At 37.5% G+C, this 72,089-nt stretch overlaps 1 protein-coding gene and 1 long non-coding RNA gene across 3 annotated transcripts; both read left to right on the forward strand.

Moving 5' to 3' along the window:
* The first annotated feature begins 22,477 nt into the window (after positions 1-22,477).
* On the forward strand, positions 22,478-39,199 carry LOC114301456 (uncharacterized). 2 transcript variants are annotated; one of them, XR_014351324.1, is made up of 3 exons: positions 22,478-22,688; positions 22,768-22,831; positions 38,842-39,199. It is a non-coding gene; the product is annotated as an uncharacterized LOC114301456 (long non-coding RNA). The 2 variants fall into 2 exon arrangements; XR_014351325.1 differs by lacking the exon at positions 38,842-39,199 and adding an exon at positions 38,279-38,739.
* Positions 39,200-53,501: 14,302 nt separating this feature from the next.
* LOC145806742 (dehydrodolichyl diphosphate synthase 2-like) lies at positions 53,502-59,411 on the forward strand. Its single transcript, XM_082904523.1, has 3 exons — positions 53,502-53,841; positions 57,267-57,334; positions 58,629-59,411. The coding sequence occupies exons 1-3, from the start codon at positions 53,653-53,655 to the stop codon at positions 59,071-59,073; spliced, it is 702 nt and encodes a 233-aa protein (XP_082760649.1). The 5' UTR covers positions 53,502-53,652; the 3' UTR covers positions 59,074-59,411.
* The last annotated feature ends 12,678 nt before the right edge of the window (positions 59,412-72,089 follow it).

Raw genomic sequence — 72,089 nt, forward strand, 5'->3', positions numbered from 1 at the left:
ATTTATCGATCTTGCATTGCACTTTGCGAGATTAGATTCAGAACCGTGACATTTGAGTCCGAACTGTAGTGAGCCTATTAAACAAAACGGGATTGTCCCGGGACGTTCGGGCGCGTCTACAGTTTATCGACTAATCATAGGTCGAGGTTGTTACAAAGTTGGCCCAAAATAAGCCTATAAAAAATCACAATTCCAACAGTTTAGAGTTTTGTATCTTTAAGAATATGGGTTTGATATATAAGAACTTTTGGCTGGATTCATCAGTCCAAATGTAAATAATACAGACTCATTAGTACAACAAATTGAATGATACTTGAACAATCTTAAATTTGATGAAGCAGTTCTTATGTTCATAAGGAGTTCAGTTCTATATTTTTTCTTTGTTACTAATGAATTAAAACTCTGTATCTATTTGATTAATTTTTTATATTAGATTTGTATTTTGTTGTTTGATTTTCCTTCTAAGGGCTTCTTGAATTATGAAGAGATTTCACAAAATTATGTTATGAAATTCTTTTTGTTCAAAACTATATCAGACATGTATATATGATTAAGATATTAGGAGAATTTATGTTGATTTTACACTTCTTGGTCAAAATTATATCAGATATGTATATATGATTAATATTCAAGTGATCATTTCATCTTCACGACAAACAAAACAATGTTTTGCAACGCAGATGATATATAATTCTTTTGTTGAACTATTTTACATGTTGTGCTATTTTCAAAATAGTGCAGGTATTAAGGTCCCATAAGAATGAAGTTTTGTTTATTCAATTTTGACATAATGGGGAATTCTTGACCACGACATCAAGAGATTTTACTGCCATTATATATACTTTGAATTTATGAATCAAATGTTTTGGATAGGAGTGCGATATTATCACGGTCACGTAATGATATAATGAAATATCCAATATAACTAGTACTACTGTATTATCAAATGCAAATTGGGTACGATAGTTTCACTTCTGTGGTTATGGTTGTGTTTGTGTTAGTGTTGCTCTGATTTTTGACTTGGTAAGATAGATTCACTAAGAGATGGGTATGATTTGATATAAACATGCTGACATGCCAATATATGTTTTTCTGAAGTGTACTAAGCAAAATAATGATTGTCGTTGATCATTGAAAATTTTCATTTTTTGACTCGTCTTCACTTCGATCATTAAATACAGGTGCCCGACCAAGGTCATTTGACTATGGAACATACTTTACGCGGCCATGAAAACCCTGTTTCTTTTCTCTCTAGAGTCCTGACGACTTCATGATAGCGACTTCATGATAGCGACGAAATGGGCCATCTCCATATGGATTGTTGTTTCTCATATAAACTACAATTCATCGTCATCAATTCATTTCATGATCAAGCATCAATCTCCGAGCATGTTTTGTTCAAGTTACTAATTCTGCCTAGTTGAAACGATCTTCTAATGATATTAATGTGAAACGAAGCAATTTTGAGAAATATCATTTTTGTAGTTTTTATTTTTCTCATTTTTCTGCTTCTATTGTATTAATCTAATTGCAAATTTGAGAATGGTTATATAGATCTGATCAGTCTTTTAAGAGATTGATAAAGTCATTTTTGTATACATCAAATGAGTCCTAGGAGATTGTTTGACAAAAGAAAATTTTAATTTGTCATATATTTTTATGCAATTTTGATTGTGACTAAATAAGATTTGTAGAACAGGATTTGTTACATATCATTATAAGGACAACCTATAATACAATGGTAATACATCGCACACAGAAAAGTAGATTCACGAAGTGAAGTATACCAAACAAATAAGGGACAATTTACCCAATTCAGTACATATGGTCCTGGTTGCCATTGGGTTGGTTCACAGGGGAACAAAAACAAAAGGTAGTAACAAACACAAAATTTAGTCACAACATAAATTCGATAATAAGATTTTTTTATTCCAATAACATTTCTAGAAAAAATCAGAAACAAGTGTCATTCTCTCCAAATAAAAAAGAAAAAAAAATTGAACAAAAAAAATTTGAATGTTGATTCCCATCAAATACAAAATGAACTTTAATCCCCATGCACTATCAAGTACTGCCATTTGTCAAATCCCATCCGTGAAGCTCACATCATCACCATTATTTACCCATATCATTGTTGGATCAACCAAACTGCAAGCATATAAGAAGTTAAAGAAGTCAATTGTAATTCGTATCAAACAACACCATTTAAGCCAAAAATAGATATTTCAGCTAGAGATATAAATCAATGGTAAGTTAGAATGTGAAATGTTATCAATTCATACCCCCCAAACAGAAAGCAAATAATTAGCAAAATTATGAACCTTTCAATTGAAATGATCTCCAAAACAAAATATGTTGTATAGACAGCAACCCAAGTAGTACAAGATTGAAATTTCTATTGTCACACTACATACATAACATGGAAAACAAAAGCTAGGTTAGATTGTTAAGGTACACACATCGCTTAGCTACTCAAAAAAAAGTAGCAATGCATTTAAAAGACTATTCATAAAAGATTGATAGCCTCATTTTAAGACATCTAGACAAAAAAATAGAAGAAGAAGAAGAAGAAGAGGGCCATCAACCCAGCGACCTTTTTAATTCCAAAAAGAAGATAGACAAATGAGCTACAGTTCCACACATAAACACATCTACACAAGGAAGCAGTTATGGTAATGTGCAGAATGGTTTGATCAATAAAATGAATATTGATAATGTCAACCTAATTTTAATTAAATTAATTTTACAACTTAGGAAATTACGCTTACAGTTGCAGCAAGATCATTTTGACTTACGGAAAAAAAAATCTTTAAAGTGTGATAGGTTTCAAGATCATCAGCCCTTTTTATTTCGTAATTGAATATGTTCAAGCTTCGACATTCAGCTAATATCTAATTCTAGTATCATATGCTACACATATCCACAAACAGCCTCAATAATGCTAAAGCAAAGGACCATTAACCCAACAACCTTTTTAATTCTAAACCTCATTCATATCTGTGATACCCCTGTTCCGTAATATGTTAATTGGTCCTTAATCTAAGTATGATTATGTGTTTAATATGATTTTGTGTGCCATTATGTGAAAATATGTGGTTTTGAATTTCTATCTGTTTACCGTAGGAATATCGGTTTGATTATGTGCTTTGGAAATTAAATTGAAGGCCTTATCGGCCACAGAACCCGAAATTGATTACGCCATGGTGATTAGCGTGATTTTTAGAGCCTACGGTGAAATTTAATTAAAAACTGATTCGGACCAAATTAAGTTGATTAAATTATTGAATTAGTGCCCAATTATTTATTACTATTAAATTAAGTTAGTCGGAATTGTTGTAAAAGGGGCACCACACCTCAATTCTCCTATTTTGTTGCATCTTGGCTGATTTTTGACTCTTAAGAGTAGAGAGAGGGTCAGCTAGAGAGGGTAAGAGGAGAAAAGTTGTGTTTGGCTCAAGTTTGTGGAGAATTGGAAGATTAAACCCAAGATTTTGCTATAGATTGGGAGAATTAAGCTCCTAGGTGAGTATCTCATGGATTCTAGTTTGTAATTTTGTGTGTTCAAGCTAATTGGGTAATCAAGAGTAAGTTTGACATGAAATTGGGTTAGTTTTGTTGAATTGAAGGTCAACGTATGCATGCATGTGTGTAGTTGTCTTGAATTTGCATATTTGGGCTTGAATTACATGATTCATGTTGAATATTGGTTGAAATCCATGTGTTTGACCATCTTTTCATCATAGGGGATGAGAATGAGGGTTATATGTCACATGCATGTACAATCTATGAGAGTAGAAGCTTTGAATGCATGAAGTTGCTATGTTAATAATGAATTTGGTGGAGAATGAGCCATGCATGGGTTTGATTTATGAAATTGAGCTTCAAAATGTTGTAATCTAGAGTTTGTACCATGTTAGTACACATATACATGAAGTTTGAGTTAAAAATCATGCATTTGGAGCCTTCGAATTTGAAGTTGAAACTCAAGAACATGTTCTTGATTTTCCAGAAATTTGAAGTCCGCTCGAGCGGGGGAAACCGCCGCTCGAGCGTGAATTTCGTGCTCCCAATATTTTTGCAGACTTGGATGTCCGCTTGAGCGGGGAGCTATGTAGACAGACCTTCAGCTCGAGCGTCCAAGTTCACGCTCAAGCGTAAAAATGATGCATCTAACACTTTTTGTAGACATGGCTTCCGCTCGAGCGGGGTAATTTCACGCTCGAGCGGGAAGCCACGAAGAGAGGCCTTCCGCTCGAGCGCTAGACTTCAAGCTCGAGCGTAATTTTGATGCTCCCAGTACTTTTGCAGGCCTCAAGGGTCCGCTCAAGTGGGGAAGTCCACGTTCGAGCGTGGACCCTGTTTCCTGAAATTTTGTTTATGCATTATGAGTTCCATTTTCTGTTCTCTTTCACTTCTAAGTACTCTTAGGCATGCATTGAGCATTGTAATTGAATTAAAGAGATAAGAATAAAGCCTAAAGAGGAAAATGTGAATTTAAGAACGGATTGAATTGTTGGTGACCCTTTTGTGTTCATGGACTGTGTAGGGTCAAGCTCCAGGGCAAACCAACCAACCGATCACTGTGAGTAATATCGATATTTTGAAGTTTGTCAATTGTCCAATTGTTTATTTCTCTACCAGTTTGCTAGTTTGAATTATGGACAACCGATTGACATAAATGAATGGGCCGAAGGCCGTTTTGACATGAATGAATGGGCCGAAGGCCGTTTTGGCATGAATGGATGGGCCGAAGGCCATTTTGGCATGAATGGATAGGCCAAAGGCCGTTTTGACATGAATGGATGGGCCAAAGGCCGTTTTGACATGAATGGATGGGCCAGAGGCCGTTTTGACACAAATGAGTGGGCCAGAGGCCGTTTGACAGGAATGAAAGATAAATGGGCCAAAGGCCAGTATGTTTGAAACCACAGTCACTTGACTTAAATTGCGTATGTAAATGTTAAATAAAAATGTGAATTGGGCCCAAGGCTGTTCGGAGTATGTTGTTCTATATATTGTTTGTATCTTCTTATTTGATATTATTCACTGGGCTATCGCTCACGCCCATTCATGTGTTTGTAGGTGAGCCAAGAGAGGTCCAGACCCAGCCCCAGTGAAGTCTGTGTGGAACAACCGAGGTTTGGAGAGTCAGCCCTAGTGTCTCACGCACGAGACTCGTCTTCGCCTTTCTGTTATGCTATATTATTTTTGTCATGTTGGCAAGGACTTTGCATATGTCTGTATATAGTTGTCATGGGTTGACGTAGTTTTTGGATGATCCTGTTTGTACAGAACTTATGCTACTGCATTTTTGTTGTGGGTTATTAATGTTTATGTGTTTGGTTGTATAGATGTGCCATGTAAGCACAGCTCTATGGACAAAATTTTGAACTGCTTCCGTTTGGCCCCCGATATCTCTGTTAAAAATACATTTGTTTTGGTTTGAGGCCGTAGGTAATCTCATGATTACTGGCCAGTTATGTCCTTAACCCACGGGGATAGGTTCAGGTCATGACAGAGTGGTATCAGAGCACGAGTTAATAACTCACACACTTGTCCAAAAGAGCAATAAGCGTCTAGAAATGATCTAGGATGCATTCATGTAATAAGTATGAATTTGAAAGCATCAAGAATACGTTTAACTGTTAAATATGAACAACTATGTGTTATAAGTTTGTGATTTGCTTGCTTTGCAAATTATGCGAATATGTATGCTCTTTAATATATGCATACTTGTAAATCTTTTGTATGAAGTATAATGTAAGTTTAATCAGATGGTGAGAACAAGAGGTGATGAGATAGAGGAATCCTCTACTACCAAAATGGACAGAATGGAAAGACTGATACAGGAAATGGCAGAAACTTTGAGACAGCAACAGGAGTGGCAGCAACCACATCTTCCACTTCCACCTCCAGCACCACATGTGCCAGATAATCAGAATGATGACCGAATCATAGCTCTCACCAAAGAGTTCAAGAAAATGAAACCACCACAGTTCCATGGTGGATTAGATCCTTTGAAAGCTGAAGCTTGGGTCCTCGGCATCGAAAAACTGTTTGAAGTGTTCCCATGTTCGGATACACAGAAAGTGTTTCTAGCCACCTTTATGCTAGAAGACGAAGCAAGAAGATGGTGGATGTTAAGGCGTGAGAATTACAAAGATGATGATTGGGCAAAATTTTTGGAAATTTTCTACGATAAGTACTTCCCGCAATGTGTTCGGGATAGGAAAGTAGCTGAGTTCATGGAACTAAAGCAAGACAGTATGACTGTAGCTGAGTATGAGGCCAAATTCACCAAATTGGCCAGGTTTGCACCACATGTAATTGATACTGACTATAAGAAGGCGAGACACTTTGAAGGTGGGCTCCGAAGTGACATCCTAGAAAGAGTGAATGTCTTGAAGCTGGAGACCAACATTGGGGTGCTAAATAGGGCCATCATATCAGTGGCTAACATAGCTAGACAAGTTAAGCCAACAACAAAATGGAAAGGCAACAAAAGACAGGGCTTCTTTTCAAAGAAGCAAAATACGGGCTCCTCAAATACTTCAAATTCTTCCCGAGACACAGCTCCCATGTGCAACATTTGTAGCAAAAGACACCGTGGAGTTTGTTACCGTGCATTAGGAGCCTGTTTCAAATGTGGGAAACAAGGGCATATAGCCCGAGATTGTAAATAGAATGGTGAAAAGGTAGCTGCTAATTCCACTGCGTCGATCCCAAAGCTGGGAAACACTTTGAGCCGCTACCACCGGGGATACCGTGCGACAGGGAAGAGTTTTTGCACTTGTTCCAGGCGATACATGGAATGCCAACACAGTTGTCTCAGGTGCTATTTCTATATGTAATCAGGATGCTTTCGTGTTAATTGACTCTAGATCCACACACTCTTTTGTGACCTATGCATTTGCATCTAGACTGAATAGACCCTTAGAATTACTGCCATATCTGCTATGTGTGTCTGCTCCATCTGGGGAGTCTGTATTGTGTGAATCCATATACCGGTTTTGTGATATGCGTGTTGAGGATGCTATCCTATATGTAGATTTGTTGCCCTTGAACTTTAGGCATTTTGATGTAATTTTGGGCATGGATTGGTTGACCAAATATTGTGCCACCATTGATTGTGTGACAAAACGAGTTGTATTTCAACCACCAGAACATAAAGAGATTGTATTTGTGGGTAATGGGGTAGTGCCTCCACCTTATTTGATATCTGCCATGAAAGCATGTAAACTGATTAGAAAAGGGTGTCAGGGTTATTTGTGCTATGTGTTGTTTGAACAATTTGTAAATGCTGAATTGAATGATATCCCTATTGTTAGAGAATTTCCAGATGTGTTTCCAAATAAATTACCAGGGGAATTGGTAGATAAGGAGATAGAGTTTACTATTGAAACTATGCCAGGCACCTAACCCATTTCTAAAACTCTCTACAGAATGGCTACTGCTGAAATGGAAGAATTGAAAGAACAGTTGCAAGACCTGCTTGACAAGGGGTTTATTCGACCCAGCACTTCGCCTTGGGGTGCACCAGTGTTGTTTGTGAAAAAGAAGGATGGAACCCTACGCCTGTGTATCGATTATGGGGAATTGAACAAGGTAACAATAAAGAACAAATATCCCCTACCCCGTATTGATGACTTATTTGACCAGTTGCAGAGGTCACAAGTGTTTTCTAAGATTGATTTGAGATCTGGGTATCATCAGCTGAAAGTTAAGGCAGAGGATGTTGAGAAAACCGCATTCAGAACGAGGTATGGACATTTTGAGTTTCTTGTTATGCCATTTGGAGTGACTGATGCTCCAACAGCATTTATGGACCTAATGAACCGAATTTTCAAAACCTACCTTGACGAATTTGTTGTGGTTTTTATTGACGACATTTTGATATATTCTAAAGATAGACTTGAACATGAACATCATTTGAGAACTGTCTTATAAATACTTCGGGAAAGGAAATTATTTCCTAAACTAAAGAAATATGAGTTTTGGTTGGATGAAGTTGTTTTCTTAGGGCACGTGATCAACAAGGAAGGAATTTCAGTGGACCCACAAAAAATAGAGGCAATTGTGAATTGGCCTACATCGACAAATGTGACAGAAGTTCGCAGTTTCATGGGTTTAGCTGGTTATTACAGAAGGTTCGTGAAAGACTTTTCAAAATTAGCTGTGCCTCTTACCCAATTGACACGAAAAGGACAACCGTTTAAATGGAACGACGAAAGAGAAGCTGCATTTCATGAACTAAAGACAAGACTGACCACTGCGCCAATTTTGACACTACCTTCAGGTACGGAGAATTTTGTAATTTTCAGTGATGCGTCTTATAAAGGTTTGGGTTGTGTGTTAATGCGGATGGAAAGGTTATTGCTTACGTCTCCCGACAGTTGAGGCCACACGAGAAGAATTATCCAACACACGGCCTAGAATTGGCCGCAGTTGTTTTTGCCTTGAAAATCTGGCAGCATTATCTATATGGAGCAAAGTGTGAAGTCTACACGGATCACAAAAGTCTGAGATACTTCTTCACGCAGAAGGAGTTGAATATGCGACAGAGGAGATGGCTGGAACTAATAAAGGATTATGATTTAGAGATTCAGTATCACCCCGAGAAAGCTAATACAGTTGCCGATGCCTCGAGCAGAAAATCAACGGGGAGTATGGCTTGTTTGCTTACTAAACAGAAAGAAATCTTGTAAGATTTTGAGAAGTTAGAGATTGAAGTGGTATTGTGTGAACAGGGCGGATTGATAGCCGCTATTACAGCCGAGCCGGCAATCATTGATGAAATCAAGCAGAAACAGAAAGACGATGAATTCCTCAAGAAAGTGATTGATGAATTTGAGACAAGTCCGGAAGCAGAGTTTGGCATTGAGAATGAAGTATTGAGATTTCGGAATAGAATGTGTGTCCTAGATATTCCGAAACTAATGAAGAGGGTTTTAGATAAAGCCTACAGATCCGTATTTGCTATGCATCCAGGTAACAATAAAATGTACCGGGATTTGAAACAAACCTATTGGTGGCCTAAGATGAAGAAACAGATTGTAGAATATGTGTCCAAATGTCTTCAGTGCCAGCAAGTTAAAGCTGAACATCAGAAACCAGGCGGTCTACTTCAACCTCTCCCTATTCCCGAATGGAAGTGGGAGCATGTGACTATGGATTTCATTGTTGGCCTACCTTGGACTTCTTAAGGTATGGATTCTATTTGGGTTGTGGTTGATAGACTGACTAAATCTGCACATTTTCTGCCTGTCAAAACTACATTTAATGCTTATAGATTGGCTACCATTTATGTTGATGAGATTGTTCGTTTACACGGAGTTCCGGTATCTATTATGTCAGATAGAGATCTGAAATTTGTATCTAGATTGTGGAAGAGTTTGCAGGAAGCTATGGGGACAGAACTAAGATTCAGTACTGCATTCCACCAATAGACAGATGGGCAATCAGAACGAACAAAACAGACTTTGGAAGATATGCTTTGGATATGTGCTTTGAATTTTCAGGGGAGTTGGGAAGACTACTTGCCACTTGCAGAATTTGCTTATAATAACAGCTTCCACTCCAGCATCGGTATCGCACCATACGAGGCTTTGTATGGTAGAAGGTGTAGATCACCTATTTGTTGGACATAAGTCGGGGATAGAGCTTTACTTGGGCCTGAAATTGTGCAAGACACTTATGAGAAAATCAAGATCATTCAGTAAAGGCTCAAAACAGCTCAGGACCGACAAAAGAACTATGCAGATGTTCGGAGAAGACCTCTTGAGTATGAGGTTGGTGACCATGTGTTCATTTGTGTGTCCCCAATGAAAGGCCAAGTCAGCTTTGGAAAGAAGAGCAAGTTGTCGCCCCGTTACATCGGACCATTTCAGATTTTGGAAAGACTTGGCCCAATTGCCTATAGAGTTGCTTTGCCACCGAGATTCGAACAAATCCATAATGTGTTTCATGTGTCGATGTTGAGGGGTTACCTCCGAGACCCACTTCATGTGATTGATTATCACCGGGTAGCTTTGAATGAAAATATGGAGTACGCTGAATGGCCGGAACGAGTTGTTGATCGACAAGTGAAGCAACTGAGAAACAAGTCCATCCCAATGGTGAAAGTTGACTGGAAAGAACACTATGGGACGGATGCCACGTGGGAAAAAGAGGAGGAAATGTGACAACGCTATCCACATTTGCTTCCCGACGAAGGTAAAGTAAGTTTGGAGGACCAAACTTCCTAAAGGGAGGAAGACTGTGATACCCATGTTCCGTAATATGTTAATTGGTCCTTAATCTAAGTATGATTATGTATTTAATATGATTTTGTGTGTCATTATGTGAAAATATGTAGTTTTGAATTTCTATCTGTTCACCGTAGGAATATCAGTTTGATTAGCTGCTTAGGAAATTAAATTGAAGGCCTTATCGGCCACAGAACCCGGAATTGATTACACCATGGTGATTAGCGTGATTTTTAGAGCCTACGGTGAAATTTAATTGAAAACTTATTCGGACCAAATTAAGTTGATTAAATTATTGAATTAGTGCCCAATTATTTATTTTTATTAAATTAAGTTAGTGGGAATTGTTGTAAAAGGGGCACCACACCTCAATTCTCCTATCTTGTTGCATCTTGGCTAATTTTTGACTCTTAAGAGTAGAGAGAGGGTAGAGGGTAAGAGGAGAAAAGTTGTGTTTGGCTCAAGTTTGTGGAGAATTGGAAGATTAAACCCAAGATTTTGCTATAGATTGGGAGAATTAAGCTCCTAGGTGAGTATCTCATGGATTCTAGTTTGTAATTTTGTGTGTTCAAGCTAATTGGGTAATCAAGAGTAATTTTGACATGAAATTGGGTTAGTTTTGTTGAATTGAAGGTCAACGTATGCATGCATGTGTGTAGTTGTCTTGAATTTGCATATTTGGGCTTGAATTACATGATTCATGTTGAATATTGGTTGAAATCCATGTGTTTGACCATCTTTTCATCATATGGGATGAGAATGAGGGTTATATGTCACATGCATGTACAATCTATGAGAGTAGAAGCTTTGAATGCATGAAGTTGCTATGTTAATAATGAATTTGGTGGAGAATGAGCCATGCATGGGTTTGATTTATGAAATTGAGCTTCAAAATGTTGTAATCTAGAGTTTGTACCATGTTAGTACACATATACATGAAGTTTGAGTTAAAAATCATGCATTTGGAGCCTTCGAATTTGAAGTTGAAGCTCAAGAACATGTTCTTGATTTTCCAGAAATTTGAAGTCCGCTCGAGCGGGGGAAACCGCCGCTCGAGCGTGAATTTCGTGCTCCCAATATTTTTGCAGACTTGGATGTCCGCTTAAGCGGGGAGCTATGTCGACAGACCTTTAGCTCGAGCATCCAAGTTCACGCTCAAGCGTAAAAATGATGCATCCAGCACTTTTTGTAGACATGGCTTCCGCTCGAGCGGGGTAATTTCACGCTCGAGCGGGGAGCCACAAAGAGATGCCTTCCGTTCGAGCGCTAGACTTCAAGCTCGAGCGTAATTTTGATGCTCTCAGTACTTTTGCAGGCCTCAAGGGTCCGCTCGAGCGGGGAAGTCCACGCTCGAGCGTGGACCCTGTTTCCTGAAATTTTGTTTATGCATTCTGAGTTCCATTTTCTGTTCTCTTTCACTTCTAAGTACTCTTAGGCATGCATTGAGCATTGTAATTGAATTAAAGAGATAAGAATAAAGCCTAAAGAGGAAAATGTGAATTTAAGAACGGATTGAATTGTTGGTGACCCTTTTGTGTTCATGGACTGTGTAGGGTCGAGCTCCAGGGCAAACCAACCAACCGATCACTGTGAGTAATATCGATATTTTGAAGTTTGTCTATTGTCCAATTGCTTATTTCTCTACCAGTTTGCTAGTTTGAATTATGGACAATCGATTGACATAAATGATTGGGCCGAAGGCCATTTTGGCAGGAATGAATGGGCCGAAGGCTGTTTTGGCATAAATAGATGGCCCAAAGGCCGTTGATATGAATGGATGGGCCAAAGGCCATTTTGACATGAATGAATGGGCCAAAGGCCGTTTTGACATGAATGGATAGGCCAGAGGCCGTTTTGACACAAATGAGTGGGCCAGAGGCCATTTGACTGGAATGAAAGATAAATGGGCCAAAGGCCAGTATGTTTGAAACCACAGTCACTTGACTTAAATTGCGTATGTAAATGTTAAATAAAAATGTGAATTGGGCCCAAGGCCGTTCGGAGTATGTTGTTCTATATATTGTTTGTATCTTCTTATTTGATATTATTCACTAGGCTATCACTCACGCTCATTCATGTGTTTGTAGGTGAGCCAAGAGAGGTCCAGACCCAGACCCAGTGAAGTCTGTGTGGAACAACCGAGGTTTGGAGAGTCAGCCCTAGCGTCTCACGCACGAGACTCGTCTTCGCCTTTCTGCTATGCTATATTATTTTTGTCATGTTGGCGAGGACTTTGCATATGTCTGTATATAGTTGTCATGGGCTGACTTAGTTTTTGGATGATCCTGTTTGTACAAAACTTATGCTACTGCATTTTTGTTGTGAGTTATTAATGTTTATGTTTTTGGTTGTATGGATGTGCCATGTAAGCACAACTCTATGGACAAAATTTTGAACTGCTTCCGTTTGGCCCCCAATATCTCTGTTAAAAATACGTTTGTTTTGGTTTGAGGCCGTAGGTAATCTCATGATTACTGGCCGGTTATGTCCTTAACCCACGGGGGCAGGTTCGGGTCATGACAATATCAATTAATAAAGGTGAATCATCAAGACCTTTGCCAGCTAACTACTATCCTATATAACCAATAAGCTGATTACTCTAGGACCAGTGATCATCACCTTTAATTTAAGAGATTAAGGGGTTTTTGGGATGTCCTAAATAAGTGCACTTTTTGACTTTTTGAACTAAAAAGTTGAGGAAAAAAATATGGTTGTTGGGTTAACTTTTTAACTTTTTATGAAAAAATGTGTATTAAAAAATTGTATAAATTAGTGTGTATGGAAAACTTAGAATTGAGAGTTGTGCAGCCGTAATTTTTGACTTTTGGTGAATAGTGATAACTTTTTAACTTTTTGAGTAACTTTTTGACTTTTTGGCAACTTGCCAAACTTGGCCTAAAAGTAAACCAAACAAAATTAAGAGAAACCTGGACGTGAAAGTTTTTCAGAAATTCAGAGAATGAAGCAGAATGTGTTTGCAAAAAGGAGCGCAAGTTCAGAAACGTGGGATCCAAAGGATATATGAGGGAAGGAGAGAGAGGGAAAGAGAAGGTCAAAGGCTAATTTATCAAACCTCGTCGCAGGCACCCAGATTTCATAGCCGCCTCCTCTCGTCGTTGTAGCCCCGCCGGTTTGTCATCGCCCCTTCAACCTTCGTTCGCCGTCGCCCTTTGATTTCACTCAACCTCTATCGCTCTCTGTTTGATAGATTAGGGTTTAAGACAATGACAAAGTGGAAAAGAGGGAAAAACGGAATGAGGGAAAAAATTTGAATTTGACGCAAAAAAGGCATCGTTTTGTTTATACCACAGGAAGCGCTGCAGGATAGTACGGCAGAGGATCCAAGCTCTCCAGCACACACTTACCGATAGGTCCACCTGAATTGTTTTGCAAAGTAAACAGTGTGGTTCACAAGGAATCGAGCTTAATCACAAGTTGTTAACGTGTGGAAAATATTTGTGTTTGGACAAAATCTATACATTTCAAATCTACATTCATCCAAACTAATCATAAAAACCTCATAGAATTACTCTGACACAGATAATAGAAATTGTAGATAAGTGAGATAGTAAAAAAATAATTACACTTACATATTGAAATTATTTTGTGCAACTCTAACACATAAAAAACTTACACTATACATATATTAAAAAAAAATGGAAGGGGATTCCTTCCAGCCCAAAATCTGGACTGGAGGAGGCTGTCACTGTCATGACCCGAACCCGCCCCTATGGGTTACGGACATAACCGGCCAGTAATCCTGAGATTACCTACGGCCTCAAACCCAAAACAGACATAACTCATCAGAGTAAAGGGCCCAATCGGAAGCAAAACTTTAAGACTTTATCCATAGAGCCGTGCTTATATGCACATCAAAACAAACCATACTCATCTACGTTAATAACCCATGCCAAAAGTACAGTACCAAAAATTCTTTACAGACAGGATCATCCAACTAAGTCAACCCATGACAGACTATATACAAATATATATAAAGTCCTTGCCAGCAAGACGAAATATAGTTACATAACAAAATGGCAAGGATAGGTCTCGTGCGTGAGACACAAGGTTGACTTTCTCAAAACTCATGTTGTTCCTGGTAGACTTCACTGGGGCTGGGTTTGGACTTCCCTCGGCTCACCTACAAACACATGAATGAGCGTGAGCGATAGCCCAGTGAATAATATCAAACACAGAAGTCATATAAACAATATGTAAGACAACATATTCCAAACGGCCTTGGGCCCAATTCATATTCCTACTTAACATAGGTACATTTATGCAAGGTTTAGATCAAGTGATTGTAGTTCCAAACATACTGGCCTTTGGCCCTTTCATTTATGTCAAAACGGCCTTCGGCCCATATATTCGTGGCAAAACGGCCTTCGGCCCACTCGTTAGTGTCAAAACGGCCTTCGGCCCACTCATTCGTGTCAAAACGGCCTTTGGCCCACTCATTCATGTCAAAACGGCCTTCGGCCCACTCATTCATGTCAAAACGACCTTCGGTCCGTTCATGTACATCAAAACGACCTTTGGTCCAGTCATTTCTACCAAAACAACCTTAGGTCTAATTATTTTTGTGTCAGACTTTTGTCCACAATCCCAATCAGCAATTCATAAAGCTTATAAGGGAATAAACAATTGGACATTCACAATTATTCAAATATCGATATTACTCATAGTGATCGGTTTGTGGATTTGCCTTGGAGCTTGACCCTACACATTTCATGAACACAAAAAGGGTCACTAACAGTTCAATCCGTTCTTTAATTCACATATCTCTCTTTAGGCTTAATTCACATTTCATTAGCTCATTTACAATTCTTAACATATGCCTAAGAGTGCTTACAAGTGAAAGAGAACGGAAAATAGAACACAGAATGCATTTCCAGAATTTCAGAAAACAAGGTCCCCGCTCGAGCGTCAACTTCCCCGCTCGAGCGGAACTCTAAGGCCTGCAAAAGTACTGGATAGGTGAAATTTACGCTCGAGTGTCCAATATAGCGCTCGAGCGGAAGGCCTCTCAACATAGCTCCCTGCTCGAGCGTGAACTTTCCCGCTCGAGCGGACACCAAGCCTGCAAGAACAAAATACTGGGAGCTCGAAATCCCCGCTCGAGCGTGAACTTCCCCGCTCGAGCAGACATCAAAATTTGGGGTTTCCCAGATCGTGTTCTTGAGCTCCAATTCAACTTTCCAGCTACAATTCTTGCATGCAATGGCTCAAAACTCAACATACACATATTAATATGATACCAATGCAATATTACAACATTAGGAAGCTCAATCTTTTATATCATTTACATGCATGCTTCAATTAATCCCAATTCATCACCAACATATCAAATCCTAACATGCAAAGCCTATCCTTTCATAATCTCCCCTTGCATGTAAGAAATACACATTATTCACAACTTATTTGGTGAGGAAATGGTCACACACATGGACTTCCTTCAAACTTCAACATGGATTACACAAATTAAGCTCAAACATGAAAATCTATAACAATTCTTCACATGCATGCTTCTATTAGCCTGAAATTCAACATGTACAACTCAATCCCCTTTCATTCAAACTAATTCATGCTCTTGGCCATCTATTAGACTTGAATTCACAAGGTATTGACTAACAATGCCTGAATTACTTACCAAGGAGCTTTATCTTCACAATCTATGGCGATTCTTGAGCTTAACCTCCAAAATCTCCAAGCTTTAGGCTAAATAGCACAATCCTCCCCCTTTCTCTCACTATGGCCGGCCCCTCTCTCACTCTCTCAAATGTTTAACTCAGATCTTGAGTTCAAGAGGGACAAAGGAGGGTGTAATGCCAATATACAACGAGCCCTACTAGTAAATATTTTAATATAAAAATGTTTGGGCACTTTATTCATCAATTTAATCAGTTTAAATTGATCAGAATAAATTTTCAATTAAATTTCACCGTAGGCTCTAAGAATTATGTCAATCACAATGGCATAATCAATTTCAGGTTCTGTGGCCGATAAGGCCCTCAATTTAATTTTCAAAACAGATTATTCAAACAGATATTCCTACGGTGAACAGATAGAATTGCAAAATCACATATATTCACATAATGGCACATAAAATTATACTAAACACATAATCATATTCAAATTAAGGACCAATTTAGCATATTACGGAACAGGGGTATCACAGTCACAGGTCCCGTTTCAATAATCTGAACCATTTATGTTATAAGGTATTTTTGTATATTTCATCCATAAAAAAAATTAAGTTAATTCGATAATTATAACTTGTTCAATTTACTATATTTTTCACTGAAAAAATAGATGACAATTGTGTTTTTAAGAAATGAACCATATATTTTTTTTGATGACAAAAATAATAAATTGAACAAGTTACAGTTATTGGATCGATTTAATTTTTTTTTTATGAATGAAATATACAAAGTGTCCAACAAAATAAACGGTTCGGATCATCGAAACGGGGCCCGTGGTTGGCCCCACTGGCCTGAAAAACCCCCTCCAGTCTAGATTTTGGACCAAAGCGAATCCTCCTCCCAAAAAATTACACCACCGGTAGACATCCCATTTTGACTGATCTCAAGACTTTCAGTAGTTGTAAATCTCCTAATGATGAAATGATAGTATCTCCACCCTTGAAATATTGAAAGTTGCTTAAGGATTATTTTGGGCATAACGTATAAGTTGATTTTTGTGTTTATTACAAAAATACATGTAAAAAAAATAATAAAATAATGTGACATCTTAAGCTAATAAGCCAATAAGTAACTAATTTATGGTTCTACCAAAAGAGCTCTTAAATTTGACAATTTCTTCTTCTTTCGTTTTTTATAATAATTGGGAACCATAGGGTGGGGTTTCTCAGCCTATTATAGAAGTATAAATTAAAAAATCAAGCCACACCCTTTAATCACATAAGCTAACAAACTTAATAAAAGTTGAACTTGAGTTGAGCATAAGGTGAACTCTCAAATTGGATCCTTGACACACACATGCAATAAAAAAATCAAGAAATTGTCAATGAGTTTTATTACTCACGAGATTCACGAATCAGACAACCCAAGATTCACTATACATGCCGGATGCCGACCCCCACACCGTGATTCTCATTTCGGACACAGTACGGCGTCGTTTAAGTTTCGCGCCTCTTCAAGAAGAGATTGGAACCGCCACAGTAAAACAGAAGGGCAAAGAAACAAAAACAAATGCCTGCAATACACACAATATGTAATTTTATCATAAAATTATATAAGTTTTTACAAAATTAAATAAATGATCTTATAAAAATTTATAAGTTGAACACAAATTTACATAAGTTTATTTTACTTCCACATAAAAATAATTAATTAACATGATTCTCACGATTAAATGATGATACACAAACAAAAAAAAATTATATAAAAAACTCATATAAGAGTTGGCATAACTGTATCTGATAAGGTTCTGGTTCCCGGGTGGATGGGTCGGACCGGTCCAGGCTCTTCAGACTCTGGCTCAGGGTGATGACTCCGTCAGGTGACCTGCATGCAAGCCTAGAGGGGAATGGGGTAGTCCCCCAGTGAACCCTCTGGTGTGAGAATTAGTAGAGCAGAGTATGAGAAAAACTGTGTAGAGAGGGATTGAGAGAGAGAGATAGCTTAACCTTATTCTTTTCCTCCTATTCTTGCTTATATTCTTTAGTTATCATTTTTCATGTCTCTTGTGACGTGCTTTCTTTTGCCGAAAGCCTGTGCCGTAGCTTACCTTGTTCAGGGTGATGGAGACTCTGTTCCGGCGGGGGGTGCTGTCGTAATAAATGCTGTGATGGGATGCATTAATGGTGATGTGTTGTGATAATAACTCTGCAGATCTTTGTCTGCTGATGTGGCCCGTGTCCCACCTGCCATGTGCCCAAATGCCATTGGCCTTTCATGTCTAGATAGCCTCCAGCTGTCCTGGGCTTTGCCAACCGGGTTATGCCATTGGTCCCAAGCGATGGGTTTGGGGTGGTTTACTGTGGGTCGTATGCCTTGTAGGCCTATCCATGTCAGTATCCATTCATTTTAAGTTAAAAAACCTATTGCAGTAACTTGTGGAAAATGTATCCATATTTAATGAGGTGGCACAAATATATTCATATAAATTTGATTGTTTTTTCGTTTTATAAAAAATGTTTGAGATCTTAAAAAAGTTTCACTATTTGATCAATGATGTGCCATAATAGGCATACATCAACTTTTAATTTGTTATATACCTAATGACATAGACCCAATTTCCTTACTATATCATTGTGGATAAATTTATTAGTATAATTTTTGACATTTTTTCTTTTTTAATTTTTTTTTTATTTTTTATAACAAGTTGGTATTATCCAAGTTTATAAAAATAATTTTATACAAATGATGTGCCTTTCAAACCAAAACCAACTGTAAATTGCAAATACATTCCCTAAAATTTGTCAAAAATACAGATTCTTCCTTTTTAATTTTTAAAAATTACAAATATCCGTTTATTAAAATATTTCTTGCAACTAATTTAACCGGGAAAAAAAATTAGCCAAATATCCTCTAATATCAAAATATAATTATCATACCACTCACTTTTCATCTGCCCACCACCTACACCACTGCAATATTTTTCAATCCTTCTTGGTGACATGCCAAACACTTGTAGACATAGGCAATAATAACAGTGGTAGTGATCGAGAGTGGTGCAATGGTTGGACAAAATAGTATTACTAATTGAGAGAAAATAAAAAATAAGAAAGGTGAAATAAAAATAAATAAATAAAGTGTTTAACTTTATAAAAGTTAATGTAGGTATTTTTCAAGAAAAAAATAGTATTATTTGTTAGTTTGACTTAACAATTACTCATTAATAAAAAGAACTATGTGATTGGAAATTTTGAGTAATGAAATATATAAGTAGCGTTTGGTAGAGTTTTCTAAATATGATTTGAGAATAGAGTTATATTTTAAATTTGTAAGTTTTGGAATTATGATTTGAGTGTGAAAAATTTATTTGGTGAATGAGTTTTGAAAAGAGTTTTGAATTGAGTGAGAAATTTTTGATGTGACATATAATATTTGATACAAAAACTTACAACTCATAACCAAATACACAACTCAAAAAAATAAAAATAAAAAAATTCTGATTTTTTTTTATTTAGAATATACAAAATAATAGGTGGCAATTGTTAAAATAAAATAATAAAAAAAATTGTGCACTATTTCGATCAACCGACTGGACGTCTAGAGAGACGACCAATTAGTCCAAATTTTTCCGTTTTAAACAAAGTTTTTGAAAGTAAATGTGAAATTAATTTTTAAAAACTATAAATAAACATCACGTTCAAAACAAAGGGTAAAACTAAAGTTTAAGAGCTTTACCAAACAGAGCCAGAGTTTCTCTATTGGTGTTGTGTGGCTTTGTTAAATGAAGCCCATCCCTCTCTTTGTTCATCTTATTTGATGTAACAAGTCTGTTGAAGTGTTGCAGTTGAACTCTGCTTAAATCAATTCATCAATTGTAAGTTTTGACATAAATGAGGGGTAAAAAGGTCATTTTACCAAACCTATAGCAGACACCATGTGATTTGAATTTTGTAGATAAGTTTATAGGGTGAAATGGTAGGCTTTATGGTTTTTTAGTGATTTTTTGACTTTTAAATTAAAAATTTGTGTTGTCAAACAACACCTTAGGAGTTATTTGGAATGATCTAAATAAGTATTTTTTTTGACCTTTTATGAAAAGATTTGTAGAAAAGTAGAGAGGTAATATGACTCAAATAAGTGCACTTGTTTAGTTTATGCTAAATAAAGAGCATATTTGGTACGATAGAATAGGTTGCAATGGAATATCCGTTACAGGTTTGCATTCCCTTTTTCTTATTTGGTACGCCTTATCCAAGTGAGAATATAAATGACTATTGCACCGAAATGTGGGAATGCCTATTCATTCTTCCAATTTAAGGAATAACTATTCCATTCTATCATGAAATTAATAAATAAAAAAAATTGACACTTAAAAATATATTCACATTGCTTTTTTTACTTTTCAAAAAACACTTTTTAGAAAATTCTACTTTCTTATTTTTCGTATTTTTTTGTTTTTACTGATTTTTTTTAATATTTTAAGCAATTTTTTTACTTTTTAGACACACCTAACATAATACACCTAAAAAGTAAAAAATTGTAAAAAAAATCTTTTAAAAATTCACTAAATACCAAAAATACAAAAAAAAAAAATACAAGAATTCAGTACATTTTTTTTTATATTTTATGTATTTATTAATTTTTTAAAATATTTTTTTACTTTTTAGATACATCTAAGTAAGGTGCATCTAAAAAAGTAAAAAAAATGTTTAAAATTTAAAAAATATTCACTAAAAACAAAAAAACACGAAAACTAAAAAAGTCAGTTTTCAAAAAATTTAATCCAGAAAACTCAAACCAAACACACTGATTATTATTTATCTACTACCACCATTCCATGTTCCTACTATTGTCACCGTTACTACCACCACAACACCACTATCACCATTACCATCACCATGGTCGCCAACTCAACCACCACACCACCATACTACCATCGCTCCTACTACTATTACTACCTCTGTTGCCGCAACCACTACCTTACCACTACTACTACTACCACACTTTCGTAAACATCACACCACCACCATCACCATCACGAGTAGGGCTGTGCAAAGTACCACACAATCTGTTAAAACCACACCGATCTGCATTAATCTGCACCGTTCTAACAGCTAGCCGTGATTTAAACTTTAAAATTTATAATCCGCCAACCGAACTGAACCGAACCGAACCGCTCTACTCCGCTATAGTTAATACATATATATTTTTTAACTTTCAATGAAATATCAATGTAAAAATGAGTGTAAAAGAGGTTTAAGATATGAAATTTATTACAAATTAGTGGTTATATATATGAAACATATCATGTAAAATTATTTTGTGTTATATATCTAAAAAATATTATACAAATTAGTATTATGTATTATGCAAATATATGATAATTAGTTAGAATATTCTTCAATCCTCCAATCCGCCAAAAATCGCCTAAATCACAATTTGTCAATCCGTTAATCCGCCATTTGATTTGTAATTTTACTCTCAAACTGTCCGAACTGCACCATGCACACCTCTAATCACGAGAACCACCACTTTACTACAGTTGGTTGCCGTCATTGCCACCACCATTGCAGCCATAATACCACCTTACCACCTCCACTAAGGCCACAACAACCTCCTACCACCATTCTACTATCATTGTTATCACTATCACTGATGCCACCACTACTATCACTACAACTCACACCATCACTCTCACAACTATCAACATTATCATGATCTATATATATTTTAAATTTATTTGTTACTAACTTGTTAAAAAACCTATATCACTTCATGTTGGCAACCAAACAATAGAATGAGAATGTACATTTCATTCCATTCAACCTTGTATTCCATTCTCACTCTCACTCTCATTCCATTCCTATTTCATTTCATTTCATCATACCAAACATGCTCTTAGTTTCTATGGATGTTTTTACATATAAAAATTATTAACAGAAATGCCTCATACACCCACTGGGGGTCGACCCCCAGTGAGGTGGCGCCCCGTGATTGGGCGAAAAAAACAGTTTTTCTTTTTCTTTTTTTTTTTTTTATGTTTTTCGCGAATGAGAGCTGGACAGTTCACTGGGGGTCGGAAGCGCTGTTGAATTATTAATTTGATGGATATTGTGGTTTTCATTGAAAGTATTTTCCTAATTTTAGATCTTATTTACTAATTGTTAAGATTGAAGGAATGCGTCTCTATGCCTCTTGGGAATTAACTCGTAGAGTTTCAAATCTATGCTTTTGGCTATTTTGGAGGTGAATATATCTTACCATGGAAAACATTACCTCTATTCAAAATACAAAGTTTGAAAATGAATTAAATTACATGTGTTATCATGATATTAATATGTATTGAAAAATCTATAAATTTGATGAGGTCAAAAATCGAGTTTAAATAAAGGGTTTCATTTGTATAATGAAGCATCAATTTTTATATGAAAATTTATTTGAGTTGCACTACTAGAAAAGGTTGTGACTGTAAATGGTGCAGTCATCAAATAATTTTTTTTGCAACGGAAACTTCAAGACCGTGGCAAAAAATGGTATTTTACGCGACGATTTCTCGCCCGTCCTTTTTTTTTTTTTCTGCAATTGTTTATTTTGTTTTGCGACGCCATTTATTCTTCCGTCGCAAAATTTTATTTTTGCTTTCCGCACCTTCCTCTTTGCCCTATCTTCCATACCCTTTCAATATCCTCTTCTCAGATTAACCAAAAAAATGGGAAAAAAAACCGTCTATCTTCTCCAGTCGCCATTCTCTGTCTAACTAGAGCTTCCAGTCGTCACAACCCCAACAGCACTAGCGTGGCAAGAGGTAACCCTCGTCTCCTCTCCTTTTCTTTCCTCTTACACTCTCTCGCACAGACCCTCACAATCTCTCGCTCTCGCGTTAGGCTCACAGACTGTCTGTAGCAGTGGCGGCGGCGACTTTTCACGGGTTCTCCCTCCGGCATCCAGGTATATCTCTCCTCTGCTCTCCTCTACTTTCCTCTGCTGTTCTCTTCTCTTTTTCTCTTATGTTGTCTTTACTGGAATCAAACCCTCTTCATTGGATTTAACCCTAAACACCAGTTTTAAAAATTAGGTTTTGATCTCAATTGAAAGCGGGAAACAAGTGGTTGTTCTGGATCTTTTGGATTTTCCCATGAAGTGTAATGTGGATATAACCTCATAAAGCACCAACCCCAATCTCTGCAAGTATACATTTTAATTAGACAAAGCCTCATGGTAGCTAAAGTGGTTGTTCTGGATCTTTTGGATTTTCCCATGAAGTGTAATGTGGATATAACCTCATAAAGCACCAACCCCAATCTCTGCAAGTATACATTTTAATTAGACAAAGCCTCATGGTAGCTAAAGCTTCACATATTTTTCTGTAATATAAGCATTTTAATACTTAACAAAAATCAAAACTCTGAAACATGTAACAAACACTGTTAAAATAAATTGACGACTTATTAATAACAGAAAAATAATAAAATAAAAACATGCCCCTCTTGGAGTGGGGCAAATTCGGCGAATATTCTACCTGAAACTCCAACGTTGAATCACTCAACACTAATAGAATTGGTGTTCCAATGCCAGTTCTCTAGTTAGACCAAGTACTGTTGCATATTTTTCGTGTAATCTGAATGTTAACTCCTTGTCGTTTGTCTTACATGAAAATTTCATTTGAAATGTGATTTTGCGGAAGGTTATTAGAATTTAGCCAAATAGTTTTGGCCCAGTGAATTGAGATGATGCAATGAAGAAATATTTTATGCTTTTAAAATAGGAATTTTCTAGGAATTTTATTTCTATATCAAAAATGAGAACTTGGGGGAAGATGACAATCAATAATCTTTTTCATTGAGTTAGTGTTAAATTTTCTAGAGGAAACAGAACATAGTAAGTATTTAATTACAAAATTTGTGGTTCCTTGAATTATTGTTAAATTTAGTTAGATTTAATAATAAGAAGAAGAATACAGAAGAAAAGAGAAATTATATGCTGGAATGGGAAGAGAGAGAGTGAATTAGGATTCTTTCCATCATCCTCTTGTTCTAATATTAAATTGGTAAGTACAAATACACTTCCAAGTTTACATAACACGTAATACTTATCATGCCCAACTTGCAAATAATGGGGTGAAAATTCTTACTACCAAGCCTTTTACTAAATACATCTTCTAACTGACATACAAATCACAACCTTGCTCAACTTTTTCTTAATAAACTGTCTGTCAACTTCAATATTCTTGGTTCTATCATGTTGAACTATATTATGAGCGATGTTGATGGAACCTTATTGAGAAAAACCATAAACAACATTTGAGAAATAAAAGAAACCCATAAAGCTTCATTTAAGCTCCAATTACCTCAGTTGCTGCCTCAACAGGCTCCTCAGCAGGCCTTTCCATTTTCATTCCAACATCCTCTGTAGAGTAGTCACCATGGATGTCCATTAACTTGCCAAGATCAAACTTGGGAGCTTTCAAGATCTTAACTTTGCGAATGAAGACATTCTACAGCAGAGGGTAGATTTACACCCCTAATCACAATATAGATCTTTCAATAAAACCTAGAGCCACATAAGCTCCCAAATTCCATGACCCAAGCTGCCACGTAAGCTCACAATATAGATGTGGGGGCTGAATATTGGGAGTCGTAGAGATGCCGAATAGTCGAACTTGGAGTCGAAATATATAGCACTCGACGCCGTCTCGCATGCTCGAATCCTATCCTATTCGGCCAAATAGTCGGTCGACCAAGGGGCCGAGTGAAAAACGGTTTGTTACAATTGAAGCCGAATGGCGAATTGAAAGTGGACCCAATCCCGTGGCCCAAGAAAGAAAAGGTATAAATAGAAGAACATCAGCTAGGAAGAGGTATGGGAGAACCATTACACTTTACTTAAAATACAAGTGATTCAGAGAGTAGAGATTGACTTGCCCGTTGGAGTGCTAATTCTGGCACCCCCGACCGGAGTGTTAATTCTTTTTCAGGTGACTAACTGAGGATCACTAGCGTCCCCAAGGATTTGAAGAGTATTTCCAAACCACTTCTCTACAATTGGCGCCGTCTGTGGGAATACTCAAATACATCTATGGCGGGCATGACGGAAGACCCTCCAATAGACACTGATGAAACCACTCAGAGAGACGATCTCACTCCAGCAAACATGCTTAGACCGGAGACTATCCCCGCAAGACGCGCTTTGAACTTCGCCTCACCCTCGACTCCAGAGCATGAGGCAATGCAAGCGATCATAGAACAAGTAAAGCAAAACGAACAAAGGTTGGAGAACATAATCGCTGAGAACGAATGTCTCCGTCAGGTCTTGGCCTTGGAAGTGGCAAAGTCCAAACAAGCTGTACGCTAACATCCGGAACGACCTCTGAGGGCAGGTGGTCGATGACCTCGAGCCCGACAACAAGACACTGATAGCGACTCCGACTCATTATTCCCGGAGCCCAAGAAGAAGGGACGACCCGAGACTTTCAGTTCCTCTGAAGAAAGTCCACATATAAGGCATAAGCGCAGAAGAAACAGTTTAGAAGACCAGCATAATCCCTTTGGGCGACGGATCGCAAGGGCGGTTCTGCCCAAAAAGTTCAAAGCTCCATCGTTCACTCTCTATGATGGAAAATCAGACCCCACCGATCACATCCGTCACTACAAGCAAGCCATGACATTGCATGCAGACGACGAGGCCCTCATGTGCTGCATATTTCCCAGCAGTTTTGGACCATTGGTTGTCAGGTGGTATTATAAACTGGAGTTGGCTTCGATCAAAAGCTTCCATCAATTACAGAAATCCTTCAGGGCCAGATTTATCACCAACGAGGTCTAGCCAAAACAAGCCGACTCTCTCTGGGCAATGCAGATCCAGCCAGGATAAACACTAAAAGCGTATTCGGTGCGCTATTAGGAGTGCTTTAATCTTGTCGATGACGCCTGCAACGACTCCATGGCCATCACCGCCTTCAAAATGGGTTTGCATCCTAACAGTGCTCTCCGCAGTTCCTTGACTAGAAGACCCCTCAAAGCAGTCTGGTCGTTGATGAAGAAAGTTGAGGAATACTGCAAAGTGGAGGATGACGCCTTGCGAGTTAAAGTCGGAAACGTGGCCAACAAGCCGGCCCCTTCTGAAATTGCTCAGCCAATAAATTCTATATCACCTCAGAGCCTCGAGCCACGACATCGGGCTAAACGAGACAAAAGACAGGATTCCCGCCGATCAAGCGACCAATGCTCCCATCGAGCAAATGAACAACTACAAGTTGATAGCAGGTGCACACGGCGCGCTGACAAGAAATATATAGAGTTAACAGAGCCGATCAACGCGGTCATGTCCAAAGTCCAACATCTTTTGTTCTTCAAATGGCCGTCCAAAATGGTGGGACCTCCCGACACGAGAAGACGGGATAAACGGTGTGAGTATCACAAGGACCATGGCCATGATACTGAGAGTTGTTATGCATTGAAGGATCACTTGGAGGAATTGGTACAAGATGGTCGGCTACAACAGTACGTCTGAAAAGGCAACTCAACCAAAGCAATAGCCTTAAGATAGAATTCCCCTCCACTCGGCGTGATCCACATGATATACAGCCTGCCAATGTTATCCGCGGTGCATACGATTCAGTCAAATCCTGACTTTCAAAGTCAACTCACTCCGGCTAAACGGCCCCATGAAGCTGCGAGCATTGCTTTTGATGATTTAGATTTGGCCGGAGTGACACTTCCCCACATCGATCCCTTGGTAATTGAGTTACGAGTAAACCGATTCACAGTTGAGCGCGTACTCATTGATCCGAGGAGCACATCGGAGGTTATGTACTACAAGACATTCACCAAACTCGGCTTCTCCGAGTCGGATCTCTCTCCAGCCCCTTATCCATTATTCGGCTTCAATGCCAATCCAGAGTACCCGTTGGGAAAAATCACACTACCCGTTCGAGCAGGCTCCCGAACAGTGGATGTGGAATTCTTGGTCGTCAAGCTGCCATCGCCGTACAATCTCATCATGGAGCGATCTTAGTTGCATGTTATGTAGGCCGTGCCAAGCACCTATCATCAGCTGCTACGTTTCCTAACAGAACGCGACATTGAGCAAGTCTGTGGCTCCCAGAAATCAGCACAAGCATGTTATCTCCTTGCTCAAAAGACACCAAAGGAGTTGCAAGTGAACTCTATTGAGGTAATAGATCGGGAGAGCCTCGACGATGTTGGGCAGCTCCCAAATGAAAAGGCCACGGAAGACTTAGATCGAGTCGAAATCAATGGCAACACAAACAGGTTCTTCATGGTCGACGCCTCCCTCAATCAAGCCGACAGACAGCAGCTAATTTCCTTCCTACTCGGCAACCTTGATGTATTTGCGTGGACTCCATATGAGATGCCGAGTGTAGATCCGTCTATTTCGCAACACCGTTTAAATGTTGACCCTAAATGTAAGCCAATCATTCAGAAAAGCTGGCGATCAGCCGTAGAGCACACTGCCGCCGCTGTTCAAGAGGTTGATCAATTGCTTGACGCCGGGGCAATCAGGCAAGTGACTTACCCTACATGGCTCTCTAATACTGTGGTTGTAAAGAAGAAAAATGGGACCTGGCGAGTCTGCGTTGATTTCACGGACCTAAACAAAGCCTGCCCCAAAGATTGTTTTCCTCTCTCCAGGATAGACCAACTGGTAGATGGTACAGTACGTCATCAGCGTATGAGCTTCCTCGATGCCTACAGAGGCTACCATCAAATTGCCATGCATCCGGAGGACCAAGACAAAACTACATTCCTCACCCCAAGAGGAACCTATTGCTACAAGGTTATGCCTTTTGGGCTGAAGAATGCAGGGGCAACTTACCAGAGACTAGTCACCACCATGTTCAAGGAGCAACTTAGCCACACTATGGAAGTGTACATTGACGACATGGTGGTCAAATCCAAGGAAAGGTAGAATCATATAGCAGATCTAGAGAAGACATTTGACATTCTACACAAATATGGAATGAAGCTGAACGCTTCCAAATGTGCGTTTGGGATCGGCTTTGGCAAATTCTTGGGTTACATTGTCAACCACTAAGGAATCGAAGCCAATCCAAGGCAAATCATAGCAATCCTGGAACTCGGCTCCCCTCGATCGGTCAAGGAGGTTCATAAGTTAATGGGGATGGCCGCTGCACTTAACAGGTTCATTAGTCGTTCCACGGATCGCTGCCGACAATTCTTTTATACACTACCGCAGGGCAAGGCTTTTGAATGGTCCGCCGAGTGCGAAGCTGCTTTCAACGGCCTCAAAACCTACCTCCGATCAGTTCCACTCTTGACAACACCTTCGGCAGGCGACCCGCTCATTTTGTATCTGACAGTTTCCGACCGGGCCATCAGCGCTGTATTGATAAAAAAAAGAGCTAGGGGAGCAGCAGCCAGTATATTATGTGAGCAAAGCAATGGTCGACACCGAAGCACGCTACCTTCCGCTGGAAAAAATCATCTTCGCCCTAGTCATGGCGACAAGAAAACTGATGCATTACTTCCAAGGGCATAGCATCGGGGTGCTAACAGATTACCCCCTTCGATCAGTGCTACGCAGTGCGGAAGCATCAGGACGCGTTTCAAAGTGGGCTCTTGAACTTGGCCAGTACAACATTCAGTTTCTACCTAGAACCTCAATCAAGGGATTGGTGCTTGCCGACTTTGTGGCCGAATTCACTGGGGGTCTTGCCGACTTCAAATCTGATGAAGTTTGACCTAAGCCGAACTGGAGAATTTATGTTGGGGACATTTGGCAGTTGTACTGTGATAGATCATCCAATCAACGGGGCAGCGGAGCCGGAGTAGTAATCATGGTTCCCGATGGCGCAATAATTGAGCAGGTCGTCAAACTCGGCATTAAAGCATCAAATAACGAGGCCGAATACGAAGCCTTTCTGGCCGGTTTGAGGAATGCACACCTTCTGGGTGCTCGGCATTTGCTGGTATTTTGCGATTCAAAATTGGTGATCAATCAGGTAAAAGGGGAGTACGCAACCAAATGACCGTATGGCGGCTTACATGAGATCGGCTAGCGCCTTGCTAGCCAAATTTGACCATCATGAATTGAATCAGATAACACGAGACCAGAACACACATGCAGACGCCCTAGCTTGCCTAGCCTCCGCCATTAACTCAGAGATTAAACGGACTATCGAAGTAGGTTTCATCCCAGAGCCGAGCATTGGCCCTTCGGAGGAAATCCAGGTCAATGTCATAGAGTCAGGACCGAGTTGGATGGACCCCATTGCTGCATTCTTGTTTTCCGAACAGCTCCCAGCGGACAAAAAAGAAGTGCACAAGCTGCGAAACAAAGCCCTACGATACTACTTGGATCCGCAAGGAAAGCTTTATAAAAAATCCCTTTCTGGTCCATACCTGGAATGTGTACACCTAGACAAAGTCGAAGAGCTTCTGATTGAAATACATGAAGGCAGTTGTGGGGCCCATTCTGGCGGGCGCTCTTTGGCCCATCGAGCTATAACACAGGGGTATTACTGGCCAACAATGAGAGCTGATGCCGAATGCTATGTAAAGAAATGTAAACAGTGCCTGAAGTTCTCCCCGTTAACCCATCTGCCTGTTGAAGAGTTAAGTTCCATTACCAGTCCCTGGCCGTTCACCCAGTGGGGACTTGATATTGTAGGACCATTGCCGAGGGCCCCAAGGAACAAGCGATACTTGATTGTCGTGACAGATTACTTCACAAAATGGGTCGAAGCGGAGGCATTAACGCACATTCGAGATGCTGATGTTAAACGCTTTGTATGGAGAAATATCATAACACGATTCGGCATTCCAAGAGCTCTTATTTCAGACAACGGTACCCAGTTTGATTGTGGCGTCTACCGAGAGCTGTGCAGCAAATATGGTATCCGGCCTTACTTTTCTACGCCGACTCACCCACAAAGCAATGGTCAAGCCGAAGCCTCTAACAAATCCATATTAGACGGCATCAAGAAGAGGTTGGAGAAAGCTAAAGGCAAATGGGTCGAAGAATTGCCGAGTGTATTGTGGGCTCATCGAACTAAGCCAAGGCGATCCACTAGAGAAACGTCGTTTGCTCTATGCTTTGGAACCCAGGCTATCATACCCCTAGAGATCGGCCACCCAACCCTGAAATCGCAAGTTTTTGATATGGACCGAAACGACATGATGCTGGCTTTAGATTTGATTCTGATCGAAGAACGAAGAGACCGTGTCCTTGCGTCCATGGTGCGGTACCAACAGCAGCTTGTCAAGTCATATAATCAATGTGTTCAGTTGCGTCACTACACACCAGGAGAATTGGTCCTGAAGAAGGTACGTCCAGCTGCCAAGAAACCGGCGAATGGAAAATTGGGTCCTAACTGGAACAGCCCCAATAAGATTGATTTGATCGCAGGAGTAGGGGCATATCGGCTCAAAGACATGTCCGGAAGGAGCCTGCCACGACCTTGGAATTCAACGCACTTGCGCAAATTCTATCATTAAACCCAACCTGTAGGGAATGATATTAGTTCTGAATGGCTCACCATGTACATATTCCACTTTTGTAATGCAAAGATTCATGTCTACTCATTGTGCAATCCAGTTCAAAAGATTTCTGACAAAAGCCTCCGGATTCGAAGCACCTTTCGTGGATATCACGACTGGCCAAATAGTCTCCGGACTCGGAGCCCCATCGGCGGCGCATGACGCCTTTGGGCCGAAAAAGCCTTCGGATTCGGAGCGCCCTTCGTGGATATCACGATTGGCTAAACTAAGTCTCCGGATTCGAAGCCCCATCGGCGCATGACGCCTTTGGGCAGAAAAAGTCTCCAGATTCGGAGTGCCCTTTGTGGATATCACGATTGGCCAGCCTCTGGATTCAAAGCCCCCATCGGCGCATGACGTCTATGGGCCGAAAAAGCCTCCGGATTCGGAGCGCCCTTCGTGGATATCACGACTGGCCAAATAAAGTCTCCGCATTCGGAGCCCCATCGGCGCATGATGCCTTTGGGCCGAAAAAGCCTCCAAATTCAGAGCGCCCTTCGTGGATATCACGATTGGCCAAACTAAGTCTCCAGATTAGGAGCCCCATCGGCGCATGACGCTTTTGGGCCGAAAAAGCCTCCGAATTTGGAGCGCCCTTCGTAGATATCATGACTGGCCAAATAAAGTCTCTGGATTTGGAACCCTATCGGCGCATGACGTCTTTGGGCCGATAAAGCCTTCGGATTCAGAGCGTCCTTCGTGGATATCACGATCGGCCAAACTAAGTCTCCGGATTCGAAGCCCCATCGGCGCATGACGCCTTTGCGCCGAAAAAGCCTCCAAATTTGGAGCGCCCTTCGTAGATATCACGATTGGCCGGACTCTGGATTTGGAGCCCCATCAGTGCGTGACGCCTTTGGGCCGATAAAGCCTTCAGATTCAGAACGTCCTTCGTGGATATCACGATTGGCCAAACTAAGTCTCCAGATTCGGAGCCCCATCGGTGCATGACGCCTTTGGGCTGAAAAAAGCCTCCGGATTCGAAGCGCCCTTCGTGGATATCACGATTGGCCAGACTCTAGATTCGGAGCCCCATCAGTGCATAATGCCTTTGGGCCGATAAAGACTCCGGATTCGGAGCCCCATCGGCGCGTGACGCCTTTGGGCCGATAAAGACTCCAGATTCGGAGCCCCATCGGCGCGTGACGCCTTTGGGCCGATAAAGACTCCAGATTCGGAGCCCCATCGGCACCTGACGCCTTTGGGCCGAAAAAGCCTCCGGATTCGGTGTGCCCTTCGTGGATATCACAACTGGCCAAATAAAGTCTCCGGATTCAGAGCCCCATCGGCGCATGACGCCTTTGGGCCGAAAAAGCCTCTGGATTCAGAACGCCCTTCGTGGATATCACGATTGGCCAGCCTCTGGATTCGGAGCCCCTATCGGCCCATGACGTCTTTGGGCCGATAAAGCCTCCGAATTCGGAGCGCCCTTCATGGATATCACGACTGGCCAAATAAAGTCTCCGGATTCGGAGCCCCATCGGCACATAACGTCTTTGGGTCGATAAAGCCTCCAGATTCGGAGCGTCCTTCGTGGATATCACGATTGGCCAAACTAAGTCTCCGGATTCGGAGCCCCATCGGCGCATGACGCCTTTGGGCTGAAAAAGTCTCCGGATTCGGAGCGCCCTTCGTGGATATCACGATTGGCCAGACTCCAGATTCGGAGTCCCATCGGCGTGTGTCGCTTTTGGGCCAATAAACCCTCTAGATTCGGAGCGTCCTTCGTGGATATCACGATTGGCCAAACTAAGTCTCCGGATTTGGAGCCCCATCGGCGCATGACGCCTTTGGGCCGAAAAATCCTCCGGATTCGGAGCGCCCTTTGTGGATATCACGATTGGCCAGACTCCGGATTTGGAGCCCCATCGGCGCATGACGCCTTTGGGCCGATAAAGACTCCGGATTTAGAGCCCAATAGCATTTGACTCATTTGGGCAGAAAAAGCTTCTGGATTCGGTGCGCCCCTTCGTGGATATCACGACTAGCCAAATAAATTCTTCGGATTCGGAGCCTCATCGGCGCATGACGCCTTTGGGCCGAAAAAGCCTCCTGATTCGGAGCCCCCATCGGCGCATGACGTCTTTGGGTCGATAAAGCCTTCGGATTCAAAGCGCCCTTCGTGGATATCACGACTGGCCAAATAAAGTCTCCGGATTCGGAGTGCTTTTCGTGGATATCACGATTGGCCAAAGACTCCGAATTCGGAGCCCCATCGGCATGTGACGCCTTTGGGCCGACGAAGACTTAGGATTCGGAGCCCCACCGGCACCTAATGCCTTTAGGCCGAAAAAGCCTCCGGATTCGGTGCGCCCTTCGTGGATATTACGGTTGGCCGAATAAAGACTCCGGATTCGAAGCCCCCATCGGCGCATGACGTCTTTGGGCCGGGGCCAGGGCCGTGCATAACACGTATGCCAAATAGATATTTTATGAAGAATGCTCTGTTATGTCGAGCCGGCAAAAACCGTTTACATTTATTCAAACCATTCAAAATACATTTATTCAAACCATTTAAAATACATTTATTCAAACATTTATACAATGAGACATGTAAACACGTGTGTACCGAATATAAAGCGAAACACATTGAAAATAAAACATTTTATTCGATCAGCCAATGATTACATAGTTTTTAACGCAATCTGCGTTTGAGCATTACAATGAGTATTTTTATCTGGCTTCTCCTTCATCGTCGCTCTTTTCAACTTCAAAGGCGGAGAAGGGAAAATGATCACGACCTTCTGCTCGAAGAGCCTCTGCGGCTTGAAGTGCCTTAATCCAACCGTGCCTAAAACCCCGGTTCTCGCATCGGCAGACCTCATTTGCAATTTTCTCTTTGGTTTTGTCGATCTTAACCTTCCGGCCCGCATGGAAGCCTTGTTCATAACCTATGGTCCTCGCATTTTCTACGGCAAACATGCTTGTCGTATTTCGGTCGGCAATGGCGTGACTTAACAGTCGTTGGGTCACTCTCTCCTCCACGATTGGGTTAGATTGACCCGTCGCACGCGGCTCGGTGGCTTGAGCTTTCTTGAGCTCCCTAAGCTCACGCTCAGCTTTCTCCACGCGAGCTTCCAAACTACAGATTCGTTCATCATTCTTCTCTATTTCTCGTCGCGCGGCGTGCAGAAGCATGCCGACTTCATAAACGTTATAAAACCCCTTCACCGCCCCATGGATGCCTTCTCGAAATACTTCGAAATCTTGACGTCCAACCATCGACTGTTGGACCTCCGGTGGAAAGATCTGTCAAGCGAACTCGACTGCTACACCTGGATCGTTAACAATGGAATCTGCCTCCGTCATCGGTTTATTCCCCACGAAAACCGTAAAACTCAACGGTCGTGGCGTCGCATCGGGCTCGCTTCTCGGTCACGGTCATGGGGAGCTTCCCCGTTGCTGTTTTTCTCTTCGGGGTGATCTGCTTCGACGACTTAGGGGCTGACGTTTTTCCCGTTCCTTGGACATCCTTCCTCCCGTGGGTGTAAGCTCGCTACTGCGATTCATTACATTATCTAGCTCAGCCAATGTTCGTCCTTCTCCTCTACTGTTGAAGAACAGTTTGTTTGACATTCACACTTATCTCAAGCTAGTTTAAATGAAGTCTGAATAAGAATAAATGGAATCACTGGAGCAAACTCACCCCATTTATTCTCAGTGTATGCAGCGCACCCGAGGCGATGTCATTAATTTTAAACGCCAAAAGCCAGATGCCGATCAGGTCATTCCATGAACTAGTCCTATTCAGCTTCTGAAGCTCATGCACTGGCTGGGGCAAGGGCAGATTTATTAATCTGATCAGCCAAGTATCTAAACCCAATGCCGATCGATTTATGCCGCAGTCATTCCACGAACTAGTCCTATTCTGCTTCTGAAGCTCGTGCACTGGCTGGGGCAAGGGCAGATTTATTAATCTGATCGGCCAAGTATCTAAACCCAATGCCGATCGATTTATGCCGCAGCCATTCCACGAACTAGTCCTATTCGGCTTCTGAAGCTTATGCACTGGCTAAGGCAAGGGCATATTTATTAATCTGATCGGCCAAGTATCTAAACTCAATGCCGATCGATTAATGCCGCAGCCATTCCACGAACTAGTCCTATTCGGCTTCTAAAGCTCATACACTGGCTGGGGCAAGAGTAGATTCATTAATCTGATCAGCCAAGTATCTAAACTCAATCCCGATCGATTTATGCCGCAGCCAGCCCACAAACTAGTCCTATTCGGTTTCTGAAGCTCGCGCACTGGCTGGGGCAAGGGCAGATTTATTAATCTGATCAGCCAAGTATCTAAACCCAATGCCGATCGATTTATGCCACAACCATTCCACGAACTAGTCTTATTTGGCTTCTAAAGCTCATGCACTGGCTGGGGCAAGGGCATATTTATTAATCTGATCAGCCAAGTACGTAAATCGAATGCCGATCGATACTTGGTATTGAAAACAAAATGTAGCCATTTTACAATTGAAAGCAATACCATTCATCAATAACAAAATTTACCACAGATAATATCAAGGCAAAAAAAGAAATTTTCATTAGTAAATTGGGCATAAATTGTAGCCATTTTACATACGAAAATTACTAAACAAAAAGCTACAAGTTCGCATGAAAATGCCTAGCAAAAAACTATGACTGTAGCAATACATGAAAATTACCAAACAAAAAGCTGTAAAAATACATTTGAAAATTCCTAAAACGAAAACAGGTGTCACCCAAATTAATCCTCGGAGTAAGACTCCAGTGGCTCAACATCTACTTGCTCGTATGGAATCGGTATAGCCAATGTCACATCAGCAGCAGCAAGGGCTTTGTGCCAGCCGTGTTTGATTCCCCGATTTTCAAATTTGGGAACTTCGTCCACATATTCGGCAAAAGCAACACTTTTTCCGGCCTCGAATGCCTTGGAAGCCTCCAAGTCGATTGCTTCCTTCGCCTTCTTTACTTCCTCCAACTCAGCCTCCAATTTAGAGACCGCCTCTTGGGCTAATTTGAGCGCGTCTTCGCTCACGTTCGCCCTCTTCTCGGTGGCCGATCTCAGTTGATCCACGTTACGTACCCTCTCCACCTCGGCCTCGGCCCGCGCGCCTTCCATCTTCTCCCTTAAAGCTTCAAACTCGGCCCTACTCCTTTGGCCCTCAACTTCCGTTTGTAGACAACCAAGCTGTTCGACGACGTCATGATGGCGACGGCCCATCTCGGCTATCCTTCTGACGGTCTGCAGAACAAGAAATTAAGACCAAAACAGTATTTGCATAAAATGAAAAGACAAAGTCAAGATATATACCAAAAGAGCCGATTGCGCGGCCAATGCTATTGCAACCAGATCTGGCTCCGCCCAGAAAGCCGCCTTGTCAGCCGGTACTGAAACGGACGTAGCCATGCTAAGTGCGACCGCTGGATCTTTAATTACCGAAGCATCAGAGGCGATCGGCGTGTTTGTTATCTTCGGTTGAATGACAAAAGGCACAATTACATCCGATTCCTCTAAATGAGGTCGTTTATCAGCGCGGTTTTCTTCTGAGCCGGCCTCGACCTCGGTAGGGCGCTTCTCTGCCCTTTGCTTAGCCTCTTGATCGGCCTGCACAACCAGCTCGGCCTCGACACTTCGAATTTTTGTCGTTCCCTCCTCAATAACAGCCAAGGAGGGTTGAGATTTGCCAACGGGCAGGGAGGGCTGAGATTTGGCGGCAGGTGGCACTCCAGCTCGAATGGCCTCTGCTCTTCGCCGCGCGGCCATCCTTTCCGCATTCTCCTTCTTGGCAAGTTGTGTGAGGCTTAACCCAGCCATATCTTTGGGGTACGCACCGGGAAAGTCCTCTAGACCGTGAAAAATGTCGTCAAATGGAAGGTCCTCTCGGCTCGAAGTGGACGGAGGATCGCTGAATTGAGGCCGGCTTTCTCAAAGGCTAACTTCAAAGCCTTGTCGACTTCAGCTTCGGACTGATCTGACTCGGCGACCTCAGCTACTTTCGGTGGCTCCGAATCGGACCCCTCGAAATCGACTTGCCTCAAGTTTTTAAAATCGGTCAAGATAAAAGCGGTAAGAAACTCTTCACCCTTCAGAATTGGGATGTTTTCTACTGCCGAGAAGGTCGTATAAGTCGGCTCGTAGCGGAGTAGAACGTGGGCCGCCCTCCCTTGTTTCTAAAGACTCGGCCGGCCGAAATATTTGAGCGCAACCTTGATTTCCGAAAGAACAGCGTCGTCGGTTGAAGTCAAGACTTTCTTCAAATCGTTTCCTGCACAAGCAAAACCATGAGGTCTCGAAAATGAAGCTTTATAAATATAACAAAAAATAAAGAAAAGAAGCTACATGGCCACCTGGTTCGCCCCTCCGTCTAGGAATAGGATCGAGGCGATCCTCGCCTTCACTGAATTCCCAGTTACCTTGGACAACGACCATAACATCATCGACTCGCTTCCCAGAGCTGGAAAGCATAGTCACTAGTTGATGGTCAGTGTCCTTGGCCCTAAGGAAATAACGCCCGTACCGACCAGAAAACTTGGCCAAGGCGTAACAATGCCGAATAGCAAGAATGCCGAAGTTAATCCTAAGACGACGGTTTAGTGCGATAATCCCCATTACGATTCTAAAAAAGTTGACATTGGGTTAGGAAGGGATTAAACCCCAATGGCAAAGAACATCCCTAAGGAATGGGTGAAGGGGGAAACGAACTCCACCCTCTGCGATTGATAGGAGAGGGAAGACAATCGTGGTTTCATCAGCCCTCTCCATATCGAGGGTGCCGTCTTTCACAAGTGACAGATGGACGTCATCAGGAATGGAGAAATGGCGTCGGAAGCCAGAAATTCGATCCGAGGAAAGGAGATCTTTTAAATGTTTTTCCATTTCCTTCAGTCTATAGGGATATGCTAAGCCAAAAACAAAGCAAGAAAAAAGATTCAGGGTAGAGAGGGAGAGAACTTACAAGAGACGAAGAGGATAGTGAAGAAAAGGAAGTTGCAGAAATAATTCGGAAGGCAGTCCAGCGACGAGTGTCTAAAAGTGTGTATGTATTTGAAAAGACGTCGAAATTTTAAATCACAAGAAATAGAAGTGTACAAAGGGGCGGGAAGTTGAAATGATAACCGAGAAGCGTGTGCTCAAACATTTGCGTTGGAATGAGGTCAGCCGCCGAATTTCGACTCTGACTTTTCGAGTTCGAAACCAAACGCTCCAGCCAACTGTCGTTAGTGGAGTGCTTGGGGGCCAATTCTGGGGGCCGAATATTGGGAGTCGTAGAGAAGCCGAATAGTCAAACTTGGAGTCGAAATATATAGCAATCGGCGCCGTCTCGCACGCTCGAATCCTATTATATTCGGCCAAATAGCCGGTCGAGCAAGAGGCCGAGTGAAAAACGGTTTGTTACAATTGAAACCGAATGGCGAATTGAAAGTGGACCCAATCCCAAGGCCTAAGAAAGAAAAGATATAAACAGAAGAACATCAGCCAGGAAGAGGTATGGGAGAACCATTACACTTTACTTAAAATACAAGTAATTCAGAGAGTAGAGACTGACTTGTCCGTCGGAGTGCTAATTCTGGCACCCTCGACCAGAGTGTTAATTCTTTTTCAGGTGACTAGTTGAGGATCACTAGCGTCCCCCAAGATCTGAAAAGTATTTCCAAACCACTTCTCCACAATAGATCTTTTAGTTACTTGAAACTTCTGATTTTAATGAAAAATTAAGTAGTTTTTCTCTTTCCAATGCATCTCAAATTATGAACAACTTTGCTTATATTCACAAATTTATATTTGTAATTGCAGTGCGTCATGAGAAATTTGCTAAAATAATTCTCTTTTTTCTTGTTTGTTGGGTTCATTTAACATTTTTTTTCTTATCAGTATTTTATTGACAATTTCTTGCAGAACCGATTACTTGCAATGAATTACATACATGAGAGAACCGATGATAACATATGGGTTAAGAACAATTTTAAGTTGGAAGATTACTCAATTAATGATATTCGTGTCAATCTTTATCAAGTGAGGATTGCAACTGAATCGTAAAACTGAGGCAGTAGTGGGAGTGCTAGTTGTTATTTTGTTCTGTCAATACTGATGCTATTTTCTTTTTATTGTTTTCTGTTGGTGTCTTGCCAACGTTTAGTGTGTCAATCTGGTTGAGATATGTTCCACTAGCAATGATGCAATGTTATCACACAAGTTCTAGATTTGACAACAATTCAAATTTGCAAAGTTATAATAGTGGTTAGTGCTTCGGTAATGATACTTCTTCAACTCCGTCAATGTTCACACATTCCATAGCTATCCCAAACAAACAATTTCCAACACATTTTGTATTGAATAATTGCATACCATAGCAAATAATGAAGCCTTTTGTCTTGAGTACAATTCTGTAGCACAATAAATGTGTTCTTTAATGCTATCGACTATTCTCTTATCCCTTCTGTCTCTTTCTATCCATGCAGATGTAACAGCTTTAATAAAAGACCCTATTCTATCCTTTTACAATTGTTTGAGGAAAAACTAATCGAATAGTTACTAAAGCTAGACACAGCTTAGTTGGGCCAATTGTAGAAGACTTGCATAGTGCCTATCTAGGCCTATTCAATTGAGGAATAAAGGCTATTTCTCATGAATGATGGAAGACAACATGCTACTGTCCTCTTCAAGTCTTTTGTTGGCCTTGGTTGGATTATGTTCCACTTATTTTAAAGAAGCTCTTACTTCTGTATAGATTGTACCTTCTTTACTTGAGTAAGATATATGTGTGTATGTGTGTGTATGTATATTCAGTTATTGGTTTGGGACCTTAAGTAAACTGACCCTACAATCCATAGCCAAACAGCTTTTTTTTTTCTTTTTTTAGAAGTCAAACTTTGAACTGGGAGCAAAATAGAAGCACCGATGAACAAAGCCAAAACAAGCCAAATACCGTCGCTAATAACAAGTCAAATATTTAGCGACGGTTTAAACTATCGCAAATATGGTATTAATTTAATTCTACATTTTTGTGATGTTTTAGACCGTCGCTAATAACACTTTTTGCGACGTCAAATACCGTCGCTAAAAAAGTTTTGACGACGGCAACCAACATCGTCACTAAAAGTGAAGTTTTTTCCTCTTTTTTTGTGTCAGGTGAAACCGTCCCAAAAACCATTGATTAGCCGTCGCTACAAGAAAGCGACGGTTTGTGACCGTCGCAAATACTTTTTGTCACGCCCCTTTCCGCCACCCCTCATTTCCCGTCGCTACTCCGTCGCAAAAAGTCTTTTGCGACGATATATGGACCTTTTGCGACGTTTGAGACCGTCACAAAAAATCCGATTTTTAGTAGGGTTAAGTCTTTCAAATTTTATGATGGTGATGATGATGATGATGGAATGGCAATAAAACATTATAAGAAAATACTTCTTTTTGTTTATCATATAACCAAATGTAGGATATGGGGCCACAAGGGCCGAAATGTTTCGGAGTCTTAGAATCGAAATGTTTTTAAGGACCATAAGGATCGTTGTATATAAAGGGTCATGGAGACCAAAATATTGAAATAAGAATTGAAATATTTTGATGTCATGAGTTATGTTCATAATGATATATATTGGGTAACGGTACTGTTACCATCTAAGTCGCGAGGTAAGCGACCTTAAGGCTATGTAGTGTGTTGAAAAATTATTTTTTTTACTTTGATCTCCTTGTTCAAATGTATTTTTTTTCAATATTATATTCTTTGAAAAATTTTGATAATGGTTTATGGAATTTTTTTGCTTTAAATTATTATTATTTTTTCCTTCAAATTCCTAGACATAGCTAGCTCGCCTCAATTTGGAAGCTTAGATTTTTTTGAGGATCAAATGTAGGTGTTTATAGTTGAGGTTTTGCACAGGGTCACTCTAAGATGTAGTTTTATTTTTATATTTATGAAAGAGGTTGATTTTATATATATATATATATATATATATATATATATATATATATATATATTATTATGCAGTTAGATGAAAAAATAGATTCATGTTAGAGCATGTCCAACGGTCCACCAAACATTTCATTAAATCTGAGTAAAAATATGACCAATTCCTCTATTTGATATCAGACACTCCAACGGAGCTTTCATCAAACCACAAGACGTCCGGGGGGTCGACCAGTCGGTCGACCGGCAAGAGCAAAATTATTATTATTATTATTATTATTATTATTATTTTGCCTTTATTTCTGTTTCCTCAATTCAAACAAGAATTTTTCAGAATATCCACAGTGAGAATTCTTCAGAATACGTATATATACAAATTATATATCTTTACATAATTTAATTGTTAGTCAAGAAAATTGGAAGATTGAGGAATTGAAAAAGATTGAACAACTGTTAGTCAAGAATACATGTATATACATATGTCGTTAACAAGAACACAAAATTGGAAGATTGAGGAATTGAAAAAGATTGAGTGGTTTGGTAGTTAGAGAGAGATTTGTAAAATGTGGGATGTATAAAGATTGTTGTTAAATTCCAAATCAACATATCACCATCAAACTAATTCTAGTCCGAATTGAAAACAACAAGAAGAACATAAAAATATAGAGATGGAAATATGGACTTCATCTTTTATTTGAGACTGAGCTCTTAGGTGTTCAACCTATACTCATGGAATTGGAATTGGAGGCATAGAGTGGATCAAAGATGAGAATTGAGAAAGAGAACAGGATGGAAATAGGTTCAGGGGAAAATGGAAATGGAGTTAAAAAAGATGTTGAGGTGGTCGACCTGTCAATGTAAATTTTTACAAATTTTTGCCTTAAAGCGGTCATCCGGGGGGACATCCATTCGGTCGTCCGGTGGGTCCAACTCAACGGTTATGCACAGTAAATTGTTGAAATGGGTAAGCTATCCTTAGTTTGGTGAAACGTTTGATATTTTCTCAGATTGATACCGTTTTGGTGCAACCGTTTGAGCACAAAAAGCACATCTTTTCCACCAAATTTGAATTTGATGCTGGATTTGGTGAACAGTTGGAGATGGTCTTAGTGTTTTTGAATAATGGTGCAAGAGAACCAGCTCTACTAGGTAGCCCGAATCCTCCGAGGCTCGAATGACTCGAGCACCTTTTTTTTCTTTTTTTTTTCTCCTTTGTCTAAATATGTTCTTCCTCGGTTTTTTTTCTTTTCTTTTTTTCTTCCACGGAATCAAAAAAAGAGAGGAGAGGAAAAATTAAAAAAAAAAAATCAAACATCAAAACCAATACAAATCAACCCCTCCCCCCCCCCTTTTCTTTTTTTCTTTTTTTCTTCCTTTGTCTGAATATATTCTTCTTCAATTTCTTTTTCTTTCTTCTTCTTCTCCTACAGAAAAGAAAAAAAAGAATAATCAAACATCAAAAATCGAAACTAATACAAATCAACCCCAAAAATCAAAATCAATACAAATCAACTCCAAAAATCAAACCAAAAATTAAACCCACAAATCAAACCCACAAATGAGAGAGATACACAGAACACACACACACACACGCACACACACACACACAGAGAGATACAGATCGATATAGATCTGTGTGTAGAGGATGGCCGGTGATGGAAAGGATGGCAGGTGATGGTGCTTCTCTCTTCTTTTCTTCACTCTTCATCTCTCTTCCTTTCTCTTCTCTCTTTCTCTCTTCCTCCCTCTGTTTCATAGATAAAAGAGAGGAAAAATAAATAAATAAATAAAATCAAAATAATGTCGGTTTGAGCTCGGGCCAATCGAGCCTCAGAATTTCGAGCTCTAAAGCATTTTTCCAAGAGAACTAACTTAGGGGGAACATTCTATTTTAGTAATTTTTTAAAAAGTAGAGAGAAAAATGAATTTTTGACTTTTTAATTTTTTTAATGACTTTTTAATTTTTAAATTAAAATATTAAATTGTTAAACGAAACCTTAGTGTCATGATAATATTTTATAAGAAAAAAAATTGAGAGTTCTAAATTAAGAATTCTAATAGCTTTAATTGGTGTGTAGGTCTCATGTGATATGATATTTTAAATTTATTTTTTTTTATTTTTCACATTATTAGTGCTCTTTTAAAGCTCTTAAATTAGATGAAGGTATCATTTCTGTATTTTATAATTGAGCAAATTACCAATATCTCTCAAGATTTGATTAAAATACAAATTTCTCTTGATGTTTGAGAAATTACATTTCACTCCTTGAGATTTATATTTACATAATAAATTACCTACTGAGATTTTTATATTTACATAATAAATTATTTATTATGTAAATATAAATATCAGAGGATAATTTGTAATTTTCTAAATTTAAGGAGAATCTGTAGAGGCGTTGATAATTTTCCCGGAATAATTGAATGAATCAATTAACATAAGATGATTGATTGAAAAGTTTAACACTGTTTGGTGATGTAGGTGGTGTTTATGAAGATTCGAACTTTGGGTTTTTTTTTTTTTTCACAAAAAGATAAATTTTTTACAAAATCAAAAAAAATATATCTAAACAAAATATCATAACTAACCCCATAATCATTTCAATTTTTTTTTTACAAACATTACATCCAACCACAAAAAAACTCAACTATCTTCCCAAACACAAAAAAAAATTTCTCTAATAATATCCTACAACTAAAAAAACGTACATAAAAATTCATTTCCCAAACACCCACGTAAATATAAAAATTGTGCATGTAATTTGGGTTCAAATGTTACTGTGCTTAAGGTAGGGCTGTTCATAGATCCGAATCACCCGACAAATCCGACTTGAACCACCCGATCCAAAGGCAATACGGACGATTTCGACCATTCGTTCGGTCGGCTGCGGTTTAGATTTTTGAAATTTCTACAGGTGTCGGTCGAGTGTCGGTCTTAATAAATAAAAAACTGCTAAACCCAATCCGTCCGGATTATTTTTATATAGTAGATATGAAACTGTCAAGGTTCATATATAATACCAATTTCCAACGGAGACCTCTACCTTCCCAAGAACCTTTTTGTCTTCCCAAGGTTATCCTCCCAAGAAATGACTGTATCTCCTATTCTCAAAGACTTATACCTACATCCTTAGAATAACTTTAAATTTATTATATTACCAATACAATTTCTGACTAAGTTTAATGCTATATTTTTTTAATTTATTATTTTTAAATAATTTTTAATGATATTACATTGAAACTAAATTTTACATAATAAAATAATTGATAAATTAAAATTTAATATTTATCAAACACATCATTAAAAATAATTGAAAAATCTAGAAATTCCCTAAATGTTGATTTGTGATTATGTATCAATTTTAAACAGTATATAACAATTCCAATCAAACAATCAAGACAAATCGACACAACGATTTTAACGTGGAAAAATCACAATTTGAGCACCTCCAGTTGTGATAAAAATCATGGGCAACAGCCACAAAACAATCCACTAAGAAGATATAAAAGAATTACACAGGTATACTCTTAATTATCTAGCGAATCCACGCCCGAATTGAACCAACCCCTATGTGTCTCTTCCAACCCCATCTTCACCTCGGAATTGTCTTGACGATGAGCTACTCCAGAATCCACCAAAGCTTCAAGCTCAAATTCTTCAAAATCCACCGAAGAACAACTCTCTCTTTTGTGTAGAACAAACAAATAATCCTTTGATGTATACTCTTTAAACCATGAGTTGAATACTCAATCAAAACATCAAAGAAAACTAGCAAAATATCCCTAGATATAAACCCTAGAACCCAAGAAGAAGATCTGGAGAAGTAATCCTAGATTTGGAGCAACTTGCAAATTTATAGAATCTGAATTCGCGAGGTTTGCTCGAGCATGGGAATGGACGCTTGAGCGGGGACACTATATAAAGTGTTCCAAACCAGGATGTACGCTTGACCGGGGATTTCGACGCTCGAGCGTGAAAACACGGATCATAGTATTTTTGCAGACTCACCAAACTTCTAGAACACCGCATTCTCCGCTCGAGCGGAAGAATGTCCGCTCGGGCAGACATGCAACTTTGAATACATTTTTGTATTTTTGCTTCGGGGGCGCTGCCCCGAACCCGCCAAGGGGCGCTGCCCCGTCGACCCCCGCGAGCTGACCGGGCAGCTCGATCCCCGTCATAATCAGCGAAGTGACAATCTTGAAAGAATTAATATCACAAACTTCTCTACAGGGCATAATTCGGGTTGGATTCGCATCTAAACACTCATAGCCTCACTGAAATAAAAAGTGCTAAAATAAGTATAACTGAAAGGAGTTTTGTTCAAACGGGATTGCCAAGAAAAAACCTAACAATAATAAATTAATATATTTCAAATATTTTTTTTTTCCATCCTCTATCTAACTCTCTCCTCTGTCCCCCCATATCCCAAGAATGTCTTTCTAACTTTATTCATCACCAATGCATCTGACCAATTTCTATTATCTCTCTCTCTCGTCTACCTTTTCCTTCTCAATCTTTTTTTTTTACCGTTTCATATCTCTCTCTCTCTCTCTCAATCTTTTTCCTTCTCTCTTGCACAATGATATCTCTCTGTCAGTAAACCTCTCGTCTGCCTCTATCTCTTTCTTGACCGTTTCGTTTCTTCTCTCTCTCTCTCTCTCAATTTTTTTTTTCTTTCATACACACAGTGGGGCAATGGATATCTAAGCTCTACCAAACCCCTTTAGTGAAGTGCAAGCTTTGGATTGTTAAAATTGATGACGATGATTGATCAAATGTAGTTATAACTCTCTCTCTCCCTCACTCTTGATTTCTGAACACTCATGCTTGACGATGGTGTCAAGTGACGATGATAATTGTGCGATGATGTGTGGGAATAGCCTCGCTATTATTAATTTTTTTTTTCAATATCACTTTTTCAGATCTGGTCTAGATCAGTATTTATGTATTTGGATTTTATATATGTTTTATTTTGAGTTTTGTTTGAATGTCAAAAAAAAAAAAAACTGGTTTGTATGTATCATCCGTCTGATCCGACCGTCAAACCGAATCGCTTGGTTCGGACGATTTCGACCAGTATGGCGGTCGAAAGCAGGTGATTCATATTCTCACCCGACATGTTCAATTCGGCTAGCGGTTAGGGGGGGAACCCGAGCCGACTCGACCCGTGAACACCCCTAGCCTGAGGTTTGACCGCTCGACGAAATTTTGGGCCGTGATTTTGTTGCTTATCCCCATAATACAAGTGGAAAAATTTTCGGCTGTAATGCACACCCCTTACGCATGGGAAGACGGGGAGACTGGAGAGATAAGAGAGAATGAGTGGAAGATGTAGAGAGAATGAGAGGTAGATAGAGAGATAATAGATAGAGAGAATTTTTAATTTTTTTAAAGTTAAAATTTATAAAAAAATAAAATAAATTTAAATAGTTAATAAAATAAAATATTATATTACATTCATAATTATTTTATTTTTCTCTCACAAATACCACATCTAATTATAAAAAATTAATTATTTTTCTAAATATAAAAATTTTAATCTATTAAAATAATCAAAAAATAAAATAACATATTAAAATAACTAACTTTCCAAATGAAACCAATGAAACCAATGAATAATGGACGATGGAGAAAGAATGATGGGGAGACAAAAAAGACAATAGGCCTCGTTTGACAAGTGATTCTTTTAGTAAAAAGTTAAAAAGTAACTAAAAAGTCAAAAAAATCAACCACTCATACTAAAAAGTCAAGATTCTCTTTTCTCTCTACTTTTTCACATCTTTTTGTAAAAAGTTAAAAAATCATCCCAAACATACTAGTTTTTTTTACATCACATTTTAGCTAAAAAGTCAAAAAGTTACTAAAAAAACATGTTCCCAAACGAGACCTACAGACAGCAAAAAAAAAAAAAAAAAAAAGTTGTGAGACCATTTCTTTGATTTCTCAGTTTATTTCTCAACTTTTGATTTTTGTGATGTATTTATTGTGTGTATTTATGTTTTTGTTGCCATATGTTATAAGTTTTACAGCAATAATGGTGTTATATGAATCAATTATTGTATTAACACTAATTATGACATTATTATTGATCTCACTCATTAATCACATTACAAATATTAAAAATTTCTTAAATTATGATACATCATCATTTAGTACATTAGTTAGTATACTAATTGATACATATAGTATTATTCTTACAACATTGATTTATTCTCCTAAAACTAGAGCTCTAATTGAGCCCTAGTGATGTGAAAAATTAAAAAAAGAAAAACAATGTCAAAGCATTACATTAGATGAAGTCCACACACAAATTAGAGGGATTAGAGCTTTCTCACTAGAGCTTTCAAACATTTCTCTAAGTTTTATGTTGTATTTTGTTAAAAGATTTGGCAAGAGATTTAGGCTAAGCTTGGCATATTGCAAAAAAGTTAAAAAGTTTTTCAAAAAGTTAAAAAGTTATCACTATTCACAAAAAAGTCAAAAATTACGGCTGCATAACTCTCAATCCTAATTTTTTCCTACACACTAATTTACACAATTTTTTAATACACATTTTTCATAAAAAGTCAAAAAGTTAACTAAAACATCCATATTTTTTCCTCAATTTTTTTGTCCAAAAAGACAAAAAATACACTTATTTAGGACACCCCAAACAACCCTTTAAAAAGGAAAAAGAGATGTAGGTAAAATTAAATAAAATATAAGTATATTTTATTTATTTATTTATTTATTAAATTTCTTCTTAAATCTCTAACTAAACATAATATTAAAGAGAGAAGAAATTAGATTAAAAAAAACTAAAAAAAATTGTAGAGATTGAATTTTATTTTTTGATTCCGTAAATAAAATAACAAATTCACAAATATATTGGCCTTGTTTGGTTTGTGTTTCTCAAAAAATTTTGGAAAAAATTCTCTATAAATAAGTTTTTAAAAATAATCAAACTAAACAAATTTTCTTAAATTTTTTTTCCAAAACTTGTTTGGTTTATAAATTTTTCAAACAAATCACTCTCATACACATCAAATCAATCACTTTTTTCAAAATTCTCTCTCAAAATAATTTTTCAAAGCATCTTTTAAAAAAAATCTAAAATAAATAAATTTTCATACTTTTTATCTCAAAATATATTTTTCAAATACAAATCAAACAAGATCATTGTATTCAAAAATATTAAGAAATCGGGGGAGAGAGAGAGTTGGATTTTCTCTCTCTAGAAGTTTGATATATATATATATATAGGGGCAAGGATCGTCGGTCGCCTTCCCCTATCGCCTTCCCCTGTCGCCCCCAAAACGACGTCTTTTTGGGGGCGAATTTTCAAAAAAAAAAAACACAGAAGAGGGAGGAAGGAGAAGAAGAGGGAGGGAGGAGGGAGGAGGAGGAGGAGGAGGAGGAGGGGAAGGGCCGGACTGGAGGGGGCCTTAAATACAGGGGAGGAGGAGGAGAAGGAGGTGGAGACGGCCGGAGGCGGAGGCGACGGTAGTCGCTGGTGCTGCGACGAGGTGCTGCGACGGCTGCGACGGCGGCGAGGGACGAGGACGGCGAGCTCGCAGCCTCCTCCTCCTCCTCCTCCCTCCTTCCTCCCTCTCCCTCTTCCTCTCCTTCCTCCCTCTTCTCTGCGTTTTTTTTTTTTGAAAATTTGCCCCCAAAACGACGTCGTTTTGGGGGCGACAGAGGAAGGCGACAGGGAAAGGCGACGGGTGATCCGGATTCATATATATATATATATAGAGAGAGAGAGAGTTGTAGGGAAGAGTGACAGAAAAGATGGGCAAAGAAATAATAATAATAATAATAACAAAAAAATGAGTCAGGAATTGATGGATAGCCCATGTGGGTTCTGTCGCACATGGTCCACTCGGCACAACAACACATACGCTAAAAAAAAAAAATTATTTTATATATATATACTTTTATTTTACAACAATGATTCATCCCATTAAAAACATCACCACTAATAGCACTAATGCATTAAAAAAGTAAAAAGAAAAAAAAACACAATTCCAAGACCAAAACATCAGATCATTAATGGCGGGACTCATTGCCACCTAATTAGTAGGAGCACTAATTAGTGCTCCCAAACATTTTTCTTTATTTTATACATACTCATGCACACATATCTATGTATATATACCTACATAATATCATACGAGATTAGATAATTTTTTTAGTTCATCTCGAAAAAATATTTTTTGAAAATAAAAAAAACAAGTGGAGAGAAGAAAAAATTTAAAAAAATACTACCAACTGTCTGGTAAGTGATGTCTAATGTTTTATGTTTGGGGGGAAAAAAAATGTAGAGAAGTAAAGTATTTTAAAAATAAAATTGAGAATGTAGTTATGTTAAAAAATATTTGTGAAAAATATATGATTACGTTTGGTAGAGTTTTAAAATTATGATTTGAAAATAAAGTTGTATTTTGAATTTTTGAGTTTTAAAATTATGATTTGAGTGTGAAAAATTTATTTGGTTATGAGTTTTGAGAAGAGTTTTTAATTAAGTAATGTGACATATGATATTTGATTCTTCGCAGTGATAATGGAGGGGAATATCTTAGTACATCATTTCAAAATTTTCTTAAAAATAAAGGCATTGACCATCAACTCACTTGTCCACATACACCTTCCCAAAATGGTGTAGCTGAAAGGAAACATAGGCACCTCATTGAAACTACTATTACCCTCATGCATCATTCTTCTCTACCTTTAATTTACTGGTTTGATGCTCTTACAGCTGCTGTCTATTTGATTAATAGACATCCTACTCTCAAACTTCAAAATCTTACTCCCTATGAGGTCTTATTCAAACAGAAACCTAATTATATGTTCTTGAGATCCTTTGGCTGTAGATGCTATCCTTGGCTCAAACCATACACCACTAATAAACTTCAACCTAGATCTCTTCCTTGTGTTTTTCTTGGTTATCAACCTTCCATCAAAGGTTATAGGTGTCTTGATCCCATCACAGGCAAAGTCTATATCTCCAGACATGTAATATTTGATGAGTCTTTCTTTCCTTTTCCGACTTCTTCCAAACAGTCTTCCTCTGCCACTGCTGTCTCTCTCCAGCAGTTTTTCTGGTCTTCACCTCTATCTTCCTCTCACACTGCACCTCCTCCAGCAGCTCCAGCAATTCCACCAATCCCAGCAACTACACCTACTTCAACAGTTCACCCAATTCCTGCAAATCCAGCAGCTGCCACTACTTCAGCAGCCTACTCTAATCCAGCAGCAGCTCCCACTGTTTTCTCAATTCCAGCAGTACCAGTCTCTTCCACTTCTGTTCCTCTTCTATCTCCTGTTCCTTCTGATCCGATTGCTATTTCCAAAATCTCTATTGATCTTCCCTCTCTTTCTTCTAATATTCATCCCATGATTACTAGATCCAAATCAATCTCTTCTCACACTGCTTGTCTTTCTTCTTTCTCTCCTCAATCTGAACCACAAACTTTTCAGCAAGCAGCTTCTTCTTCTGTTTGGCAATCTGCTATGCTTGAAGAATTTCAAGCCTTACAAAAACAAGGTACTTAGTCTTTAGTTGATCTTCCACCTGGCAAACAGGCAATAGGCTGCAAATGGGTTTATAGAATTAAGAAAAATTCAGATGGTTCTATAGCCAGATATAAGGCAAGGTTAGTTGCCAAGGGCTTTCTTCAGACTGAAGGGGTGGACTATCATGAGACCTTTAGTCCTGTGGCTAAGCAACCTACTATTAGAATTCTGTTATGTCTGGCCCTACATTTTGATTGGCCCATCAAGCCGCTTGACATATCTAATGCATTTCTCCATGGTGTTCTTGAAGAAGAAGTTTATATGGTTCAGCCTCCAGGCTTTGTTCAACCAAATCAATCTCAGCTTGTTTGCAAGTTACACAAGGCTCTCTATGGTTTAAAGCAAGCTCCTAGAGCTTGGTTCTCTACCTTCTCCAATTTTCTTCTCACTCATCAATTTGTTCAAAGCCATTGTGACTCGTCTCTTTTTATTAAGAAGACGTCTACTGCTATTACCATTCTTCTCATCTATGTAGATGACATTCTCCTCACAGGAAGTGATCCTCTCTATATTACCTCTCTCATTACACATATGCATACCACCTTTTCCATGAAGGAACTTGGCTTTGTTAATTACTTCTTGGGTATCTCTGTCATAAAACATGCAACTGGTTATGTGCTTTCTCAGCAAAAATATGCCTCAGATTTATTGACCAAGGCTGGTATGAGTGACTGCAAAGCTTACTCTTCTCCCATGGCTACTAAGTCTTCTTCCAGTGCTCTTACTGCAGCAGAAGATTCTCTCTTTTCTCAGCCAGCTTTGTACCGCAGTTTGGTTGGAGCACTGCAATATCTTACTCTGACTAGACCAGATTTAGCCTTTGTGGTTAATCATCTTTGTCAATTCATGCACTCTCCTCTGACTAGCCATTTTACCTCAGTTAAAAGATTGCTCAGATATCTCAAAGGCACCTTATCTTATGGTCTTCATTTCACTTCTGGTCCTCTTCTTCTCAATGCATATTCAGATTCAGATTGGGCAGGTAATATCCTTGATCGCAGGTCCACCACTGGTTACTGTATCTATCTTGGTCCTAATCTTATCTCTTGGTCTGCCAAGAAGCAACCAACTGTGTCTCGATCATCTTCGGAGGCTGAATATAGAGCTTTAGCCCAAACTTCGGCTGAACTTAGTTGGATTGGAATGTTGCTTGCTGACCTTCATGTTTTTGTTCCTGTGCCTACCCTATGGTGTGACAACTTATCTGCCATAGCTATGAGTAACAATCCTGTGTTTCATGCGCGTACAAAACATATTGAGGTGGATTATCATTTTGTTCGCGAACGAGTTGCATCCAAGAAGCTTCATATCTGCCATATTCCCACTTCAGATCAAGTTGCTGATATCTTTACTAAACCTCTATCTGTTGCCCGGTTTCAATATCTTCAGCTCAAACTCAATGTCCTTCCTAGTCCCTTGAGCTTGCAGGGGTATGATAAGTCACAGCAACCTGCAACAGATATAGCAGCTGTAACAGATACAGAAGCTACAGCAGTTGCATCACATATGTCATATCCAGCTGTATAGTTTGTTATTTTTGTTATAGGTTGTTAGTTTGTTATAGAGTAACTGTCCAGCATTAACTGTGGTTAGGTAGTTATGGTTAAGAGTCAATTGCAGTGTATAAATATGACTTCATCCTGTACCAATTATAATTCGTTCAATAAACAATATATTCATTCTCTTTATTTTATACTATCTTGAATATGTCATTTGATGTGTTAACCTCTCATTAGTGTGATGGATTCCACCACTTATATTTTATATCAAATAATATATTAATATTAATATAATATAATATTGAAAAATAGTATATTATCTTATAAAGTATATTATAGTATATTGAAAAATATATTGTATTGTATAAAAATATATTATTAAAATATATTATTATTATACGAATATATTATTAAAAAATATATTATTGAAAAATATATAAAAAATTCCAAAATATTTTTACACATATATTATTATTTAATATTCCCAAAAATATATTATTGAAATATATTCCCAAAAATAAATTATTGAAAAATATATTATTATTATACGAATATATTATTGAAAAATATATAAAAAATTCCCAAAATATTTTTTTATGCATATATTTATACAAAATATAAAAATGTTTTATTATTTCCCAAAAATATATTTTGGAAAATATATTATTATTAAAATATTATTGAAAAATATATTATTGAAATATATTATTATATATAATATTTTTATACGATATTATATTGAAAAATATAATATCTTATGTGATAATATACTATAATATATTATCTTATTGAAAAATAGATAATATTAATATAATATATTAATATATTTTTATACTATTTTTCAATATTAAAATATTTTTCAAGTTGTCTTCCATATTATAAAAATATATTATCTTATAATATTAATATTAATATATTATCTTATAAAAATATATTAATGTGAAGATAATATATTCTTGGGCAAATTACATATACACCCCTCGAGGTTTGGTTAAATTACAGATGCCCCCCTGAGGTTTGAGAAATTACGAATTTCCCCCTGAATGCTATATTTACATAAGAAATTAGGGGGTAATTTGTTATGAAATATAAACCTCAGGGGGCAAATTGTTATAAAAATACAAACCTCAGGGGGCGGGATGTAATTTCCGAAACCTCAGGGGGTATCTGTAATTTAGCCAAACCTCGAGGGGTGTATATGTAATTTGCCCTATATTCTTCAATATAAAATATTTTTATACTATTTTTGAAGATAATATATTGAAGATGATATAAAAAGATTAGAAGAGGGTGGTGGTACAGTGAATACGAGACTTAAACAAGGCTGTGGGGGTGATTGGTAGCACAGAAAACGTTGCAAAAATGCTGTCACTGAGATTCCCAATTTCACCTCCTTCACAACACAAACACAAATAGGGGTGAGAATGGTTCGGATTGGATTGGATTGGGGTAAAATTAGGACCAATCCGTTATCTACGGTTCCTAAAAAATTAGAACCAATCCAATCCGTTTAAATCATGGAACCAATCTGAACCAATCCATTTAAATACGGATTGGATCGGTTTAGAACCACGGATTCACATAATTAAATAACAAAAAAATATATATAACACTTTAATTTCATAAAAATATAAACATAGCACTATATTAGTTCCACAATAGCAACATCTATTTCTATAATAGCGACATACTGTGCTAGAATTTAAACAACCATGAAAAAACTGATTTCACCATAAATATTAAGACCATTACAAATTAAAACTAAAAACTAACAAAAAAAAGTAATAAAAAAAAGATATTATACGGTTTTAAGTTTGAGTTTAGATTTTATATAGAATAAAAGAAGATACTATGAGGGAGGATGTATAATAAAAATATATACTATTTGTATACGGTCCGGATCGGTTCCAATCCGGAACCATGCGGTTCAATCCGGAACCAATCCGTGTACTACAGATTTTTAATTTTTCAATCCGAAACCGAACCACGGATTCAAAAAACCAATCCAAACCTATCGAATTGGACTGGACTGGATCGGATTACGAATTTCACGGATTCCTTACTCAGCCCTAAACACAAACACAAACCCATTACTCCAATTCTACACCTTCACGCTTCATCCAAAACCATTCAAACAAACACAAAAAACTTCTTCATTTCCAGTTGTCGTCCCAAATTTCGCAAGCAAGTGGTGGTTGCGAGGAGTGTCGCTTCTAATTCATCAAATGCCGAAACTGTGGTTTCCAACGGACATATATCAAATGAAGACAATGAGGAGGAGCTGCCAAAGGGTCTCCGACGAGACCTGATGCCGAAACACGTGGCGGTGATTTTGGACGGTAACCGGAGATGGGGGCAGGAGAGAGGTTCATCGGTGGACGAAACTCACAGAACCGGTGGAAAGAAACTGGCAGAGATCGCTACCCTCTGTCGTAAATGGGGAGTGAAAGTTCTCACTGTGTTCGCGTTTTCTACAGAGAACTGGACTCGCCCCAAGGTGAATCAATCAATGGCGGTTTAAAATTTTTCTTCTTCTTCATTTTATACACTATCCACAGATTTATATAAACAGAACTTGTTTATCTTACCATTGTTGTCTTCTAATCAAGGATGGAGGCGATATTGTGGAATTAATTATAAGGACAAATTATACAAATAGTCCCTATAGTTTGGGACTTAAGTCAGTTTAGTTTCTAATTTTTTAATTATGACACATTTAATTCTAAATTTTGAATCTTATTCTAAATAAGGATAACGGAATATATAATTAGATTTTTCAAGGATAAAATTGTCAATATGATAAAATATAAACTAATTTTTGACAAAAATAAATGTCAAACAAATATTTTTGAATTTTTAAAAATTATTTCAACCTACTAAAAATAAAATTATGTAGAATTGATAAATCTTTTAGACATTTATTTATTTTTTTACCAAATTAATTTTTATTATGTGTTTGGATGATGATCATGTAAAATTAATTTTAAAAAATTAATCAGGTAATTTTTATTAATTTTATATAATTTTATTATTGGTGGATAAAAATAATTTTAAAAAAATTAAAAATATTTTTTTGACATTTATTTTTGTCAAATTAGTTTATATTTTATCAAGTTGACGATTTTACCCTTGAAAAATTTAATAATATTTTCAATTGTCCTCATTTGGAACAAGATTAAAAATTCAGGATCAAATGTGTCACAATTAAAAAATCAGGAATCAAAGTAACACAAATTTCAAACTATAAGGACTATTAGTGTAATTAACCCTAATTATAATTATTTCTAAAGAAAATAGCTTAGAGTTCTAATTCTTCAATTCTAAAAACAGTTCTAATGAGTTGACAGTAGGTCCTATCTACTGCTAATGTGATGTATGTTCCTTGTTTTTTTTTTTGTTTTTTTTTATTTTTTATTCCATGCCAGTTCATTAGAGCTAATGTTAGAGCAGTTTTTTTTATGGGTGCAACTCGGGCGGGTTCGGTTGGATTGGGAGTCTGCCCAAGCCCGACCCGAATTGTATTTGGCAGTGCCCAAGCCCGCCCAAGCCCGACCATGAACCCGAGCATTGCTGCCCAAGCTTGGCCCAAGCTTTGTATTTTGAACTCGGGTTAGCCCGAATTGCCCGAATTGCCCGAGTCCAGAAACCTGTAAGTAGATCTAAAAGTAGACATAAAAGATGCTAATCTAATGGTAGAAGACTAACCAAAAAAAATAAAAAATAAAAATTAAGACTAACTCTTTTACTTAATAGAAGACTAACCAAAAAAAAAATAAAAAATAAAAATTAAGACTAACTCTTTTGCTTAATTTATATATATTATATAATTTATTAAATTATATATATATTATATATTATATAATTTATATAATATATTAAATTCAATTCGGGTTCGGGTTGCTCGGGTTGGCCATTAATTCTACCCAAGCTCGGGCTGAATTGCAATTCGGGTATCAAAAATCTGCCCAACCAGATTACAAGATATAGTTGCCCAAGCCCTAAAAAAACTCGGGCTGGACTCAGATTGCTCGAGTTGAGCCCGCCCGAGTTGCACCCCTAGTATTTTTAGAGCTCCCAATCACAATTGATTTTTAAATCATAGAGGTTGACCTCTTTAATTTTAAAAAAGAATTATTTGTGATTCACCCACTTTAAATTTTTTTTATTTATAAATTTCAATTTATTGCTCTTCTATAAAGCACAGTATAAAATTAAAAAAACAATCAAAATATATAATAAAAGAAATTTGTTTCTTATAACTACTTACAAATATTATTTCTAATAAAACAAGGTGTGAATTAGTTATTTGATCACGTTCAAACATTAAATAAGATTTTAATATCAATCAATTCTACTAAGGACTTAATTACAAGGGAGAGGTCATGGTTCAATGCATTTGGTGCTTCGCAAGGGTGAGAAAGTTAACCATCATATGTGGTAATATAACTATTAATAATTGACTTTCATTAATAAAAAAAAAAAATTTAATATCGATTTCATTATAGGTGTTTTTAATAACATGGAAGAGTATTAAACACCACTTTTGTAATAAAAAAAAATATTTATTTATATATTTTTTTCATCTTTTTTTGACTTTTATATCGATAAAAAAATTAACATTATAATTCATACTTTCTATTTTAATTTTTTATTAATATATATATTTATATTAATTCGTCCTTATATGAAAATTTTCGTTTCGTTTAATTTTAAAATTATGATTTAAGTATGCAATTGTGTTTTGAAAGATAAGTTCTCTTTCTTAGGTGCTGTTTGGGAAGCCAGGTTGAGGCTAAATTAGCCAAGTCCGACAAAAAAGGCTAATGTAGCCACATGGAGACAAAATGTAAAATCACGGGCAAGTTCATCACTGTTTTGGGCTAAATTTACCAAAACACCCTCACTGTTTTGAGCAAAACCCTAACCCTAATCCATGGCTGTAGCAGTGTCCATGGCTGTGGCACTGTTTTAACCAACGGCGTACTCAGGCGCCACTACCACCCTCTCCACCACAACCACCACCTGAATGGCCTACCACCGCTGCTGCCGCCACCTGCGGTGGCTACTTACAAGGAATGTCTCAAGAACCACGCCGCCACCCTGGGCGGTCACGCCGTCGACGACTGCGGCGAGTTCATGCCCTCCCCCACCTCCATCTCCACCGACCCCATCTCGCTAAAATGCGCCGCCTGCGCCTGCCACCGCAATTTCCACCGCCGCAAGCCGGAAGACCCACCACCACCCTCCACCGCCCAACACGTCATCGAGTACTAACCGCAGCACCGCCACCACCCTCCGGTGCTACCGCGCAGTCCAAATTCAGCATCTTCGCCGCCGATCTCCTCCGCCTACTACCCATCAGCACCCCACATGCTCCTCGCTCTCAGTGCCGCGCAGTCCAATGTTGGAGTCGGCAGAGGCGTTTTCAAGGAATTAGAGAGGGAGAGAAAGAGAAACAACTTGAAGGGCAATTTGGTCTTTTAACATGGAGACACCTCACCAAAAAGTCAAAAAGCCAAAAAAGCCAAAAAGCCCTTCCCAAACCAGGCTTTTTATTCCCGGGCTAAAATAGCCTAAAAAGCCAAAAAGCCAAAAAGTCAACCCCCTTCCCAAACGGAGGCTTATAATGTTTTTGGGTGGTGGTGATTTGGATAGAAAGTTGGGCTAAAATGGCCAATTAAAAAATAAATAAGTTAAAATAATTAGTAAGATAAAATATCACATTTAACTTATAATTATTTCATTTTTTTTCTCACAATCATCAAATCAACTAAAAAATGCCAACCAACTTCTAAAACATAATTTTTTTAATCAAGTTAAAATAGTCAAAAAAAAAAAAAAAAAATAACCAACTAAAATAGTTAACTTTCCAAATAAGACAATTTGTAAATGACAACAGTTTCATCATTGATGTATTTGCAGGAGGAGGTTGATATTTTGATGAACCTTTTTGGAGAGCAGATGGCATCATATTTAGGGGACACTACGAGGTATGTAAAACTTAAATTTGTTTAAAACTAGTAAATCTATTTATGTTTTTTAAATTACTTTCCAAGAGTAAAAAATTGGTCCATGTATGATATAATTAGCAGTTACAAATCAACATAGATCATTTGTCATATATTTTTCCCACAGTATCATACCATAAAAATTAATAGTTAAAAATATATGGCAATGAGATGGAGGGTGAGATATTGTGAATTTGTAGTAATTAAAGGGTAGATGCAGCAACAAAAATAAATTCTTAGGGTTGGTTTGGGAAGTGGGTTGGCATTTTGGTTTTTTGGCTTTTTTGGCTATTTTAGCCTGGGTTAAAAAGCTTAGTTTGGGAAGAGTTTTTTGAATTTTTTGACTTTTTTGAATTTTTTTTTTAGAGAAGACTGTAATGATTATGAGTTAGATGTGATGTTTTGTTTGTTATGACTAAAGTAGCCTATTTTGTTTTTTGTGGTTAAAATAGCTAAAAAAGTCCAGGAAACCACTTCCCAAACGGTTAGTTGGTTATCTTCATCCTAAAGCACAAAAATAAATAAATAAATAAATAAAAGTTAAGCGAGTTGATTAACTTTTTAATTTTAATCTGTGAATTCTAAAAATATTAACAAGTCTATCAATAAACATACTATTTTATTACACAACACTTGTGTGTAAGGTTCACATACTATATTGTATTTATTTCTGATAGTTCTGGGACATTTCCAATTCCAACACATATACCATTTGGAATTGTACACCTGTTTTGTTTTTCTACACCTAATCTATTTTACTTATCTAAACATTTGTGAGTAGTCCTAACATTAGTCATGAAATATGTTGAATCATTTTTATTAGGAAATTGAGAGACAAAGAACATGTCATTTAAGTCATGTTTGTTTTGGACAAAAATTGGCATTGAGAATGGATTAATAATCTCAAAAAAAAATAAATATAAATATATTATATACTTTGATATTTGGTGAACAAAATTAGAGTTTAGATTAATAGTTCATCTGAGCATAATATCCTGCATTGGGGACTACTAAAATTAAGAAGAAAGTTCAAATTAACTAATCAAATTGCAAAAATAATAAACTTTTGTCAATCTATTTTCATAATAGTAAGCAAAACATATGTTTGTCTTGGTGATAATAAGCAAGACCTTTTTGTGTGTGTGTGTGTGTGTGTGTGTGTGTGTGTGTGTGTATTGCAGTTGATCATAACCAAAAGTGACAAATATATAATAATGATATGTAAGAAACTAATATCAAAGAGTAATTTTCTTTAATTGATTAATAATAATAATAGGTATGGCATTCGGGTTTCTACTATTGGTGACAAGTCAAAGCTTCCGGAGATACTACAGAAAACGGCATCACAACTGGAGGAAGCAACAAAGGGCAACTCAAAATTTCATATCATTGTTGCACTCAACTACGGCGGACAACAGGACATAACCCAAGCTTGCAAAAAAGTCGCTGGAAAAGTGAAGGAAGGACTTATTGAGGTGGAAGATATAACCAAAAGCATAATCGAGCAAGAATTAGAAACAAACTGTGCAGAGTACCCAAACCCAGATCTACTTATAAGGACAAGTGGAGAGATCAGAGTTAGCAACTTCATGCTGTGGCAGCTAGCCTATGCTGAAATGTTATTTGTAGACAAACTCTGGCCTGATTTTCAGGAATCAGATTTTGCTGAGGCTTTGAGGGCGTTTCAGCAGCGGCAGAGGCGATATGGCGCCCAAGCTTAAGGCAAGTGATTGAGACCCGCTCCAATCACCACCCCACCACCCCCACACACAAGTGGCTGGTGGTGATTGGAGGAGAAGGAAAAAAAGAATAAAAAAAAAAAAAAAAACTGGCCAATCAGAGAGAGAGAGGAGGTCAAAGGGGTGCCTCTTTGAGGGAGTCCTACTCATTTTCTTTTTTTCTTTTTTTTTTTTGTTTTTTTAAAAAAAAGTGGGTGCGACATTGCTTTAAAGTACCACTTTTAGTAGTCTCTAGCATTGTCCTTATAAAAAATATGAGAGAAAATATTATCTTATCTATATTATATATATAACCAAATGTAGTTGTTAAGTCAAAAAGTTTCAAAACTTGAATTCTAAATTCTCATAATTTTGAAAGAAAAAAAATATTACGTGGCACTGTCTTTCACCTCTCTTTTCACTCTTCAAGCCTTTTCACTCTCTCTCTCCCTATGTAAAATATGAAATATTAAAATATTCATTCATATCCATCATCCATATCCATCACCAACAATAATATTTATCCCCAAATAATAAAATATTCATCCATATCCATCACCACCAATAATATTTATCTCAATCTCAATTTAATAATAAAAAAAAAAAAAGCTCGGAACTCCTATAACTTTCACACACACACACCTCTATTCAATTTACTCCAATCAAATTTAATCATTTCTCATCTATCCATCTTTTATTTCTCAAAATAACTCATCTTCTCCATTGTTACATTTTGCAAGTTTAATGATCTGGAAAAATCATTACAAGGTCAGTGTAATATTATTTCTTATTTTATATGTATTTTTTTAGTTCAACTTTTGCCAAATACCCCCATATTTTTAAGTATTTATAGGAAGGTGGTTGACCTTTCTATAATTCATAAAGAGTGCTGTTGGTTTTCTTATGAGGTATTCTGTTAAGAACATAATTAGCAGACAATATTGCTTCCCCCCAACAAGTTCTGCAGTAAGCCTGAACTTAGTAACATGGCATTCATCATTTCTTTAAGGGTTCGATTCTTCCTTTCAGCAATTCTATTTTGCTGTGGAGAATAGAGTGCTGTAATTTGGTAAATAATGCCATGTTGTGCACAAAATTCATTTAATGGTGCATCATATTCACCACCCCTATCACTTCTAACCATTTTAATGGTTTTACCAAGTTGATTTTCAACTTCGATTTTGTAGAGTTTAAACATTTCTAAGGATTTATCTTTACTTCTAAGTAAATATACATAACAATATCTTGTGCAATCATCGATAAATGTTATGAAATACTTTTTGCCTCCTCTAGTTTGAACAAATTTAAGATCACATACATCAATGTGAATTAATTCTATAGGTTCGGTTTTTCTTTCAACCAATTTAAATAGAGCCGTAGTTAGTTTCGCTTTTACACAAATCTCACATTTGTGATTAGAATCAATTTCAAACTTTGGTACATAATTTAAACCAATTAATCTACGCAAAATATCAAAATTTACATGTCCTAATCTACCATGCCATAGATTCGACTCAAGAATATAAGCAAAAGATGTGTTATTCTTATTAATTGCAAGTTTTGGTACAACCAGCATTACATTCAACTTAAAGAGACCATCACTCATGTATCCCTTACCAACATACATATCACTCTTTGTTAATACAAATTTGTCAGACTCAAATACATGCCTAAAATCATTTTTACTTAACAAAGAACCACAAACTAAATTCTTCCGGATGTCAGGTACATGTGGTACGTGTTGAGGGTAAGTTTCTTCCCTGATGTCATCTTCAAGATCACATTTCCTTGTCCAGCCACAGTAGAAGTAGAAGGATTTCCCATGAAAAGTTATTCACCATTTGCAACCTCATTATAAATAGTGAACATCTTCTTGCCCGCACAAATGTGACGAGTTGCCTCAGTGTCAACCCACTATTCCTTGAGATTTCCAACCAAATTAGCCTCAAACACCACAACAGAGATATTGATGTCATTTACCCCATCAGAGATGTAATCAAGGTTTGTCACATTGGCTTGATTGGTAGTCTTCTTGCTTGTACTGCCACGATTCTTCTTAAGGCAGCAGCAATCAGAAGCTCGATGTCCGGTCTGGCTACAGTTATAACATTACCTTTGAACTTTTTATTGCTATTGTTGTCGCCTTGTTTAAGACCATCTCCAGTAAACTTTCTCTTTTTGTTATGTGGTTTGTGCACTTATTCAACCACATTAGCCTTAGACTTAATGGGATTTTTACGATTCCTATTTTCAGCCTTTCGGTTATCATCCTCAATTCTTAGTCTTACAATCAATTCATCCATGGTCATCTCCTTGCGTTTATGTTTTAAATAATTTTTGAAATCTTTCCAAGCCGGTGGTAACTTTTCTTCTAAAGTAGCGACTTGGAAAGACTTGCTAAGAGACATACCTTCAGAATGAATATCATGCAAAATTATTTAAAAATTTTGAACTTGAGAAATTACCGTTTGGTAGTCTACCATAACGAAGTCCAAAAATTTACAGACAACAAATTTCTTTGTGCTCGCATCCTCTGTCTTGTATTTTTTCTCCAAAGAATTCCACAATTCTTTTGCTATTTTCAGAGGACTGCAAACATTATACAACATGTTGTCAAGGCCATTGAGGATGTAATTTCTGTATAGGAAATCAGAATGTTTCCAAGCATTTAAAGCGGTAACAACTTGCCAATCACTTTCATCCTCTCTAAGTACTAGAGTCTCTTCACGGAGAAACCAGGCCAAATTTAGAGTTGTAAGATAGAACAACATTTTCTGCTGACATCTCTTAAACTCAGTGCCATTAAAATTTTCAAGTTTTTCACCATGATTTATCTGAGTCGTTGTAACGTTCGGATTTGGAGTACTACTTTCAGCAGCCATAATATCTAATTACAAAAATCAGAAAAATCAAAACACAAATTAATTTTCTAGTTACTAAAACCAGAAAATAAATTATAACACAAAATAATTTTATTTTCCGTGTTACTAAAACTAGAAAAATAAAACACCACAATAATTTTCTGTAACACAAATTAATATTCCGCAATTGCTAATGACACTAGTATATTACTACTAGTTGTCAAAGAAAATAAACAGTATATTACTATTATTTGTCAAACAGTATATTACTACTATTTATATTTTCCAACCAGAATATTACTTTGTAAAATCACAGAAAATTAAATACAATGAAGACATCAAAAAATAATTTGTCTTAAGATTGTCGGACAATCTTCACTGTATTTAAAAAATAAATTATGTTTGTGTACTTAACAACAAACGGAATACAGAAGAAATAAAGGAAAAGAGAGAGTTTGTTTGATTACAAAAATCAAACCAAAAAATAAAATAAAATAAAATAAATAAAATAGATTTTTATTTTGTTACAAAAACAAAATCAAAATTTGAAACAGGAAAAATAATAAAACAAAAAAGTAAATTAATTTGTTGAACAAATTTTCTGATTAAGTCCAGTGTTTAACACTGTGTCCTTAAGATAGATTCGTCTCCACGGTACTTTCAGATTGTGGACGTCTATATCCCAAGATAAAATGATCAACAGTGAATAGTAGCAGCAATACACACTATTTACACAACGAACACACTTTGTGTATATACTATTTCTCACAGAAAATTAATTACCCTATCTCTCACAGAAAATTAATGTAATTAATGCAGTAAAATGCAGAGATGAATGACAGTAGAGAATAATGAAAAATTGGAGCGAAAAATCCAAATGAGAAACTGCCTTTATATAGAAAAATTCGTGGCTGTATGGTTTGAATTAAACAGGTGCAAAACCTGTTTGAACAGGTATGTTACCTGTTCGGTTTGAATAAACATATACAAATCTGTTGGTTCAAATTTTGAACAGATTAAAACTGTATTGAACATATTTGAATCTGTTCGGGTGGGGAAAATAAAACCGGAGCCAATTTTGAAATTAATTTTCAAAATTCAAATTCCAAAAAATTAGAATTTAATTTTAAAAAAATAAAATTCAAATGTTTTTTGCCCAAAAAAATAGGTATTGCGCCGAACAAGCCCAACCCAACCACATACCCGCACCCAAGCCCAGTCCAGCCCGCCCGATCAGCGGCGCGCGTGTTTATTTTGGTTCTAATAGGTCTAGCTCACTTTGTTCATAACCTCTCTCTTTACAAAACTTGAGTGCCCCTTGGGGCCTATCCCAAGTTCCAAACTCAAACCTTATAAACCCACTCAAAGTATGCCCACCAAATCAATGTGGGACAAGCCTTAAACCACACTTTTAAGAAATTTCTACCAAAGACTCCATTTCTATGGAGCTCACTTTGGCTTTAATTTTTCATTCACCTGATAATGGTTTTGAGCAATCAAATATACTACGCGAATCACAACGTAGTATAGAATGCGTTACAACTTTGACCCGCCAAATTTGGCGCATGGGTCCCACCAAAAAAATAGACCAAAATTGAGGAAAAATATGTTTTTTCCAAAACTTCAAAACCCATTTCTAGCAACATATAGGTCATAATAGGTGGACTTATTGTCGAATAGGTCTTATGATAATTAATGACATTTTTTATCAAACAATATTAAAAATTGTCCCTAATTGTTAATTTTCAGCGACAGTTTGAAAATTGTTACAAAAAAAATGTCACTAATTATAAGTTTTAGCGATAGTTTAAAAAAACATCACAAAAGTAGGTCACTAATTTGTAGCTTTCAACGACAATTTGAAAAATTCGTCACAGAAAAATGTCACTAATGATAAGTTTTAATGACAATTTATAAAAAACGTAGCAAAAAAATCACTAATTGCTAATTTTTAACGACATGCAAAAAATTTTCACAAAATTATTTTTAGCGACGATTTTACTAGAACTTATTTTTAATAAGATTTGATGGAAATTAAGTTTAACTATTAGAACCTATTAATAGTTTACCTTCTTTCTTTTTTTTCGTTTTCATTTTTTTGTTCGTGACTCCTTTTGCAAACACTTGTTTTATATTGAAAAGACTAAACTTAGACAAAAGATACACTTGAAATTCTATCATATTTAAAATTTATGTGGATAATTAATTCCAAATGTAGTTGTTAAGTCAAAAAGTTTCAAAACTTGAATCCTAAATTCTCATAATTTTGAAAGAAAAAAAATATTACGTGGCACTGTCTTTCACCTCTCTTTTCACTCTCCAAGCCTTTTCACTCTCTCTCTCCCTATATAAAATATAAAATATTAAAATATTCATTCATATCCATCATCCATATCCATCACCAACAATAATATTTATCCCCAAACAATAAAATATTCATCTATATCCATCACCTACAATAATATCTATCTCACTCTCAATCTCAATTTTTTTTAAAAAAAAAAGAGCTCGGAACTCCTATAACTTTCACACACACACACACCTCTATTCAATTTGCTCCAATCAAATTTAATCATTTTCTCATCTATCCATCTTTTATTTCTCAGAATAACTCATCTTCTCCATTGTTACATTTTGCAAGTTTGATGATCTGGAAAAATCATTACAATGTCAGTGTAATATTATTTCTTATTTTATATGTATTTTTTTAGTGTTTGTTACTTTGTGTATATATATTTCTCTTTCTTAATATTTTTCAATTTATCTACACATCTTTTCATATTCTCCATTTTTATGCTCCTAATATTATTTCTTATTTTATTTGCATTTTTTTAGTATTTATTACTTTTGTATGTATATATATATATATATTGCCAATATTTTTCAGTTTATCTATATATCTTTTCATCTTCTCCATTATTACATTCAATCATTCTCTCATTTACCTATCTTTTCTCAAAATAACTCATCTTCTCGATTGTTATATTTTACAAGTTTGATGATCTGTGAAAATCACTACAAGGTCAGTGTAATGTTATTTTTTACTTTATATGTATTTTTTTAGTGTTTGTTACTTTGTGTGCATATATATTTTTTCTAATATTTTTCAATTTATCTATACATCTTTTCATTTTCTCCATTTTTATGATCCTAATCAGCATACTTGGTTAGAGTTTTCAAAAAACTCTTTTCAGAAAATTCTACTTTCTTCTTTTCGTGTTTTTTTGTTTTTACTGAATTTTTTTAATATTTTAAGCAATTTTTTTTTTACTTTTTAGACATACCTAACATAAATATACCTAAAAAGTAAACAATTTGTGAAAGAAACCTTTTAAAAATTCATTAAATATAAAAAATACAAAAAAAATACAAGAATTCCGTACATATTTTGTATTTTTATGTATTTATTAATTTTTTAAAATATTTTTTCACAAATTTTTTAGTTTGTAGATACATCTAAGTAAGGTGCATCTAAAAAAGTAAAAAAAAAATATTTAAAATTTTAAAAATATTCACTAAAAACAAAAAAATACGAAAATCAAAAAACTTAATTTTCAAAAAACTTAATCCAAAAAACTCAAACCAAACACACTGAATATTATTTCCTACTTTATATGTATTTTTCCAATGTCTATTACTTTTATGTGTGTATATTTTTTTCCTAATATTTTCCAATTCATTTACACATCTTTTCATCATCTTCATTATTACATTTTGCATGATTTGGGCTTCCTTTTTTTAAAAAAATAAATAAATAAAATTGTGAATTGCGATTGTTCTTCAATTTAATCAGATTTGAAACTCATCAAATCTTGAATTTAATTTTTTTATTTTATTTTATCTCATATCTATCACACCATCACACCCATTAATAGTTTCAGGTAAACTCTCGAAATCAAGAAGATCAGCTATGCATAAAGTTATTCTCACATTTGCTCCTTCAAGCTCTCTCATTCATCTACAACCAATATACATCCAGTTAAATACACACAAAAAAATAGCTTCAAAACCTTAAACACAATTTCTCAATTTTAAAATTTTTAAAATAAAAAATATATTTGGCTTAAAGTGATAGGTACATCTAACAATATTTAATTTTAAAATTTTAAAATGTTTAAATTCTATCTAAACATACCTAATTTAAATTTTTGAATTTTTTTTAATAATATTAAAAAAAATGGTTCAAATCTATTAGTGTATTATCTAAAATTTGAATTAACCCACATGGCATAATTTTACTAGCTTTAACATTTAAATTTAAAATTAACTAAAATGTCTAATTATATGATTAGAGGAATTCCAATACTTTATTTTGAATTTTGAATTTTTTTTTTAATTTTTGCAAAATTTAATTCTAAGTGTTGATTTTTTATTGGCTATCCATGATTTTATCCAAAGTTCTTTTTGTAGGCTATAATGATAACAATTGACTACCATCAATTTTAAAATTTTCTATCACTGTTTTTTTTTTTTTTTGAAAAAATCATCATCAAGCATGTAATTTAAAAATTAAATATATTTTATTCTATTACAACTTTATTAAAAAGGTAAATTTATTTTGCTACTATTCAATAAAATATATATGCCTTTCTTTTGATATAACAAACAAAATTAAATTATCTTTTACTCATACGTAATCTCTCATAAATATTTTATCTTTTTAAAATTTTGATTATCAACAACCGAATTCCCACATTTCTCTCTTCTTTTTTTGTAGAATGTTTATTTTACTTTTATCTTTACTTTTCAAATTAGATTTGATATCTATCTTTTTACCTATGTATATATCTATACTATATATATATAAGCAAATATAGTGTGTTCTCTAAAATTTTTAAAGTCTTTATACTCAATTCTTAAGCAGAGTTAAGATTCTATTCCTACATGTTGCTCTTTCAAAGTTATGTTTTTAATTTTTCATCCTTATTTTTCTCTAATAAGAAATATTTTTTTTCTCTTACTATTGTTTTTATTTTTAATTTTTAATTTTTAAATATTTTTATTATCAAAGACTCTTTATCTCTTTTTATTGATTTTTTATATATCTTATTCTTCTCCAATATTTTCATTTTTCTTTATTTCTTATTTCTTCCTTTTTAATTTTTTTTTTTTGTATCCCCAATCCTATCATTATCTCCAACTTTATTTTTATTATATTTTTCGTATGATCCTTTTTTTTTAATTTATTTTAATCTCTAATCTAATAATTATCTTCAAATTCATTTCTATCTTATTTTTCAAATGCTTCACACTTTAGCTATATATTTTAACATATTGTAGGATTTTAGGGTTTTGATGAATTTTATTCTCTTTGTATACTTATATGTATATGTAGTGGGGGCATTTTTTTTGTTGTTTTCTTTAAAGGGGCCTTTGAACATTTTTACATTATTTGCAGTAGTATTCATTTTTACATTTTTATATTATTTGTAATGGTATCCACTTTTACATTATTTGTTTTTAAAGCTAGAATAATATTCGATAGAAATATAGTTTATGCTGCTAAATGACCTACTTGGACTAAGATAATTTTATAATCAATGTTTCAAATGACAAATTGATGGAAAAAATGAATGTATGAACTTAGGTATTAGATAGTTATCATATTCAAAATATTTGTTAGTTATAACTCCCTATTATATTTTAAATTTATAAGAATTTTATATTTTATAATACAAAAATAAATATAATAAATTATTTAATTTATACATTCTCAATTTTCGTGCATAGCACAGGTTACCTCTAATATAATCTAATTGATTGTGAAAGCATTTGAATTAAAAAGTGAGTCTAACTTTTTACACTTCAATGATAGTGTTCTAAACTTATATATATAGTTAGTGGTGTGCGGTCCGAGATGTTAAATTTATAAAATACAAATTTTAATTTAAAAACATATATATATATATATATATATATATATATATATATATATTATTATTATTATTATTATTATGTATGGCTCGGGTGACAAAATTCTTAATTATTTAGCTGCTTTGGTGATAAGAGCGAGAAAAGTTTCAGCATATCAACATAGCTGTTCAATTTATATATAGTATAGAATATATATATATATATATATATATATATATCTTCTCGATCAGCTTTACTCCATGTCTGGAAATATAACTTTTTGACTTTATGACTTGAGAGGGTAATTTTTGGGAAAATTGGGCCGAGCTTCGAGTTTGGTTTTGAGGCCCAAAACGCAGAGGACTAGGTAAAAAGGCCGTACTGAATACTCCGGCCTAGAGGGCAAGGTTACTCTGGCCTTGAGGAGACAAAGTTACTTCGGCCCAAGGAGGTGAGTTTATTCCGGCTCAAGAAGAGATAGTTGCTTCGGCCCAAGGAAGAGTAAGGCTACTCCGGTCCAGAGACAACTCGGAGTAGGGCCGGTCTTAGAGTTAGTCCGGTCGCAGTATGTTCTGGGAAGACCAGTTTCGGAATTAGTCCGGTCGTGACACACTCTGGTTAAGTCGGTCAAAACTTGTTACTTGGAAGTTTGATCTAAGCATACCAAGGTTGAAACAGGGGCAGCCGAAGTAATGAGTTAAAGGAGAAGACCGAGCTAAGGAAAGTTCGGCCTTCTCTGTGGCTCAGCATAGCCAGTGTTATTTCGGTCGTGTGGTAGTTCGGCTATGGAGAAAACCATCCCACTTGGTTTAAGCAGTGGGGGAGGGTGTAAAAGGATAAGCATTATCCTTTGGAGTATGAATCCTAAGAGGACTCTGCATGGAGAAATACAAGTCCTACCAGGATTGTGCCACGGGAAACTTATAAAAGCCTACAAGCATCACCTTGGAGGAGGTAATTGAACACAATCTTTCTGAGAACTTAGAGCTTTGTCTATTTGTCAAGTTTTCTGACTTAGGCATCGGAGAGGTTTCCGGCACACACCCGCCGGCTAGCTCACGTTTGTGTTTTCAGGTGACAAAGCGACGTCGTACGGAGGAGCGTGGACTTGGTCAACAGGATTATACGAGGAGAATTATTTCCTCCCCGTACAATTGGCGCCGTCTGTGGGAAGAACAGACAAGAACAAAAACCTCTTGACTAGGCTTCTCCTTTTCTCATTCAATGGCACACATTGAAGACTTGCCGCAGTCCGCCGTCGACGGACTAACTCCAGAAGGGGGCGCGAGGCGTGAAGGATTACCTGCTGTCCCTCCCATGGCGGACTTGGAGCCCCAACAACATAATTCCAGGAGGAGTGGCAGGGGAAGGCGGAATGGCAGCCCTCGTCACTCTCAAAGTCCCGACAGACAAAGGAGGAGGATTGATCCTCAAGCCCTGGAAGATCGCGTAAAGGAACAGGATGAACTAATTCGAAGAATGGCGGCGGACATGGAGGCTTTGAAACGCCAGATGAAGACTAAAGATGTGGCGACAGGAGAGGGGCGCAAGCACAAGACGCCCCCTCGCCACTCAGAGAATCGTAGTAGGAATGCTACACCCTCCCAAGGAGAGAGCAGAAGCCTCAGGACAGGCGACACTCACTCCTTGTCTTCAAGAACTCGTCACTCCAGGTCTGAGAGGACGAGATCCGAAAGATCGTACACTGAAGGAAGCACGTATTGGCCTTCACATTCACACCAAACCAGATCTAGACAAACAGAGCTGCCCAGGTCATCCGACTTACGAACCGTGCTAGAAGAAAAAGCACGATGCAAGGAGGATGCCAGGGCAAGAGATCCACACCGAGTTTCGGCCTTACAACGGTTGGCTCCTCGGACGCATGGAAGCGTCGAGGTTGGAATGCCAATACCGCGACCGGCCTACGAACCGACGGACAAGGCATTGGCAAGACTACAGACTTCGCCGTTTGTCCCAGCGATCGAAAATGCACCCCTACCATCAGGCTTCCTTCAGCCGAAATTCAATACATATGAAGGGAAGACGGACCCGTATTCACACTTGAGCCACTTTCGCCAAGTCATGGCTGTGTACAGGCGAAACGAGGCCTTAATGTGCATACTCTTCCCATCAAGTCTGGGCGACCTAGGCTTGACTTGGTTCGAAAAGCTCCCAGAGGGCAGCATAGCCTCCTGGGCCCAATTGGCAGAAGCGTTCGTAACAAGGTTTCGGACAAATACTAAAACACCGGTGGAGATAGACCAGTTACTCTCCATCGACATGGGTGAAAAAGAGACCCTCAGATCTTACAACAGTCGCTACTGGGAGACATTCAACCAGTTGGAGACTGCCCCACCAATCTAGCCATCGCTCAATATAAAAGAGGCTTACCAGTAGGGAACCGACTAAGAGATTCAATTACCATGACGCCACCCCTCACCATGGAGGCCCTGATGGAGAGAGTGCATCAGCACATCAGGGTAGAAGAGGATGGCGCACGTGCAAAAGCAAAATCTAGCACGACCGTAGTACCAGAAAAGAAGACCTCAGCAAAGGTCAATACAGTAGATCGACAGAATAAAAACGGGCGTGGCAGACGAGATAACGGAGAAGACCCAGACAAAAGATGGTTGAGAATCCGCACTGCCATAACAACGGTGTTCAAAAAACCAATATATCGGATTCTGAGCGAAATAAAAGACGAGCCATTTGTGAAGTGGCCAGCCAAGCTAGGGGAAGCTCAGAAGAATTACGACGACAGATCACGGTGCACCTTCCACAAAGAAAAGGGGCACCGAACTGAGAATTGCACGTCATTGAGACAGCACTTGGAAGAATTGGTGGCAGCAGGCCACTTGGACAAATACATTGAAGGAGGAGCACAACTGGCCCCCCAAGATCATAATGACCATCCCAATAGAATGCCAATTGATGCACCACCTCAAGGCATTATCAATGTAATTCATGGAGTTTTTGAGCCTGAGCGCGTATGCGAGCTCAGGGGTTCAATCAAGAAGGCTGAGCACTTCAGGGAAGTATTAAGTGCCCAACCTGCCATCAAGAAGGGGAGGACAGAGGCAACAAACGTCATGTCCTTTTCAGATAAGGACTTAGAACGAATTTACTACCCCCATAATGATGCCCTGGTCGTCACTCTCCGAGTCAAGGATTTTGACGTCAAGCGGATTCTGATTGACCAGGGTAGTTCATGTGAGATCATGTATTACGACACGTTCAAGCAACTAAAGCTGCAAGACAAAGACTTGGCGCCTGCAGTTTCTCCCCTGATTGGATTCAACTCCATGCCTAAGTGGCCTGTCGGCAAAATAATCCTTCCAGTCAGAGCAGGAAGTGTAACAAAACAAGTGGAGTTCTGGGTATTGAAGGTCCCCTCCACCTACAACATCATCCTGGGCAGAACATGGCTGCATGCCATACGTTCGGTAGCATCATCATACCATCAGGTAATGCGGTTCCCCAATGACGCCGGTATAATAGAAGAAGTCTATGGCGATCAGATCATGTCAAAACAGTGCTTCGCCACAGCGAATGGAAGCCGAGCTGCCAAAGGATACGTTCATTCGGTGGAAGAGCCAGAAAGTAATGAACTTTTCGCGGACGTCGGCAAAGAGGCTGATCAGAAAGCGGTGGAAGACTTGGTGGAGGTAAAAATAGATGAGAAGAACCCGGATAAGTTCTTCTTGCTTGGCTCATCGTTGTCCAGCGCTGAGAGATTAGAGGTCTTGGAATTCTTGACCTCTAACATCGAAGTGTTTGCCTGGACACCTTACGACATGCCAGGCATTGATCCAAACTTCATCAGTCACCAACTCAATGTCCACCCATCCGCCAGACCTGTCATACAACGCACACGCAGATCGGCACTCCACCACGCCGAAATAGTGGCAGAAGAGGTAGGCAACCTGCTGGAGGCAGGAGCAATAAGGGAAGTGCACTACCCAAGGTGGATCTCCAACACAGTCGTAGTGCCAAAAAAGAATGGTAAATGGCGTGTCTGCGTCGACTACAAAACAGTCAACAAGGCGTGCCCAAAAGATAGCTTTCCTCTACCAAGGATAGATCAACTGGTGGACCTAACGGCAGGGCATAACCGACTTAGCTTTCTGGATGCATACAGAGGCTACCACCAGATCGCCATGCATGAACCAGACCAGGAGGTCACATCCTTCACAACACCAAGGGGGTTATATTGCTACAAGGTCATGCCCTTTGGCCTAAAGAACGCAGGGGCGACATTCCAAAGGATGGTCACCAAGATGTTTGAACCATTGTTAGGCAGAACAA

Source organism: Camellia sinensis, chromosome 14, assembly GCF_055761805.1.
Source record: "Camellia sinensis isolate YWXY chromosome 14, ASM5576180v1, whole genome shotgun sequence".
NCBI lineage: Eukaryota > Viridiplantae > Streptophyta > Magnoliopsida > Ericales > Theaceae > Camellia > Camellia sinensis.

Coding starts and splice junctions, on each gene's coding strand:
- LOC145806742 (XM_082904523.1), top strand. CDS start 53,653: ATGCCGAAACACGTGGCGGTGATTTTGGACGGTAACCGGAGATGGGGG. Junction 53,842..57,266: donor AGAACTGGACTCGCCCCAAG/GTGAATCAATCA, acceptor ATGTATTTGCAG/GAGGAGGTTGATATTTTGAT. Junction 57,335..58,628: donor TATTTAGGGGACACTACGAG/GTATGTAAAACT, acceptor TAATAATAATAG/GTATGGCATTCGGGTTTCTA.